At 33.8% G+C, this 72089-nt stretch overlaps 6 protein-coding genes and 1 pseudogene across 7 annotated transcripts; 6 read left to right on the top strand and 1 right to left on the bottom strand.

Moving 5' to 3' along the window:
* Positions 1-11995: 11995 nt before the first annotated feature.
* LOC112327592 (protein PHOSPHATE-INDUCED 1) lies at positions 11996-13145 on the top strand. Its single transcript, XM_024601646.2, has one exon. It carries the CDS (start codon positions 12065-12067, stop codon positions 13022-13024), a length of 960 nt encoding a protein of 319 aa, XP_024457414.1. The 5' UTR covers positions 11996-12064; the 3' UTR covers positions 13025-13145.
* A 5793-nt stretch (positions 13146-18938) lies between these two features.
* LOC18109307 (protein PHOSPHATE-INDUCED 1) lies at positions 18939-20083 on the top strand. Its single transcript, XM_024601645.2, has one exon. The coding sequence runs from the start codon at positions 19005-19007 to the stop codon at positions 19962-19964; it is 960 nt and encodes a 319-aa protein (XP_024457413.2). The 5' UTR covers positions 18939-19004; the 3' UTR covers positions 19965-20083.
* An 8114-nt stretch (positions 20084-28197) lies between these two features.
* Positions 28198-28308, bottom strand: LOC112327753 (small nucleolar RNA R71; annotated as a pseudogene).
* A 19728-nt stretch (positions 28309-48036) lies between these two features.
* Positions 48037-49184, top strand: LOC18099527 (protein PHOSPHATE-INDUCED 1). The gene has a single exon (XM_006383438.3). It carries the CDS (start codon positions 48106-48108, stop codon positions 49063-49065), a length of 960 nt encoding a protein of 319 aa, XP_006383500.2. The 5' UTR covers positions 48037-48105; the 3' UTR covers positions 49066-49184.
* A 2487-nt stretch (positions 49185-51671) lies between these two features.
* LOC112327458 (L10-interacting MYB domain-containing protein) lies at positions 51672-52693 on the top strand. The gene is made up of 2 exons (XM_052453220.1): positions 51672-51992; positions 52205-52693. Exons 1-2 carry the CDS (start codon positions 51672-51674, stop codon positions 52691-52693), a joined length of 810 nt encoding a protein of 269 aa, XP_052309180.1.
* Positions 52694-60214: 7521 nt separating this feature from the next.
* Positions 60215-61514, top strand: LOC7486583 (protein EXORDIUM-like 2). The gene has a single exon (XM_002307330.3). The coding sequence runs from the start codon at positions 60434-60436 to the stop codon at positions 61346-61348; it is 915 nt and encodes a 304-aa protein (XP_002307366.1). The 5' UTR covers positions 60215-60433; the 3' UTR covers positions 61349-61514.
* A 1545-nt stretch (positions 61515-63059) lies between these two features.
* Positions 63060-66950, top strand: LOC7486582 (uncharacterized). Of its 2 annotated transcripts, none has more exons than XM_024602264.2 (2): positions 63060-64361; positions 65547-65680. In XM_024602264.2, the coding sequence occupies exons 1-2, from the start codon at positions 63187-63189 to the stop codon at positions 65566-65568; spliced, it is 1197 nt and encodes a 398-aa protein (XP_024458032.2). In that variant the 5' UTR covers positions 63060-63186; the 3' UTR covers positions 65569-65680. The 2 variants fall into 2 exon arrangements, with proteins under 2 accessions (XP_024458032.2, XP_024458033.2); XM_024602265.2 differs by lacking the exon at positions 65547-65680 and adding an exon at positions 66607-66950 and having other exon boundaries at positions 63065-64361.
* The last annotated feature ends 5139 nt before the right edge of the window (positions 66951-72089 follow it).

Here is a 72089-nt window from a genome sequence, read left to right as displayed (position 1 = left end):
CTTCGAGCTCCTCTTCCTTTGTTCCAAACTGAGATAAGTGGTTTGGCCCGGAGTGGTCGGTGCTTTACGCTCGAGGAGTTGAGGAAGGCAAAGGGCAAAAAAGTGGTAGGTCTTGACAAAGTACTAGAAGTTAATAAGCCGGTAACGGAAGAGGAGTCGAATGAATTTTTAAAGTTGATCAAGCATATCGAATATTGCATAGTAGATCAACTAAAAAAGACTCCAGCTAGGATCTCTCTTATGTCCTTGATACTCAGCTCTGAGCCGCACAGAAACGCCTTGCAAAAGGTATTGAATGAGGCGTATGTACCCCAAGACATTGAACATAAAACCATGGAGCATCTCATGGAGAGGATCCACGCAACTAATTACCTGTACTTCACGGCTGACGAGCTTGATGCTGAAGGTACCGGACATAATAAGCCCTTATACATTACGGTTAGGTGCAAGGATTGCATAATAGGAAAAGTGCTCGTCGATAATGGCTCGGCTCTTAACGTGTTGCCAAAGCACATTCTAAAAGAAATGCCGATCGATGAATCTCATATGAAGCCGAGTACTATGATGGCTAGAGCATATGATGGCTCACCTAGGCCAATAATTGGGACTTTAGAAGTGGAGCTATATATGGGACCACAAATGTTCCTAGTGACACTTCAAGTTATGGATATTCACCCTTCCTATAGTATGTTGTTAGGAAGACCTTGGATTCATGCAGCGGGGGCCGTAGCTTCATCATTGCACCAATGCCTGAAGTATATCATGAATGGGATATTGGTAACTGTCAAAGCTGAGGAGACAGTATCCATGATAAAGAATGTGGTTGTACCTTTTATCGAGGCAGATGATTGCAAGGATAACAATATCCATGCTTTTGAGATTGTGAACACTGACTGGGTGCAGGAGAACACAGTGCTGAGAAGGCCAAGGATCTCAGAAGCAGCAAGGATGGCAACTCAATGCTTCTTGGAACGCGAGATCCCATTTCAGTATAACCCTATCGTCGGGGTACCAGAAGGGGTTAATCCGGCAAAGATGACATGTGCCGATCAAAGATTTGGGCTAGGGTATAAACCTAACAAGGAGGATCATCGGTAGGCTGCTGGTCGGAGAAGGGAAAGAAGAATAGCTAGAATTGAAGGAAGGGAGCCTGAAGAAGAAAAGCTAGAAATCCCTCCCCTTAGCGTGTCATTCCCAAAAGCTGCATACATAATGCAACATGATAAAGGAGCCGAAAGCCTTGGTCAAGAACTGGCAAATATGAGCATAAACACCTTGGAGGAAAATGAGGTGGAAGGAGATGACATGAAGACAGTAGCGGGAAAGGGAGATGAAGCACTGCCACAACTAACAATCCACACACTAGAAGAAGCCTCCGCCAAGACCTTCATGTGCAAGTTGGCTCAGGGCGAGAAGTTTCAGAACTGGGTGACCCAAGAAGCTCCAGTAGTTTTCAAAATGTAAACCAACTTTGTTTGCCTTAACATGCTTTTGTCATTGCTTTTGTTTGCTTTTATTTTCTCTAGTTGACAATCAAGGCGCATGATGTCAGCTAGATTTTGTGTTTGTCATTGAACCCATCTTTTCTTTAAATAAATGATGAGATCATGCACTTTTCAAAATTGTCTTTTTATGCATTTACACCAAACACTTCCCGCTTTCAGGAATCCTGAAAGCGGATCTCCTACAACATCACATACATTTAGCATCAAGAATAAATGGCCAAACTTGAACAAACATGTGATAGCTATGGAAGAAGAAGAATGGGATGAAAGCAATATCAGTGAATTCACCAGGCTAGTGGAACAGCGGGAACAGACTTGGAAGCCCGCCGCAGAGGAACTCGAAACCATCAATGTGGGCAGTGATCAACTCAAGAAAGAGTTGAAAATAGGTACCTTAATTACTTCTGAACAAAGGACAAAAATGATCGCCCTATTACAAGAATATTCAGATGTCTTTGCTTGGTCCTATGAAGATATACCCGGTTTGGATACAAATATTGTAGTACACAAGATACCATTGGAAGAAGGCTGTAAACCAGTCAAACAGAAGCTGAGGAGGGCCCAACCGGATATCTGGATCAAGGTTAAGGCAGAACTCGAGAAGCAATGGGATGCTGGCTTTCTAGAAGTAGTTAGATATCCACAATAGGTATCTAACATTGTTGTGGTGCCTAAGAAGGAGGGGAAGATTAGAGTTTGCGTGGATTTTCGGAATTTGAATAAAGCTAGCCCTAAGGATGATTTTCCTCTACCACACATAGATGTTTTAGTGGACAACGCTGCCCGAAGTTCCACATATTCCTTTATGGATGGTTTTTCAGGATACAACTAGATAAAAATGGCTCCAGAGGATAAGGCAAAAACAACTTTTGTCACACCTTGGGGGACATACTGCTACAAGGTCATGCCATTTGGATTGAAGAATGCAGGAGCAACCTATCAAAGAGCAATGATGACTCTGTTCCACGACATGATGCACAAGGAAATTGAGGTGCATGTAGATGACATGATTGCCAAGTCTAAAAAGGGAGAGGATCATATTGAAGTTTTGAGGAAGTTATTTGAGAGGTTGAGGAAGTATGAATTAAGGCTCAATCCTGCAAAATGTTCATTCGGAGTTAAATCAGGTAAGCTGTTAGGATTTATGGTAAGTGATAGAGGTATAGAGGTGGATCCAGATAAAATAAGGGCCATTCAAGCTATGTCAACCCCTAAGACGGAGAAAGAAGTAAGAGGATTCTTGGGAAGGTTAAATTACATTGCTCGGTTTATAGCTCAACTAACAACAACATGTGAACCTATATTCCGACTATTAAGGAAAAAGAATCCTGGAACCTGGAATGAGGAGTGTGAGGATGCATTCAATAAAATCAAACATTATTTACAAAATCCACCTTTACTGGTTCCTCCGGTATCAGGAAAACCTCTGGTATTATATTTAACAGTAACTGAAGCAACCATGGGATGTGTATTGGGTCAGCATGATGAGACCGGAAGGAAGGAAAGAGCTATTTATTACTTAAGTAAGAAACTCACCGAATGTGAGTTAGATACACCGAGATAGAAAGGCTCTGTTGTGCACTGGTTTGGGCGGCAAAGAGATTACGACATTATATGTTATACTATACCACTTGGTTGATTTCAAAAGTGGATCCTCTAAGGTATATTTGTAACAAGCGCTTTCTCTCAAGCTGAATTGCAAGGTGGCAGGTTTTATTAGCAGAATATGACATAGTGTATATGACAAGGAAAGCCGTAAAAGGGAGTGCAATTATGGACCTTCTAGCTGATAATGCTGTAGAAGATTACGAACCTTTGGATTTTGATTTCCCCGATGAAGATATATTGTCAATAGAAAAAGAAGAAGAGAAGACAGATTGGTGGACCATGTTTTTTAATGGGGCCGTGAATGTATATGGTAACGGGAATGGTGCAGTAATAATCTCTCCTAATAAGAAACAGTATCCAGTTTCGGTTAAACTGCATTTCGAGTGCACCAACAATACAGCTGAGTATGAAACTTGTATCCTTGGTTTAGAAGCGGCATTAGAGCTAAAGATAAAGAAGATAAATGTATATGGGGATTCAATGTTGATTATCTGTCAGGTTAAAGGGGAATGGCAGACCAAGGAAGAAAAGTTAAGGCCGTACCAGGAATACTTATCCACACTAGCAAAGGAATTTGAAGAGATTAAATTCACCCATCTAGGAAGGGAGGGAAACCATTTTGCGGATGCTTTGGCCACGCTAGCTGCTATAACTACCATTGATCTCAAATATAAGGTACAACCTGTACACATTGACATTAGAAACGACCCAGCTCACTGTTGCTTAGTTGAAGGAGAGATAGACGGAAAGCCTTGGTATTACGATATCAAGAATCTTGTGCAGAATCATGAATATTCGGTGGGAGCTTCTAAAACGGATAAGAAAACCTTGAGAAGGTTGGCCATAGACTTCTATTTAGATGGAGAGATTTTATACAAAAGATCATTTGACGGAACCCTGCTAAGGTGTTTGAATGAAACAGATGCTAGAAAGGCATTGCGAGAGGTCCGTGAAGGGATTTGCTCAACTCATGCTAGCAGTCATATGATAGCAAGGAAAATACAAAGGGCTGGTTATTTTTGGATGACGTTGGAGAAAGACTGCATTGATTATGTCAGGAAATGTCACAAGTGTCAAGTTTACAGTGATAAGGTCAATACACCGCCAGCGCTGCTATTTAATCTAATATCTCCTTGGCCATTTGCAATGTGGGGAATTGATGTGATCGGTCCTGTTAACCCAAAAGCTAGCAATGGGCATAGATTCATCCTCGTGGCTATTGACCACTTCACCAAATAGGTGGAAGCTAATTCGTATGCCCACGTAACACAGAAGGTAGTGAAGAGGTTTGTAGAAAAGGACTTGATTTGTCGATATGGTCCTCCGGAAAAGATAGTGACCGATAATGCACAGAATTTCAATGGCAAAATGATAGTGGAGTTGTGTACCAAGTGGAAGATCAAGCATTCAAATTCCTCGCCATACCGGCCAAAAATGAATGGCGCAGTAGAAGCCGCCAATAAGAACATCAAAAAGATTATTTAGAAAATGGTCGTCACGTATAGAGATTGGCATGAGATGTTGCCATTTGCTCTCCATGCATATCGCACTGCAGTCAGGACCTCGACAGGGACTACCCCATATTCTCTGGTGTACGGTATGGAGGCAGTGATGTCATTGGAAGTGGAAATCCCATCGTTAAGAGTATTGATGGATTCCGAACTAGAAGAGGCTGAGTGTGCCAAAGTGAGATATGAACAACTGAACCTGATCGGCGAAAAGAGGATAGCTGCAATATGTCATCATCAACTTTACCAGAAACGCATGGCCAAGGCATATGATAAAAAGGTTAGACCACGGTTGTTTCAAGAAGGGGATCTAGTGTTGAAGAAAATATTGTCGTTACCCGGAGAAGATCAAAGCAAATAGGCACCAAATTACGAGGGTCCTTACGTAGTAAGGAAGGCATACTCAGGAGGAGCGCTGAAGTTGGCTAGAATGGATGGAGGAGACCTAGCTAGGCCTGTGAACTCCGACTCTGTAAAAAGATATTATGTTTGATGTATGCTCCTAAATCAATGAAGCAAAGTTTGGCCATCGACTTCTTTCTTTTTGCATTGATCTCACAACACTCAATTTGTTTTCTAGAAAGAAGAATCTTAAAAAAGGGAAGAGAAGAGAAAAAAGATAAGAATAGAGAATCTTTTTTTTGCATTAATCCTAACAATGCGTTGAAATAAAAAAAAAATCACCTTTCGTTATCGCATCACTCACTAAAAAGTTTATCATTGGCTGAATGAATTTCTTCTCTATATAAAAGCCCAGACTAGGATCACACCCTACACTGGGGGCAATAAGTGAATCTTAAAAAGGGGAAGAGAAGAGAAAAAAAGATAAGAATAGAGAATCTTTTTTTTTGCATTAATCCTAACAATGCGTTGAAAAAAAAAATTCACCTTTCGTTATCGCATCACTCACTAAAAAGTTTATCATTGACTGAATGGATTTTTTCTCTATATAAAAGCCCAGACTAGGATCACACCCCTACACTGGGGGCAATAAGTGATGTTTCACGAAAAGTTTTACGTATTTGAAACGGGACAGAAGCCCATAGATTTGAAAATTAAGCTAAAGCATTTGACAAGAGCATGACAGAGAAGGCAATGACAAATCATACATTTTCAAAAAAAAGCTACTTGTAAAAAGTCGAAGAACTTCTTCTCAAAGATATGATAGGCGGCACTAAAAATGAATCCAGCATACGACTTCAAAAGCAAGCTCATGTCAAGAGAGAGTTTCATGAAATAGAAGAAGATGATGGGACCTATGTTTCAAAACCAGGTAAGAATACAGGCATGGCATCTAATCATAAATCATTGCATATATGTTTTTGAATCGTTACAGGAGGAATCTTTAATGTAATCCAACAAGATTGTGGATGAAGAAAGAATCATTGGGTTAATGATAACAAAGAATCACGGTTTTGATTTTGGAACAACAATAAAGTGAGAAGAACCTATTAGGAAATTTTCAAAAGAAAATGAAAGGTTCAAACCCTACCATCAGGAAGAACGACATCGATATCAGCGTTGGTTAAAGGGAATCGCCAGATGGGATTCCAGGTTGACCGAGCTGCAAAAATAGATTTTTTGGTTTTGGTTAAAGGAGATCGCCAGAAGGGATCTCAGGTTAACCCAACCGCAATACCGATATCAGCTTTGGTTAAAAGAGGTCGCCAGAAGGGATCTCATATTTCAGCTTTGGTTAGAGGGAATCGCCAGATGGGATTCCAGGTTGATCGAGCTACAAATATAGTTTTTTGGTTTTGCTTAAAGGAGGTCGCCAGAAGGGATCTCATATTTTGGATTTGGTTAAAGGAGGTCGCCAGAAGGGATCTCATATTTCAGCTTTGGTCAAAGGAGGTCGCCAGAAGGGATCTCATATTTTAGCTTTGGTTAGAGGGAATCGCCAGATGGGATTCCAGGTTGACCGAGCTACAAATATAGTTTTTTGGTTTTGCTTAAAGGAGGTCGCCAAAAGGGATCTCATATTTCGGTTTTGGTTAAAGGAGGTCGCCAGAAGGGATCTCATATTTCAGCTTTTGGTAAAAGGGAATCGCTAGATGGGATTCCAGGTTGATTGAGCTATAATTATAGGTTTTTGGTTTTGGTTAAAGGAGGTCGCCAGAAGGGATCTCAGGTTAACCCAATCACAACACAGATATTAGCTCTGGCTAAAAGAAATTGCCAGATGGGATTTCAGGTTGGCCAAGCTACAAATATAGATTTTTTGGTTAAAAGAGGTCGCTAGAAGGGATCTCAGATGGAATTCCAAGTTAGTCTAATCGAAGTTAGAAGTCAGAGGATCGCCAGATTGGGATCTCAAGATGACTAAGTTTTGGAAGTTCAGTTTTGTTTATCTTTATAAAACTTACCACGCAAAACCCCTGCTCCGTAAGTATTATAAAGAGGGGGTATCTGTTGTAACCCATTTTTGGGTCCCCACACAAAAATAAAAATAAAAATAAAAATATATAGCCGGAAGAAATTAGAAAAATAATAGGAGGTTGGAGCGCTCAGGAAAGGATCAGAAAAATTGATTAAGGAGGTTAAAAAATACAAGGATTGAAATTTTTTACAGTATATACTTGAATGATGAGACCCCTGTGGGAAAAGAAAATTTAATTTGAAGTGAAAAGTCCAAAATTGGATGTTTATGGACTTAATTGGATTTTATTGAAGGTTTAATTGAATTTATAAAGGGTTTGATTGCAAGAAAAGTTGATTTTTAAGTCAATTTGAGCTTTAATTGGAAGAAATTAAAGTTCTGGGGTCAAATTATAATTTTTAAGAGTTGATTTGGTCAAATCAGGGGCTTAATTGTATAAATATTGAAGTTTAATGGTCAATTAGGGACTTAATTGAGGAAATACGAAATCAAGGACCAAATTGGAAAAGGCGCGTAAATATAGGGGCTGTAATTAACAAAATCAGGGACTAAATTGAAGAAATTGAAAGTTTATTGATCAATTGAGGGTCCAATTACATAAATCAGAGACTAAGGACTGAAGTGAAAAGCGCGGCCAATTATAGGGGCGGAGACTGAAATTGGCAGGGATGCAATTGAATTAATTCTTAAAATCAAAATTACATTGTGAGGACTTAAAAGAACAAAGGATAAATTAAGGACTGATTTGGGAAACAAATGCTGGTGCCACCTTTAAATGAAACAGCGTCGTTTCATGTTTTTTTTATAAAAAAAACAGTGTCGTTCAAAACGACATTGTTCCCCTTTCTCTTTCCCCTAGACGTGCAGCAGGGGAAGGCAGTTTTTTCTTCTTTCTTCAATGAACCCTACACGCCACATGCCTGCCACTTCCCGAAACCCCACACACTCTCATGATGATACACCAAGGGAGTCGCGCCCTGCCAGCCACGCCCACAGCCCAGCCAACCCGGCGCTGTGGCAGGGCAGCCAGCCCTGCTCCCTATGCGCTGCCATAGGGTGGCAATAGGGACGCCCCCGCTCCCTTTTGCCCTATAAATACCTCCCAACGCCAGCACGCGAAAAGGGGGGAAAGGGGGAGGAAAAGAGAAAATAGAAAAGAAAAGGGAAGGAACCGAAGAGAGGAGAGGAGAGAACAGACCAAAAAAGAGGGGAAAGAAAACTGGGAAAACATACCGAGAGGGACAGTGAGAAGTAAAGGAAAGGGGACCGTGAGAGTTAAGGAAAAAACGACACTGACACCGGAAGCGTTCGGGTTTTGAAAAGCCATATCTAAACGGAACAAAAGGGAAAGGAAACGTAGCAGAAGAGGAGGAGGAAAAGGAGGAGAAGGGAAGAGCAGAAGCTTTTTTTTTTTCTTCCACCTGAAACAGTAGCACCGTCGCTTGGGAGTCGCCGTCCGTGAGCCATGACATCGCCACCGGCCTCCCCCCGCAGCACCGCCAGCGAAGCAGTCAGTCGCCGTCTGTCAGCCGCGACACCGCCACCGCCTCCACCGCTCCAGGTACACTCTTCTGCCCCCCTTTTATCTCTTTTATTTGCCCGCTTTTCCTCCTGCATGCAGAACATTCGTGCTGCATGTAGGAGGATGGGAGGGGGAAAATAATTCCCCCCCGTTGGTTTTCCAGTGCTGGGCCAGGCTGGTTCTGGCCCAGCACTGATGGTTTTCTTTAACTGGGTCAGGCCGCTTCTGGCCCAGTTCTAATGTGTTTGTGGGCCAGACTGATTCTGGCTCAGCCCTACTGTCTGGGCCGGGTTTGGCCCAGACAAAGATAGGAGATTTTGTTGGGCCGAGATCGGCCCAACCCTTTTGGGGCTGAGGCCGGCCCAGTTAGTTGGGCCGGCCCAGCCTAGCTCATCTAATATTATGTATTATTTATTATAATGTTTTTATATTATTTATATATATAGATATATATCCAAAAAAAATTTAAAAAATTCTGAAAAATCCTAAAAAATATTGTTGATTTTCCTGCATATTTTTATCACAATTGCTTAATATTGGTTTGTATTTTTATACCGTAAAGATATAAATCCAGTATTAAAATACCCGATTTTCATCAAGACATCCAAAAAAAATATAAAAATATAAAATAAAAAAAAGTGTTTTTGTTTTAATGCATACGGCCTAGTCTCTCCAAAATAAAGAAAAAATTATCACATCATATTTTCATACAACAAAAGAAATTTAAAAAATATATGTATTAGCATGCACTTTGGCTTTAACAACAAGTTTGTTAGAACCACGAGAACTAGGCCAATATTTCAAAAATTCTAAAAGAATCTTTTTGTTTTTTTTAGTATCTGGGATTACGAATTTTTATGTAAAACGTATTCCTGATGTTAAAATTATAGTTTTTTTGTATAGACGTTAGAACGGTTAGAATTTTACCCGATAAGATAAGGACCTCCTTATTGAGGAGGACTTTTCTTGAACTCTAGACAGACCAATAGTTAAATAACACCTTAGCTTTTTATCAAACAATCAAACAATGCATCTTACCTTAGGTAAGATATATTTGGGGTGCTAATACCTTCCCTTTACGGAACCAATCCCCGTACCCGATCTCTGAGACCAGTTAGGGTTCCTAGTGACCAAAATACTAGGTGGCGACTCCCATTCCATTTTTCACTGATAAAAGACAAGAATTTCTTGTCTCTCAATATTTGCCAGATAGATATTATACATTTCCTGATAAAGTGGAATACCCGCCGTGACGCCGCACACGTGCGACACACCAAATAGGCTAAACTAGCTATTTGACTTGCGCTTCGTCATGGATTGAATAATGTTTTTTGACAAAAAAAAAATATATGCAACCTTTTCAACATTTCTTTTAACTAAAAAAAATCCTAATCATAAATAAATAAAAAAAGCATATACAAGCATTTAATTAAATAAATCGAATCATTTATGTCAATAAATATGAAACAAAAAAAAATCTAATGCAAAAGAATGAATAAGTAGGTGTTGTTAACGTGTTTTTTGACATCGAGTAAAAAATATAACTATAAATTGAAAATCCAATGCTTATATTTAATAAAATAAAACAAGGATCATGTGCATTAATAAAAACATGTATGATCTCAAGTTAATTTTTAATATAGTAGAAAAATGGAACATTATTGTGAGTGTGTTTCACTATATCATGATTGATACAATCCAGACTACACCAAAGAATCTATTAGAAGTTCCAATCGGGCCAATGATAAGATCAAGGGTAAAGAAGCTTAAAGATGCATTTAATGAGCTTATTTAGAGTAATTGATCCAAAGTAAATTTCAAGAAAGTTACAACTTCAACAAGTGATGATTAGATCTTAGTCAATCTAATATATGTGCATGAGGAGTTCGATCCATTTACAACATGGGCCTCATTATTTCACAATGATGGGCTAATTAATTTTGGCATTAGAGGCGGTTTGGGGTTTGTTTTTACTAATACACAGTTTTACTCTAACAATTATAATTTTTAAACCATAATTGGTAACAATGCATTAGGCTGAAATTTTACCTGGAGTTTTCAGAGGTCTTTTTCTATTTTTACTTAAAATACTAAAGCAATCGGAGACCAGAAAGGCTTTGCGATAAGGTCTAGAAGCTACTACGCAAAAATTATATTAATTTCCTAGTTGATTCAGGATTTTTTTTCTTATTTTATTTAGAACTCTTTTATTATTTTTTCAGCATTGTTAATAAAGTTTTTACATATTATAAATAGGGTTATTTAGCTTATATTTAGGGTTTTTTTGGGGGACAGACTTTAATTTCAGTAATTATTATTGTGTGTGTGAGAGGTTTTGCTCATACCTTTTAGTTCTTCATTGAACTGCTATGACTTATCAAAGAATTAATCAAGCTTTATACTGTCTTCTATACTCTCGTTCGCGTCTCTTTATAGGCGATGAGTGAGAGTTCGATTACTTATAGTTTTGGTGTCTCAGCACAAGTTATCGTTGTGTCAAGCTCAATTCCAAACATGATCATAACTTTCTTTAGAATAGTCAATTTAAATGTTGGTTTTCATAGCTTTATATTCGTGGGATTCACATCAATAATTATGTTAACCGATAAATATAAAGATGTTATTTATACAAAAAAAATAAATCTTAAAATTTACAGCCAATAAATTGAGACATAGCTGTTAATGGCAATGGAATTCTAAAATAAAAAGACAATCATTCCCTTAAAAGTAAAAGATAAATAAATATGACTTACACCTTTTTTTTTTTCCTTTCTAATGGATGACTAGCTTAAGCATCAATTTCTTCACCGATGACATAATATCTTCTCCATGAAAACTTTTCAAGGCCTAGATGTATAAATACACCCAAATACCACAACACCACGCAAGGAAACTACAACACACAACTAGGTCTAGAAGCTAATGAGTAATTTCTAGCAAGACAATCCCAGCTAAAGCAGGTCGAAGATCATTAAAGCCATGCAAAACGAAAGCCACGCAAAACCAGGCTAGTCCATTTAAGTTAGATGCCCACTCCCTAACTTTTTTTAATTTTATATTTGTTTTTCTCAACATACATATTACTGATTTAAATATCAGATAATTTTATGTATATCAAGAGAGTTATTTTTTAGGCGATTAGAACAACCACTAGTCAAACCTATTAACCAAGCAATGGAAATCCTAATTTTCTTGCGAGGTTTTTTCGCGGCTTCATGAGCGGAGCTGTCTACAAAAAGCTATCTCATTCACTTTCGGTCCCTGGTCCTCTCTTAGCTGGCCAAGCACTGTAATGTTTGTTAACAATAGATGCAGTTGAAAACGAGAGTAGCCGCGCGCTCATTAAGTTACCAAGGAAGCAACGCGCTATTTACCTGTCATGTCACCACTTGCCCACTTTCAATTCTCAACCCACTCTCCGCGTAGCTTCCCTCCCTAAGATTTCAACCCTTCCCTGAGACTATATATACCCAATCTCCTCCTCCGTTTCTCTCCACTCACAAAATCCTCTCTTCCATCACTACCGATCATCAGATCAATCATGGCCTCCTTTCTTTCTTCACATTCTCTTCTTCAACTTGTTCTGTTAATCTCTATTATACAATTCAGCTCAGCAGCAAGGACATTCTCCGTGTCAGATCAAAGCCAAGATCCCTTGTTATTTCAATACCACAATGGCCCTCTTCTTACCGGTGAAATTTCTATCAACTTGATCTGGTATGGCAAGTTCAAGCCATCTCAGCGTGCCATTGTCTCAGATTTTATTGCCTCTGTCTCTTCTAGAAGACCCACAACAGCCCAACCCTCTGTTGCCACGTGGTGGAAAGCTACTGAGAAATATTACAACCTTGTCAAGACGAAGAAAACCTCTCCTCTTCTCCTCTCTGTAGGAACACAGATTTTAGACGAGAGCTGTTCATTGGGGAAATCGCTCTCCAGCAAGCAAATCGTGCAGCTAGCATCGAAGGGTGGTCAAAAGGGTGCCATCAACGTTGTTTTGACATCATCCGATGTTGCTGTTGAAGGGTTTTGCTCTAGTAAATGTGGCACTCATGGGTCCTCTTTGAGTGCTAAAACAATCAACGGTAAGAGATCGAAATTTGCTTACATTTGGGTTGGTAACTCTGAGACTCAATGCCCCGGTCAATGTGCGTGGCCATTCCACCAGCCAATCTATGGACCACAGAACCCTCCATTGGTTGCACCCAACAATGATGTGGGTCTCGATGGTATGGTAATCAATCTGGCTAGTCTTTTGGCTGGGACTGCAACAAACCCATTTGAAAATGGCTATTTCCAGGGTCCAAAGGAGGCTCCTCTTGAGGCCGCATCTGCTTGTCCTGGGGTCTATGGTAAGGGTGCGTATCCTGGTTATGCTGGGGATTTGTTAGTGGACTCTACAACTGGTGCTAGCTATAATGCTCATGGTGTTAATGGAAGGAAATACGTGCTTCCAGCTTTATTTGACCCTTCAACTTCAACTTGTTCCACTTTAATTTGAGAAGGGATAGCATTAGTGTATGTATGAGAGTAACGTGGAGCTGTAGGAGAGATTATTCTTTGATTTAATTATTCTTTCATTCAATTATAATGAAATCAAATTTTAAGCATATTTGAATTAAGTTGCCTCTTGAATATGATGACATAATTACCCCTTACAAAGCCATACATGACTGCATTACTTCAAAAATTAAAGGTGTTAAACTTATTTTTCTTGTCTTAGAAAAATAAAAAACTAGGAATCTAAATCTAATCAAAGCATGTTCTATGCATAAATATCAGATCCATGAAAAACAATTTCATTTACATCATTTGAAAAAAAGAAGTTTTTTACAAAGAATTGAGCAACAATTACATAATTTTGTTTTACAAAAAAGAATTTCAGATTTCCGAAACAAGATCGAACATGAAATTTGTTTTGATCTGCCAAATGTTTTTTGGAAAAGAAAACAACATGTTGTTGATGTTTCCTATGAAGATAACTTTTCTGAAAATCAAATACCTACAAAAGCAAGACCTTTCCAAATGAATGCTGAATTAGAACAACATTGTAGACTCGAAATTCAAGATTTAAAGTCTAAAGGTCTGATCTAAAAGTCCAGATCATCTTGATCGTGTGCTGCATTTTATGTCAACAAAAATTCTAAAATAGAAAACGGCACACCTAGACTTGTGATCAATTACAAACCACTAAATAGAGTTTTAAAGTGGATTAGATATCCAATTCCAAATAAGAAAGATTTATTACAAAAATTGCATTTTGCTTTTATATTTTTTAAGTTTGATATGAAATCAGGGTTTTGGCAAATTCAAATTCATCCTAAAGCCTGTTACAAAATTGCATTCACAATTCCTTTTGGTCAGTATAAATGGAATGTTATGCCATTTGGTTTAAAAAATGCACCATCTAAATTTCAAATGATAATGAATGACATATTTAATGCATATTCCAAATTTTGTACAGTTTATATTGATGATGTTCATATTTTTTCAAACTCATTAGAGTAACATTTTAAACACCCACAAACATTCTTTCATGTTACAAAACAAAATGATTTAGTTGTCTCCAAATCAAAGATTTCTCTGTTTCAAACTCGTTTTTGTTTTTTTGATCATTATATCTCCCAAGATATCATCACACCCATTAAAAGACCCTTTACCTTTGCCAACAAATTTCCTGATAAAATCCTTGATAAACCTCAGTTACAAAGGTTCCTGGGAAGTTTAAATTATGTTTTAGACTTTTATCCTAATATCAGTAGACTTGCAAAACCCCTTCTTAATAGATGATAAAAAAAAAACACAGTACCATAGTCCGATGCACATATTGCTCTCATTCATCCGATTAAAAAATAAGTGCAAGAAATCCCTTATCTTCATCTAGCCAATCCCTTAGCTTCTAAGATTGTAGAAATAGATAAATCAGAATTAGAGTATAGGGGAATTCTCAAACAAGTTCAAAATTCCAAACAATAAATTCTTCAATTTACATCTGCCCATTGGAATGACTGCCAAAAGAATTACTCTACCATCAAGAAAGAAATTCTTTCAATTTTTCTATGTATTATAAAATTTCAAAGCAACTTATTAAACTAAAAATTCCTATTACGTATTGATTACAAATCTTCTAAAGAAGTTTTACAAAAAAAATGTTCAAAATATTGCTTCAAAACAGGTTTTTGCTAGATGGCAAGTTATATTAAGTATTTTTTTTATTTTGATATTGAGTATATAAAAGGCGATACAAATTTCATTCCTGATTTTCTAACTCACAAATTTCTCCAAAACAGGTCTTGATGCCTTCCTAGTCCAAATATAAGGGCAAAACCCCTCGGTCAGCACCTACAAAACCACAAAAAACCCAAAGCAATACAAAACTTGTGGCTTCTACTATATCTTATGCAAAACCAATAACTTCTTGGTACGATGCAGTTATTGTTAAAGAGAAAGTAACAAATCCTTCAGCAATCCAAAGTGACAAAGTATAAAATTTGGTAGAAACTCTATCCAAATCTCTAGAATACTTTTAGCCTTATAAAATTTCAGCTAGAAGTACTCTCAAGAGGATGAATCCTCTTAATGAGGTAAAACTTCTACACTAATTTCAAAAACCCCAAGTAGTCTTCTTCTAAAAATCCTCTCATTCAATCTACAAATCTTTCATTATCTCAAACCAATTTCATGAAAACATCTTCAAAACTAAAATTTGAATATTTCATCAAAAAACAATTTTCAAAATGTTTTACCTATTGAATATGAATTTTACCATCTTGATCCTTTTGTCATGGCTACAAAAATTTTTCCTCTAGAGTGGTACTTCAAACATTAGTACACTACAAAAACTCATGCTTACTACATGGTTATCCTTGAAATTACAGGTTCAGTAAAATTTAAACATTTTAACCTCAAACAATATCATATTGAACCAGCCTATCTACCGGTATCATCAAAGATGTCCTCCATCCAACTGATTGGAAACAACCTCTTCATCATGGGATCCGTTTTCCTATCAGCTTCCGAACCAAATTAAATAACCATTGCCAAACTTATTCCTATTGGGACCACCAATAGGCATGGTTTAATGCTTTTTTTCTCCAAAACTCCAAAGAAAGCCATTCCTGGTTATTTTATTTTGATAACTCTATTAATACTACAAAAATACCAAATTGGTTTCGTCAATGGTAGGATTACCTTGGTTGTATTACTGAACTCATTTACCCATACCTTGTGGTTGAAAAGGGCTACAAACTTTTGAAATAGAATTTCAAAGGCACCAAGAAAGAAAAGAAATTTTCCCAATGCTTATGTTTTATTCCAAATTCTTTGTGTCTTAGGTATGCTCATGGTACTTTGACTATAACGACCAAAATACTCATGTAATTTTGATAAGAAAATACAAAGTCAAATGGTGGGACTCTTTTGCGGCAAAAAATAATGCTTTGAATTTGCTGTAATGTTATGGTTTTCTTCAAACAATAGACATGGCACTAAAGAACCACCACTCTAAAAGACCAGTCTCAATCCCTTTTCCTCACCCAAAAAGCCCATGCCTCAGCACTTTTGGCAACTGCCAAGTCCAAAGAAAAATGTTTTGAGGTCATGAAAAAACTCCTAAATAGTGGAAAAGGAGAATTTATGTTTTCCTCTTCTTCAGCCTCCTCATCCTCAGGATCATATACTCCTCTCAGTAATGAAAATGAAAATGATTGATATGGCATCCTACCATCTTTACAAAATCCATAAAAAAGTATTTTCAAGATCTTTTAAGCTCACTTGTTTTGAGCCCTTGTTCTAGGTTCAGTCTTTTCATTTTCAAACTCTTTTTTCAGGCCAATTATTTTAGGTATTTTTCTACAAAATCTCATGATGCTACTAAACAACAAATCAACTATCGGTGAGTAAGAAGACAATAAAGAAAACCCTCATAAAATTTAAAGGCAATTTCCATGATTGTCGTCTCTTGACCATAGGGAACAAGAACATATAGCTAACTAAAAAGCGCAAAAAAGAATCTTCAGCCTTTTAAAAAGTCTTTTGGCCTCTTTCATGACAGCTCCACTATAAAAGAAGACCTCATAAGCTTCAAAAGGCAGAGCAAAATACACTGAAGAAAATTCTTTGTAAACATACTCCTGTAACCGATATCTTCTATATTGATTTCTATACAAATTTAAGTAAGATTCTTTACTTTAGATCTCATTATCCTACTATATAATTACATTTCTGCAAAATTAATATGATCTGTATTTGTTAGACTTTAGAGCACTCTCTCTCTCTCTCTCTCTCTCTCTCTCTATATATATATATATATATATATATATATATATATATATTAGGTATTTTTATTAAAAAAAACTATAAAACATGGGCGTAGGGGATAAAACAGAACTTTTAGATTCTAGTCATCGAAAAAGAAGATGGTTTAAACAACGCGTCATTTACTTCAATCTTTTTACAAATGGGCCTAAAACGCTTGGCCTAAGTGTGCATGCTAGGCTCGCTTGACTTTTTTTTTTCTTTACATTTTGTTTTGGTTTTTTTTTTTTTGATAGACAATCTTTATATTTAAGTTCTTAAATTGTTGTTTTTTCTTATAAAAAACATAAATATAATCATAAGGAATTTTTAAGTCTTTAAATTACAAAAATCATTGAAATTATGTTAAAATGGTATTCTATAATTATTAATATAATGTTGATGATAAAGACTAACCTTACTAAATTTTCAAACCAAATAAAATACTAAATTTACCATTTCTTCTTTTTCCCAATAAGCATATTTGTTAGTAACTTTGTGTCACAAGCTTCCACACTAAACTAGTAATAAACATGAGAATATTCACAAGTTAGATTTTAAAGAATATCTACATAATTGGTAACAATGCATTAGGTTGAAATTTTACCAGGAGTTTTCAAAGGTCTTTTTCTATTTTTACTTAAAATTCTAAAGCAATCAGAGACTAGAAAGGCTTTGCGATAAGGTCTATAAGCTACTATGCAAAAAATGTATTAGTTTCATAGTTGATTCATGATTTTTTTTTCTATTTTATTTAGAACTCTTTTATTATTTTTCCAGCATTGTTTATAAAGTTTTTATCTATTATAAATAGGGTTATTTAGCTTATATTTAGGGTTTTTTTGGGGGGACATACTTTAATTTCAGTAATTATTATTGTGTGTGTGAGAGGTTTTGCTCATACCTTTTGGTTCTTCATTGAACTACTATGACTTATCAAAGAATTAATCAAGCTTCATGATGTCTTCTATTTTTCTTGTTCGCGTCTCTTTATAGGCGATGAGTGAGGGTTCGATTACTTATGATTTTGGTGTCTCAGCACAGGTTATCGTTGTGTCAAGCTCAATTTCAAACCTGATCTTAACTTTCATGAGAATGGTCAATTTAAATGTTGGTTTCAATAGCTTTATATTCATGGGATTCACATCAATAATTCTCTTAACCGAGAAATGTAAAGATGTTATTTATGCAAAACAAAATAAATCTTAAAATGTACGGCCAATAAATCGAGAAAGAGTTGTTAATGACAATGCAATTTTAAAATAAAAATATAATCATTTTCTTAAAAGTAAAAGATAGATAAATATAACGTTTAACCTCAATTTTTTCCTTTGATTAACACAATTTTTTTTAATCTTAATGGTCATTGTTTTTAACCAAGAATAAATAATTTTTATTTTTAAGAATAAGTTTTACTTATATAAAATATATAATAAAATTTATAGATAAATTATAATAATATTTTAGAAACATTAAACACATACAAATTAATTATAAAATTATTCGTTATTTAAAAAAAAACTAAATAAATAATCTAAAAAAAACAATGACACAACCAGGTCTAGAAGCTAAAGAGCAATATCTAGCCAGACAATCCCAGCTAAAGCCGGTCAAAGATCATAAAAGAACCACGTAAAACCAGGCTAGTCTATTTAAGTTAGATAAATAATTAAACTTTTTTTTTAATTTTATATTCATGTATATTTGTTTTTCTCAACATACATATTACCGATTTAAATATCAGATAATTTTATGTGTATCAAGAGAGTTATTTTTTAGGCGATTAGATCAACCACTAGTCAAACCTATTAACCAAGCAATGGAAATCCTAATTTTCTTGCGAGGTTTTTTCGCGGCTTCATGAGCGGAGCTGTCTACAAAAAGCTATCTCATTCACTTTCGGTCCCTGGTCCTCTCTTAGCTGGCCAAGCACTGTAATGTTTGTTAACAATAGATGCAGTTGAAAACGAGAGTAGCCGCGCGCTCATTAAGTTACCAATGAAACAACGCGCTATTTACCTGTCATGTCACCACTTGCCCACTTTCAATTCTCAACCCACTCTCCGCGTAGCTTCCCTCCCTAAGATTTCAACACTTCCCTGAGACTATATATACCCAATCTCCTCCTCCGTTTCTCTCCACTCACAAAATCCTCTCTTCCATCACTACCGATCATCAGATCAATCATGGCCTCCTTTCTTTCTTCACACTCTCTTCTTCAACTTGTTCTGTTAATCTCTATTATACAATTCAGCTCAGCAGCAAGGACATTCTCCGTGTCAGATCAAAGCCAAGATCCCTTGTTATTTCAATACCACAATGGCCCTCTTCTTACCGGTGAAATTTCTATCAACTTGATCTGGTATGGCAAGTTCAAGCCATCTCAGCGTGCCATTGTCTCAGATTTTATTGCCTCTGTCTCTTCTAGAAGACCCACAACAGCCCAACCCTCTGTTGCCACGTGGTGGAAAGCTACTGAGAAATATTACAACCTTGTCAAGACGAAGAAAACCTCTCCTCTTCTCCTCTCTGTAGGAGCACAGATTTTAGACGAGAGGTATTCATTGGGGAAATCGCTCTCCAGCAAGCAAATCGTGCAGCTAGCATCAAAGGGTGGTCAAAAGGGTGCAATCAACGTTGTTTTGACATCATCTGATGTTGCTGTTGAAGGGTTTTGCTCTAGTAAATGTGGCACTCATGGGTCCTCTTTGAGTGCTAAAAAAATCAATGGTAAGAGATCGAAATTTGCTTACATTTGGGTTGGTAACTCTGAGACTCAATGCCCCGGTCAATGTGCGTGGCCATTCCACCAGCCAATCTATGGACCACAGAACCCTCCATTGGTTGCACCCAACAATGATGTGGGTCTCGATGGTATGGTAATCAATCTGGCTAGTCTTTTGGCTGGGACTGCAACAAACCCATTTGAAAATGGCTATTTCCAGGGTCCAAAGGAGGCTCCTCTTGAGGCCGCATCTGCTTGTCCTGCGGTCTATGGTAAGGGTGCGTATCCTGGTTATGCTGGGGATTTGTTAGTGGACTCTACAACTGGTGCTAGCTATAATGCTCATGGTGTTAATGGAAGGAAATACGTGCTTCCAGCTTTATTTGACCCTTCAACTTCAACTTGTTCCACTTTAATTTGAGAAGAGATCGCATTAGTGTGTATGAGAGTACCGTGGAGCTGTAGGAGAGATTATTCTTTGATTTAATCATTCTTTCATTCAATTATAATGAAATCAAATTTTAAGCATATTTGAATTAATGTTGCCTCTTGAATATGATGATTCAATACTAAACTGCCTTGTCTCTTCTTCTAATTGAATTTGATTAATTAACCAGAAAAAGCAAAAGGATAGTTTTTTTTTTCAATTCAGATTCGTAATCACGAAATTAATATTCATTTCTTATTGTTTATTGTGCTGTATCATCAATGATTAACAAACAAAAATTGCATTTTTCATTCATAATCACTGTTGCACATTGTTTATCAAACCTCAAAATGACATCGTTGGACATAAAGGTTGTTTTTTTCCATTTCATTGTAAATGATTAATTAAAAAAACTAAAACTAAAATAGAAAGTTATTTCACGGTAAATAATGAGATTAACGCACTATTTATAAAACTTTCCAATATTGTTTATTAAACTATCTAACTATACCATTGAAGTGTGAAATGATGCCATTTCAACCAAAATTATAAGTGTTTTTTCTTTTTTTTTTAAATGTATTTTTAGTTTAGTCTCTAGAAATCGAGGTTTGTTTGGAATGGGTCCATTAACTTCATTTATATTGCAACTCGGCTTCTAGATATATATTACTCTATTCGCACATGTCTTATTATAGGTCAGATTAATTTTTTAAATGTTAAAAGCGAGAATTGTTTTGTTGTTTTATTAAACCTGATCTAATGGCACAATCTTGAAATCTCGCAACTGTTTGTCTATCTCTAGTTTCCAATTAAATTACACGGGTGCTAGTCTAAACTAAATTGATTGATTTTATGGGTTCAAATGTAATCTTGATTACCGATAAAAACATAACTTAGCTTTTAACAAAACTCTAAAGTGATAATTAAAAAAAAAAACTTATTGAGATAATAACATATTGGTTTTGTAAAATTTAATAGCATGAATTTTTTCTAAAACTATTTTTTTTTACAATATGAGAAAAAAATAAATGACAAAAAAGTCAAGTTCAATTAAAAATAAAAGTGAAAAAAGACACCCTAACAAGCCAATTTTGGATTTGTAATTTCTTTCTTAAACAAAAACAAAATTGAAAAAAATTAAGAGACAAATATAGATAAAGATATTTAGTATCGCAATATGGGTTATTTACTTGGTTTTGTTTAATGATTTTTTTTTATTAAAATCAATTTGAAATAGAAATCGACACACCAATAAGATTTATTGAACAATATAAAAAGAAAAAAAAAACATTTTATGCAAGACTGTATTTATTAAAAATATTATAAGAAATAAATGTTTTTTATCTCTAAAAATAAATTTAATAAATTTAAAATATATAAAATTATAAAAGAATCATAATAATCTCTTCAAAAATTAAACATATCCAATATAATTAAAACAAATAATCACTATTTATAAAAGGATAAATAATAATAAAAATTCACAGAGAAGTGAAATACAAACTTAAAAATTATATTTAAAAATATAAAAAAGTTCTAATCTAAAAATAATGAAAACAAAAAAAAATGAGGTCAGGCCAACCCGAGCCAGCAAAGTAGACATATAATCTGGATATTAAAGGGTGAGCTAGTCTGAATTAACCTGACAAACTCGTGTTCTAGGTCATGATGTCAGGAAAAGTTGATAGAAAAAATACTGAAAAAACTACAAAGCCATTTTCTTTTTTAAAAAAAAACAATATTGAATGGTGATATAAAAAAAAAAGACAAAAAAAGATATCAACCCTTGAGCTAGATCATCAGACTTGAAGCACCACTATACATGACATAATCATAAAGCCCAATCCCTAGGAAATGAAATGTTGAAGTATGAAATAAAAACAATTACAAACAAGAAATCCAAAATTAAAATTAGCAATTAAAAGAATGAAGGTTAAAACCAAAATAAAAAATAAATTAAAAGAATGAAAGATGACATAATGCGTTTTTTTAACAGACAATGCGTCATGTGCTGCAGTAGTCGACGCGTCGTCTACGATCCCATAATCCAGCCATTGTGGTGACTGGAAAAACAGAGTCCATGATTTTTTTCATTCGAAAACCTATTCTCAACTCCTTTTTGACCTAAAACACAGAAAAAACAGTAGGAAATTTGTTAAACTAAATCATGGCCTTCAAAAACGCAAAAAAAAAATTAACTACAAATCCGAAATCAAAAGTCTTCCCGAGCTTAAATATGCTTTTTTAGATCTTTTCAAGGTAAAAAAAAAACACTTAATCTTAATCCCCCTCGTTATGTAGAACCTTTTGACACAAAAACTGTATGTTTTGGTGACCTAAACCTTCACTAATGACAATTTTCTCTCTCTAAGCCATAATCTAGCGACCACTTCTCTCTCCTCCACCCAAAAAAGGACTGAAAGGGGAGGAAAATGAAGTTTGGTTTCAAAATATATTTTTTAAAAATTATAGGGACCGAAGACCTAATTGCTTAAAAAAATGAGGGGTGAAAATGAAGGTTTCAAACAAATTGCATATTTGCCACCAATTTTACTCGCTTTTGTCATTTTAGTTATCTTTTCTTTTAATTCAACCATCACAAAAAAAAAAAATGCAATTGGGCTCTAATCCACTTTAGAGCTCTATTTAGTGGTTTGTAATTGATCACAAGCCTAGGTGTGCCTCTTTCTATTTCAGAATTTTTGGTGACATAAAATGCAGCACACGACCAAGGTGATTTGAACTTCTAGATCAGACTTTTAGACTCTAAATCTTGAATTTCGAGTCTATAATGTTGTTCTAATTCAACATTCATTTGGATTGGTCTTGCTTTTGTAGGTATTTGATTTTTAGAAAAGTTATCTTTATAAGGAACATCAACATGTTTTCTTTTCCAAAAAGCATGTGGCAGATTAGAACAAATTTCGTGTTCAATCTTGTTTCGGAAATCTGAAATTCTTTTTTGTAAAACAAAATTTTGTAATTGATGTTTAATTCTTTATAAAGAAATATCATTTTTCAAATAATGTAAATGAAAAGTTTTTTCATGGATCAATGCATTGATCTGATATTTATGCATAGAACATGCTTTCATTAGATTCAGATTCCTAGTTTTTTATTTTTCTAGGAAAGAGAAAACAAGTTTCACATCATTAATTTTTGAAGTAATGCAGTCATGTCTTGCTTTGTAAGGGGTAATTATGCCAATGAATGGAGTTCTAAGAATGATGGTATGATTTATGTCTAAATCCCTACAAAAACATCAAGATCAAAACTCCAAATATATTCATGTCGGCTTTATACAGGTTGGGATCAAACCTCTGACCAAAGAAGGTCTTAATACCTTCATTCTAGTAGTGCTCAAAGACGCTAGATTTCAAAATTTCCAAGATTCCTTATTTAGTTCTATTGAGTCTAGCCTATGCACTGGTCCAATTTTCTTTTATTGTTATCCAAACCTTACTATACCCCTTAAAGACCGAAATATCTTACAAAGCATGATCTTACAAATAAAAACCTACAATTATAATATGCTTGAAGGATCAATTCCAGTTGCCTTGATCTTCAAGATCCGCTATAAAGTCATGTTTTCAACCTTTGCTAGCAAACACAAATTCCAATCACAAAAAGGTGAAACCCTACTCCTCCAAACTAACCTTTCTAGATCAAACACAGTTGTTCCTAGAGTCATCCAGTAGAAAGATGTAACCCTTTCTGAGAACTGGATCTTTGAAGGTGCACCACAACGTCAACCCAATATTCAGATCAAAGAAATAACCCAATATACTAATGGAAAAGTCAAATTGTCTTTCCATCGACACTCAACTAGTTCTAGGTTTTCAGATAAATCTTCCTCATCTGGTACTATAGATCTAGGAAGAATCTCTAAAATCTCTTATGTCATAAATATACCATACCATATAAATCCACCTAGAAAATCAACCTCTAATATTCCAAATACCTGCTTCCAAAAAGTAGATTACACTACAAATATACCTAAACCTTTATATACAAACCCCGAATAGCAATCCCCTCCAACCTTTTATGCAGTCACAAAAAACATCAAAAACTAGCTGAATGTTTTAACTTCAGGAAAAGAATTTGTTATTGACAAGATTTATTTCAAAAATGATTTTTATGGTGCCCATAACTCTGATAAGAAATTTTGTTTTTTCAAAACTTTTTTACAACAAAGACGTGATACAAAAATGTTTGTATGAGTTCATCACATTACATAAAGTTCAAATCTTATTTTTTGATTTGTTTGAAATGTATTATGCATCCGAACATCATAGTACATATCCTTTCACATCTACAAAGCATGCATATCCCATAACATCTAGAAATAAAACTCTTGTTTAGGAACTTGCTAGTGGTCCTTCAGTTGAGTATGAACATCCATGCTTAAGAAACCTCAAAATCAACACAAAGACCAGACAGTTGAAGCCGCTCCTTATAAAATTCCCGGTGAAGACATTATTACCAATACCAACCTTAACACTTTAAGAAAACAATTAACCCTGATTGTTCTTGACACCCCTCAAGTCAGTAACAATCATTTAACCTTTACAAGCCAAATTAACACCATTCAAAATAACCAAAGAGCTCATAGTCAAACTTCTGATGAAGACGCCTTCAGAGAATAAACTCCTGGGATTGATAAACGCGTTTGTAAAAACCACAAATCACCCGTTTCCCCAGACATATCCATTCAAAATGAACCTAACATTATCAATCAACACAAATTTCATACCTCCTCCCTCTATGAATGGAACATAGATGGAATGTCAGAATACCACATCCTAAACACACTACAGCAAATTGTCATGGCAGCCAACGCCTACAAAACCTATACTGATACCTAAGATAAAGCCATAGCCGAACTTCATATAGTTGGTTTCTCTGGCCAGTTAAAAGGATGGTGGGATTATCATCTCACTGAAGCTGAACATCTTCAAATCCTAAATTCCATCCACATGACTGAAGAACAAACACCTATTCTTGACTCTTCTGGAAAATATAATCCAAGATATTGTATCAACCTTCATCTTAACCATCTCTTTATATTTTGTTGGAGATCCTTCCCATCTGAAAGATAAAAATATTAAACTCATTTCAAACCTCAGATGTATAGCTTAGTGATTTTCAGTGGTATAAAAACATCTTCCTCACCCATTTCATGCTCCGAGAAGACTCAAACCAACCCTTTTGGAAAGAAAAATTCCTTGTTGGTTTGCCTATCCTTTTAGGAGAAAAGGTCCGAAATAAAATCAAAGAAACCTTTCCATCCAAAATCATTCCTTATAACCAACTAACATATAGAGAGTTAGTCAGCTTTACCCAAAAGGAAGGTCTTAAAATCTGCGAAGACCTCAGGCTCCAAAAACACCTAAAGTGGGTAATGAAACGAACCAGACAGAAACTAGGAAGTTTTTGCCAACAGTTCGACTTCTCTGTATAAAAATCCACTTGCAATGGAAACTGTCCCAAGTCTAAGCCTTATTCAATGTCTAATAAACCACCTTACAAGAGATCAACTCATATAAAACATTTCTACTCCAAAACAGAATAACTTTACTATAAAAAACCCACAAAGGCCTACAAACCTTCGCAACTCAAGCCTAAACTCAAGCTTGACTTAAAAAACATTACTTGTTATAAATGTGGTAAAAAAGGTCATACTTCCCAATTCTGTAAAGCCAATACAAAACTATATGAGCTCCAAATAGAGGAAGAAGTTATTAACCAAATTCAAAACCTTTTCATTGAATCTTCTGACACTGAATCAAACCTTTCAGACACTTCTGAAAAAGCTTTCCAAATAGAAGAATTTGCAACTTCTAGTTCTAATTCTGAAGTGATTAGTACTTAAAAGTGTATTTTTATCAAGGTTTTATATCATCATTTTGCACTTGAAGTATCAATAACTCCTTAACTAGAGCATGTTTTATAATAACAAGTCTGATAATATAAGATAGCTTTAATTTATGGTAAATGCTCATTTAAATGCAGGCATATCTCACAATTCAAAGGATTGATTGATGTGATTAACTATTGAAAGTGAAAGGACAAAGAAAAGGCTAAGCTTAGAAAGGAGATACCGATTCAATTTAAATTGAAACACTATTCAGTTATTGGATCATATCTGGAGCTGTAGATCCTGGATTTCAGTTTGATTTATATGGATAGAAAGCTAAGAAATAGGCCTACAATTTTCATGCGTAGTGGAAGACCCAAATCTGCCATTTTTGAAATTCAAAGTTTGGCCACAAAAGAGAAATCAGAATCTGTTCTGCAATCCAACCCAAACATTGCTCAGAATTTTACCTATATCTGGAGTTCTAGAAGGCAAAATGACGTGACATTTGGAGAGTGGAAGGAAAAGACAATTGCCAACAATTTGCATGAAGAAGACCTGCTCAAATTCTAATGGTAACAATGACATTTCATCCAGACAAGAGCTTGAGGGCTATCCACCACGTCCACCAGCAGCACTACTCAGTATTTTAGCCATATCTCGAGCTCTAGTGATCCAAATGCTCTGAAATGTTATGAGTGGAAAGATAAGATGATTGCCAACAACTGTCATGAAGAACACTTTGCCAAGTTCTGATTGCATCAATGTCATTTCATCCAGCCAAAATGCTTGAGTGCTGCTGTCCACCAAGTCCACTAAATCAATAGTTGGCCACTATATCAATAATCAATTACCAAATGAATAGTTCTAAATTTTAGCCTATAAAAGGAGGCATTTGCCATTCATTTAGGAATCTTGGTTCTTCATATCAAGATCATGTTCTTGCTTTCTCTTTATATTTTTATAATGCTTAAGTTTTGCTTTCATTAATCTCTTGTTCATGCTTTTCATTTTCTTTACTATACTTAGTTAACTTATATCATGTTTATGTTCTTATATTATTTGTTTATGTTTTTCTTCTTCATAATGTCTAGCTAAGTTAATTGTGTCAAGGTGAAAAGGTTTCACTAATGGTGTTAGAATATGTATAATATAAACTCAACATGGACTTTAATGTTTATATTCAAGAAAGTTTGCTATTAACATGTCTTATCATTTTTATCTTATTAACTCTTAATACATTGCTTGTTAAATGGTTAATCTAGATTTGTGTTGTATAACACTTGGTACATCAAATACTTGATCCTTCATAGTCTTCGGCCGGCATCGTTGTTATGACAGGAACTTGATTTGTTGTCAACATAAGTTAGCATCATGAATACCTGATAAAATTTATAAGTATGGTGTTACATAAATAAGATGATTAATATGATCATGTTGATAATTTATAAAGAGTTTATACCTTACTTATCTCTAATACTATTAGTGGATCCTCTAACCTTGACATTTGCTTTTATCATTGTTTAATCTTCACATTTATCTTACATCTTAAAGTCCTCTTTAACTCATCATCACCATCACCATCACCATCATCATCATTGTTGTTGTTGTTGTTGTTGTTGTTATTGTTTTTATAATTTATATAGTTCACCTCCCTGTGGTTCGACCCCGGTCTTGCCGGGTTATTTATTACTTTGACACTCCTGCTGACATCAACTTTTTGATCGTGTCAAGTTTTTGGCGTCGTTGCCGAGGAGGTAAATTCTTGTATAAATTATAATATTTATTTTATTTTCACTTTTCACTTTTCACTTTTCTTTTATCTAACTTTTGTTTCTTTTTTTTTGTTTCTTTTTCTTTTGTTTTCTTCTTCCTTTTATTCTCTTCCTACACTTGCATGAGAGTTTGGTCACGTACATTATGTGGTAGACTTTGTAGGGTATCCTCATCATTTTCAAAAAATATGGCCGAAGAAGATAATCAATCACTTCATAATGAGAATAATAAGAATAATCGAGTTAGAACACTAAGAGACCACATGAATCCAACAAGAACAAGTGCACCCTCATGTATAGTTTTCCCTCCTGATGCATCTCACTTTAATTTTAAGCCAGGCATTATTCAACTTTTACCTTTTTTTCATGGCTTAGATCTAGAAAATCCATGCTTGCATTTGAGAGAATTTGAAGAAGTCTGTAACACCTATAATGACTTAAATTGTAGCATGAACACCATCAGATTAAAACTTTTTCCTTTTTCATTAAAAGACAAAGCTAAAACATGGCTACAAAATCTTAGGTCGCGATCCATTCGTGCTTGGGATGAAATGCAACAACAATTTTTAAAGAACTTTTTTCCATCTCACAGAACAAACTCTTTCAAAAGACAAATCACCACTTTCACTCAAAAATCAGGAGAAACATTTTACAAGTGTTGGGATAGATATAAAGACTTGCTTAATACCTGTCCTCATCATGGTTTTGAAATATGGGGATTGGTTTCACAATTTTATGAAGGGTTAACACCTAAAGATAAGCAAATGGTGGAATTGATGTGCAATGAAACTTTTGAAAATAAAGAACCTGATGAAGCAATGGAGTACCTAGACTTGCTAGCTGAAAATGCTCAAAATTGGGACACTACAGGCATTTATGAGGCACCAGGTAAAACTCAACCTCATACATCTAGTGGAGGTATGTACAACCTTAGGGAAGATCATGACCTCCAAGCCAAATTTACATCTGTAGCTAGAAAAGTCGAGGCACTTGAATTTAAAAAGAGTGGTCAATTAAAATCTGTTCAAGACATTATTTGTCAAATATGTGAAACGAATGAACATGCAACCAATGACTGTCCAACTTTGCCTTCTTTCAAGGAATGCCTCCATGAACAAGCCCATGCTTTAAACAGTTTCCAAAGGCCCAATCATAACCCGTACTCATAAACATACAACCCTGGTTGGAGAAATCACCCAAATTTCAGTTGGAAGAGTGGTAACAATAATGCACAAACTTCACAACCACCGTTTTAAGTTCACCATAATTTCCAAAATTCGCATGGATATGCACCTCCTTATGCTCCACCTCCTAGAAGAAATCTTGAGAAACATTGCATGCATTCATTGAAAAGCAGGAGATAATCAACACTCAAAATGCTCAAACCATGGCAGATCTAAAAGATGCTCTTGCAAAATTCACATCTGCTCTCAGTTTTCAAGAAAAAGGTAAGTTTCCATCTCAACCACAGCAAAATCCCAAGAGGCAATACAATGCAAATGCAAGTAGTTTTGGAAGTCAACACATGGATCAAGTCAAATCAGTCATCACTCTTCGCAGTGGTAAGGTTATTGAAAAACCCACTCTTGAACCTTGTGAGAAAGATGATGAGTTAATCTTCGAGGGTAAGGAAGGGGTTGAATCTGAACATTGCAAAGAAAATATTGATTCCTCGTCAACACTTCCATTTCTTCATGCCATGACCAAACAAAGAAAAGTCAATCACAACTCTGAAATCTTTAAAACTTTCAAACAGGTAAGGATCAATATACCTTTGTTGGATGCTATAAATAGGTACCTTCTTATGCTAAATTTTTAAAAGATTTGTGCACTGCGAAGAGAAAAATGAATGTGAAAAGAAAGCCTTTTTAGCCGAACAAGTGCCATTCTTCAGAACAATAATGCTTTGAAATATAAAGACCTTGGTTGTCCTACAATTTCTTGCTTTATTGGAGAACATAAAATTGAAAGAGCTTTACTTGATCTTGAAGCTAGTGTGAATTTACTTCCATATTCAGTCTTTCAGAGTCTCAATCTAGATGAGTTAAAACCAACTTCTGTAACTCTTTTACTTGCTGATAAATCTGTAAAAGTGCCTAGAGGAATAGTTGAAGATGTGTTAGTACAAGTTGATAAATTCATTTATCCTGTGGATTTTATTGTCTTGGATACACAACCTGTTAAAGCATGTAATTCAATTCCTGTTATTTTAGGACGTTCGTTTCTTGCAACTTCTAATGCATTGATTAATTGTAGGAATGGACTGATGAAGTTATCATTTGGAAACATGACATTGGAGATGAATATTTTCAACATTTGCAAGCAACCTAGAGATAATAATAATTTACAGGAAGTGGACTTTATTGAAAAATTAGTTCATGATCAAGTTTTTAAAACTATTTCCAGTGAAATTAAGTTTAATGAATCTGAGAATTTGCAAATGGTTTATTTTCAGGAAGAATCAAAGGCAAGTAATTGGAGACTATAAATTGAAGAATTGTCACCACGATCAATTGAGTCTATACCTTCAAGTGTTCAACCACCAAAACCTGATTTGAAGCTGTTACCATTCAATCTCAAATACTCATTTTTGGGAGAAAATGAAACTTTTCCGGTAATAATCTCTTCCAAACTTAATGCACATCAAGAAGGTAAGTTATTACAAACTCTAAAATGCACAAAAATACATTAGGATGGACCATAGCTGACATAAAAGGAATTAGTCCTTTGATTTGCACACACAAGATTTATTTGGAGGAAAATGTTAAACCCTCTAGAGAAATGCAACGAAGGCTTAATCCTAATATGAAAGAAGTAGTGAGGAATGAAGTCATCAAGCTTCTAGATAATGGAATCATTTATCCTATTTCTGATAGTAAATGGGTAAGTCCTACCCAAGTTGTACCCAAGAAGTTTGGAGTCACTGTGATAACAAATGAGAAAAATAAGTTAATTCCAACTAAGACTATTACTGGTTGGCGCATCTGCATTGACTATAGAAAACTTAATTCAATGACTAGAAAAGATCATTTCCCTTTACCTTTCATGGATCAAATCCTAGAAAGAGTTGCAGGTCATGAATTTTATTGTTTCCTAGATGGCTATTTAGGTTACAACCAAATTGAAATTGCATTGGAAGATCAAGAGAAGACTACTTTCACATGTCCATTTAGAACTTTTGCATATAGAAGCATGCCTTTTGGATTATGTAATGCACCAGTCACGTTTCAAATATGCATGCTTAGCATATTTAGTGATATGGTTGAATGTTTTCTTGAAATTTTTATGGATGATTTTTCTGTTTTTGGCGATTCATTTTATGATTGTTTGACTAACTTAGAAAAGGTTTTGAGCAGGTGTGAAGAGAAGAATCTTGTGCTGAATTGGGAAAAATGTCATTTTATGGTAACAAACGGCATTGTACTTGATCACATTGTTTTATCGAAAGGAATTGAGGTTGACAAATCTAAAATTGAGTTCATTGCCAACTTGCCAACACCAAAATCTGTTAAAGATGTTAGATCATTCTTAGGACATGCTGGTTTTTATAGAAGGTTCATCAAAGATTTTAGTGTCATATATAAGCCATTGTGTAACCTTCTAACAAAGGAAAATGTTTTTGAATGGACTGAACAATGTGAAGAAGCCTTTGTTAAACTTAAAAACTTGCTTACTTATGCTCCTGTCATTCAACCTCCAGATTGGTCATTACCTTTTGAAATAATGCGTGATGCTAGTGATTATGCCATAGGTGCTGTCTTAGGACAAAGAAAAGATAAGAAACCCTATGTGATTTATTATGCAAGTAAAACTTTAAATAGTGCTCAGATGAATTACACTACCACTGAAAAGAAATTACTTGCGGTAATATTTGCATGTGACAAGTTCAAATCTTATCTTGTTGGCTCACCTGTTGTTGTTTTTAGTGATCATGCAGCTTTGAAATATCTTCTTTCAAAAAAGGATTCTAAGGCTAGATTGGTACGATGGATTTTGTTACTTCAAGAATTTGATATCACAATCAAAGACAAGAAAGGCACCGAAAATGTTGTCGCGGATCATTTGTCAAGATTGACAATAGATTCCACATCCAACATTATGCAAATCAATGATTACTTTCCTGATTAATATTTATTTTCTGTTGCTACAATGCCTTGGTTTGTTAATATTGTTAATTTTCTTGTTTCAGGACATTTGCCAGCTATTGGAGCACCCAATACAAAAGAAAGTTCTTGAACGAAGTGAAGAACTTTTATTGGGATGACCTTTATTTATTCAAATATTGTCCTGATCAAATATTTCGAAGATGCATTCCTGACAATGAGGTAAGTAGTGTCATTAAATTTTGTCATTCTGAGGCATGTGGGGGTCATTTCTCATCAAGAAAGACAACTGCAAAAATCTTACAAAGTGGATTTTTCTGGCCTACCATGTTCAAGGACACGCATGCATTCTGCAAGATTTGTGAAAATTGTCAAAAGTTGGGATCTATTTCAAAATGTCACATGATGCCTTTAAATCTTATTCTTGTCATTGAGATCTTTAACTGTTGGGGTATAGATTTCATGGGTCCATTTCCTCCATCATTTGGTTTCTTGTACATATTAGTCGCAGTAGATTATGTTTCAAAATGGATAGAGGCAATTCCAAGTCGAAACAATGATCACAAAATAGTGATAAAGTTTTTGAAAGAAAATATCTTGAGTCGATTTGGAATTCCTCGAGCCATGATAAGTGATGGTGGAACACATTTCTGCAACAAGTCATTTGAGTCTTTAATGAAGAAATATGGAATCACACACAAAGTTGCCACCCCTTATCACCCTCAGACAAATGGACAAGTAGAACTTGCTAATAGAGAGATCAAACAGATCTTGGAGAAAACAGTGAACCCTAATAGGAAAGACTGGTCTTTAAGACTTAATGATGCACTTTGGGCTTATCGAATTGCTTATAAAACATCATTAGGTATGTCACCTTATAGACTAGTCCATGGAAAACCTTGTCACTTGCCTGTGGAACTTGAACATAAAGCTTATTGGGCTATTAAAGCTTTCAATTCAAACCTTGATGATGCTAGTCAGCTGCGAAAATTACAAATAAATGAGCTTGAGGAAATAAGAAATGATGCATATGAAAATTTAAGAATTCATAAAGCAAGAATCAAAGAGTTTCATGAAAAGAAAATACTAAGAAAAACATTCAATGTTGGTCAAAAAGTCTTGCTTTATAATTCTCGACTCCATTTATTTCCTGGAAAACTAAGATCAAGATGGAGCGGTCCTTTTATTGTGAAACATGTGTATCCATATGGGGCCTGTGATATCGAGAATCCAAAGAATGGTAATGTTTTCAAGGTAAATGGACATCGTTTGAAAGTTTACTTTGACAATTTTTCAGTTGAAAATGACTCTATTGAATTGGGTGATCCTGTATATAAAGATTGATTCTTTTTCTCACATTGTTTTTGTGTTTCTTTTTTGTGTGACCTTTGTTTTGCTAGTTTCTCTCACCTCGGTCAAATGGTGGATAACGGTACTCCGTGACTCTTAAGTCAATTCTTTCATTTCCCATGATAACTGATATCTGTGTATATATTTGTGCAATTCTTTGCTCTTTCTCCCTTCTTTGCATCTCTTTTCCACTTCTTATCTACAAAAAATGGACACCGCTCTTGAAAAATTGAAAAAGTATTTTCCCGCTCTGCCTCAGAATGCAATTACAAAAACTTACCGTGCTAGGTGTGAAAGATTGAGATTGTTAATGAACCATGGAATTCCTGAAGATATTCGCTGGCTAATTGAAGCAAAGGTCCGATTATCAGGTGAGTCCTCCAATTCTTTCATTTCATACATGCCTGGAACAGGTAAAAGCACTTTTGCAAAGAAATGTCGTGCGAAACGACTGAAAGTCTGTCACAGATGTGCTAGATGGACTTGTAATGCAAAATGTCATTCTTTAGGAATGGTATCTGTAAACCATGAAGATAAAATACAATTCATTAAGGATGGCCTGAGTAAGGGGTCTTTAGATAATCTTCTATTGACTCTTGAGACGCACACTAGTGGAGATGTGCATCGTGCAATTCATGATTTATGGCCACAATTTCATAAAGAACATGCTCGACATAGTCTTGGGAATCTGACTAAAAAAGACCATGTTTGCCAGTTTTTAAGAAAACTGGATGGGAAGCCTATCCCCGACCCATAGAGGGCATTTAAGCCATTTTTGGACGTAAAACCAAGGGAAAATATGAGCCACAATCACAATTGCTTGTACATACACATATTTTTTAAGAGAGAGAGAGACTCCAGCTGGCCTACATATAGATGGTATGATTGTATTTTTAATTTCTCATCTATAACATCTTCTCTTCCTTCACTTCATTTCTACTCAACCCATATATTCAACAGATATCAAAGTGTGTAGAAATGGTAGGTTCCTCAAGTCCTCAAATAAGAAATATTTGTGTTTTCGGTGGATCCAGTTCTGGAAAAGAAAAAGAGTTTTTAGAATCAGCAAATCATCTTGGTCAGGTATTAGCTAAGAGAAAGATTCATTTAGTGTATGGCGGAGGCAGCCTTGGGTTAATGGGGGGTGTGTCAATAGCTGCATTTTTAAGAGGCAGTCAAGTTTTGGGGGTCGTCCCCAAAGCTTTAGCAAAAGAGGACCTCCTTGGAAAAACAATTGGAGAGGAACTACAGGTCTCCACAATGTCTGATCCACTGAATACAATGTTTAAACACGTTGATGCCTTCATTGCCTTACCAGGTGGTCTGGGCACATTAGAAGAGATCTTTCATATTTTATCTTGGGCCCAACTGCACATTCACCATAAACCTATAGGTTTGTTAAATGTTAATGGTTTTTATGATAAATTGTTGTCTTTTCTTGATCAAGCTGTGGAACAGAAATTTCTAACATCTTCGGCACGAAAAATCATAATCTCTACTGCTACTGCTGAACAATTGATTGACCAACTACAATATTTCATCCCTGTAATTGATCCCTTCATGAGTCGCATAAATTGGTCAACTAAAGAAAGCCGTAAAAAGCTTAGATTGGATTTGAGCCTTCGTTTGTGAAACCTTGTGTCTTTTTGTTTTATTATTTTGTTTTGTTATTTCTTATACTTGTTTAAGTGTGTTTCAGGTTTATCAGTGTTCATTGTTTCAGGTGATGTCTTCTATACTCTATCTTTCTACCTTAAGACATTGAAGACAATGTCTCGTTTTGGTTAGGGGGAAAGGGTAGTCAATACCTAAAAAAAATTAACTAACTGTGTTTTCTATTTGCAAAATCGTTGTTACTAAGATGGCAGAGTCAAGGAGTTCTTTTGTTAAAGTGACTCTTGAGACGCATCTTAGTAAACATTCTTAATAAGGTCTATCATAATACTTCTTGAAATATTCAGGTTTACAAACTCTCGCATTATTATCAATTGATTCTGCTTATATACTAATTTAACAAGTATTTTTAAACCTTTATTTTCACACACACACACACTTTAACATATGATTGTGGGTCGCACATTGGATTATTACATTATTTATGTTCTTTTGTTAAAAGTAACAACTAAGGGAAAGGGATAGCATATAATTTGCAAAAAAAAAAATAGATAAGTTTGGTTTCGTAGCCTCCCTAATCTAAGCAATTAAGCCCGAAGGGGTGTTTTAACACCTAATACCCTAAAGTCAGCTGACTTGGGAGCTATTGGCCCAGCGCTTGTTACATGGGTTAAGGAGAAAAGCTTAAGGGAATCAAACATTGCATCATCTACGTATCAGTATCTGCAACTCGAGTTACTAAGCTCAAAGGGGTGTCTCAACACCTAATGCCCTAAGACCAACTGGTCTAGGAGTCATTAGCCGAAAGCTCATTACATGGGTTAAAGATGCATTGTGTTTTAAGTTATATGTATATAAAAAAAAGAAAAAAAATAGAAAAAGATAATAATCTCAACCCAAAGAAGTTAGCCTTAAATATTAGAACATAATTTTTTTTCTAATAAAAGCCCCATCATCTATGTTTTCATACATTTAGCGCATAAAAAAGAAGGTTTATTAATATCTTATTTTAACAGTATGAAGCAGATATATATAAATGAGAGTTTGTTTACTTGGATAGATTAATAGAAGTTGAATGATGAATGCCTTGCTTTGTGGAACTTGCAAATTATTTTTCTATTTTAACGCTTTGATTACTAGGGACTAGCAATAAGCTGGTTGAGGGGTGTGATTAGTACTTAAAAGTGCATTTTTATCAAGGTTTTATATCATCATTTTGCACTTGAAGTATCAATAACTTCTTAACTAGAGCATGTTTTATAATAAGTTTGATAATATAAGATAGCTTTAATTTATGGTAAATGCTCAATTAAATGTAGGCATATCTCACAATTCAAAGGATTGATTGATGTGATTAACTATTGAAAGTGAAAGGACAAAGAAAAGGCTAAGCTTAGAAAGGAGATACCGATTCAATTCAAATTGAAACACTGTTCAGTTATTGGGTCATATCTGGAGCTGTAGATCTTGGATTTTAGTTTGATTTATATGGATAGCAAGCTAAGAAATAGGCCTACAATTTTCATGAGTAGTGGAAGACCCAAATCTGTCATTTTCAAATTCAAAGTTTGGCCACAGAAGAGAAGTCAGAATCTGTTCTGTAATCCAACCCAAACACTGCTCAGAATTTTACCTATATCTGGAGTTCTAGAAGGCAAAATGATGTGAAATTTGGTGGGTGGAAGGAAAAGACAATTGCCAACAACTTGCATGAAGAAGACCTACTTAAATTCTGATGGTAACAATGACATTTCATCCAAACCAGAGCTTGAGGGCTATCCACCACGTTCACCAGCAGCACTACTCAGTATTTTAGCCATATCTCGAGATCTAGTGATCCAAATGCTCTGAAATGTTATGGGTGGAAAGATAAGATGATTGCCAACAACTGTCATGAAGAACACTTTGCCAAGTTCTGATTGCATCAATGTCATTTCATCCAGCCAAAATGCTTGAGTGCTGTTGTCCACCAAGTCCACTAAATCAATAGTTGGCCACTACATCAATAATCAATTACCAAATGAATAGTTCTGAATTTTAGCCTATAAAAGGAGGCATTTTCCATTCATTTAGGAATCTTGGTTCTTCAGATCAAGATCATGTTCTTGCTCTCTCTTTATATTTTTATAATGCTTAAGTTTTGCTTTCATTAATCTCTTGTTCATGCTTTTCATTTCCTTTACTATACTTAGTTAACTTATATCATATTTATGTTCTTATATTGTTTGTTTATGTTTTTCTTCTTCATAATGTCTAGCTAAGTTAATTGTGTCAAGGTGAAAAGGTTTCACTAATGGTGTTAGAATATGTATAATATAAACTCAACATGGACTTTAATGTTTATATCCAAGAAAGTTTGCTATTAACATGTCTTATCATTTTTATCTTATTAACTCTTAATACCTTGCTTGTTAAATGGTTAATCTAGATTTATGTTGTATAACACTTGGTACATCAAATACTTGATCCTTCATAGTCTTCGGCCGACATCGTTATTATGAGAGGAACTTGATTTGTTGTCAACATAAGTTAGCATCATGAATACCTGATAAAATTTATAAGTATGGTGTTACATAAATAAGATGATTAATATGATCATGTTGATAATTTATAAAGAGTTTATACTTTACTTATCTCTAATACTATTAGTGGATCCTCTAACCTTGACATTTGCTTTTATCATTGTTTAATCTTCACATTTATCTTACATCTCAAAGTCCTCTTTAACTTATCATCACCATCACCATCACCATCATCATCATTGTTGTTGTTGTTGTTGTTGTTGTTATTGTTGTTTATAATTTATATAGGTCACCTCCTTGTGGTTCGACCCCAGTCTTGCCGGGTTATTTATTACTTTGACACTCCTGCACTCGGGATAAGACATCAACTATTTGATCGTGTCAAACCTCATCCCACAAACAACTCAATGTCTTAACCAGAGACTAGAATTTATTCTTAAAGCCATCAAAAGATTGGATGACCCCCAATTACAAATTTCATTCCTGATTTTTTAACATGAATTTTTCCAAAACAGGTCCTAATGCCTTCTAAGTCCAAATATAAAGGCAAAGCCCCTTAGTCGGCACCTACAAAACCACAAAAAACTCAAAGCACTCTAGAACTTATAGCTTCCGCCATATCTTCTGCAAAACCAATAACTCTTTGGTACGATGCAGTTATTGTTGAAGAGAAAGCAACAAATCATCTAACAATCCAGAGTGATAAAGTATAAAATTTGGTAGACACCCTATCCAAATCTCTAGAATTTCTTCTGGCCTTACAAACTTTCAGCTAGAAGTTCTCTCAAGAGGATGAATCCTCTCAATCAGGTAAAATTTATAAATTGATTTCAAAAACCCAAGCAGAGTCTTCTTCTCAAAAACCTCTGTTTCAATCTACAAATCTTTCATTATTTCTTTACATTTTGTGTTGGTTTTTTTTTTTATGATAGACAATCTTTATATATAAGTTCTTAAATTGTTGTTTTTTCTTATAAAAAACATAAAAATAATCAAAAGGAATTTTTAAGTCTTTAAATTATAAAAATCATTGCAATTATGTTAAAATTATATTCTATAATTATTAATATAATGTTGATGATAAAGACTAACCTTACTAAATTTTCAAACCAAATAAAATACTAAATTTACATGTGAAATAAGGTTTTTTAGAAAATAATAAATGTATAGTTATTAGTGATTTATACGGTATGATATGTTTCATAAAATATATTTATTCTCATTAAATATTAATAAAATTACAAAATTAAATAAATTAAGATGTTCACCAATATGCATACCCTTACTCTAGATAAAAAAAAAAGTGAGATTTAAAATGTGTAATTTCAAATTTTTCTTTGTACCCATTAAAGGTATATAATAAAGTAGAGAGAGAAAGTAGAATTATTGTTTTTTGTATGAAAGAATTTTATAAAAACATCTAATGTGATAGAATTTTGAGCTTTCAGTTACTCGTTAGATTTATCAAACAAATGACTTCATATTAATATATTTGTTGGTTATTGTATTTTTTTTATTTTTTAAATTATAGATTATTTTGATGATGGGACGAAGGAGGACATTAAAACTTCATTCTCAATTATTCATGTTTTGTTTACATGTTCCTCACACTTGTTTTTCTTTAAACAAGAAAAAAAAAGTACTATAGTAGTATTGTACCATTATGTGTGTATTTTGCTTTTATCAAGTTAATTGTAACATTTCTTCTTTTTTCCGATAAGCATGTTTGTTAGTAATTTTGTGTCACAAGCTTCCACACTAAACTAGTAATAAACAGGAATGATAATGAATATCTACAGGTAATATATATATTAACTATTTTATTTTTTATCAAATAATAAATAATAGTTAGATGATGAATATCCAAAACTTGATAAATAATTTATAAATATCTAATTTTTTTATTCAATAAATAGTTTATATATATATATATATATATATATATATATATAAAATGATAAAATTATAAATATTATACATGTGTGTGTGTTTTATATCAATATTGTGATATGTATATATCATGTTGTATTAAAAAGATTTAAATATTGTATAAATGTATCTATATAAAATAAATATATATTTCAACTTGGGCTCAGGCAAGTTTCAGATTGGATTTGATAATATCCATATTCTATCCATTACATATTAGGATAAGGTAACTATCTAAATAATACCCACTAATTTAGGTCAAGTGAAGTCGGGTTGATATTTATCGAGTTTGGATTAAATTGTTGTCTATACTAGTAAATATCATCTTTAGGCCAGTTAAGTTAAGAGGGATTCATAATAGAATCATGGCATATGCACCGACCAGTTTCACCGAATAAGCTAAATTAGTTATTTGACTCGCGTTTAACTATGGTTTGGATAAATGTTTTTTAGAAGAAAAAAAAAAGAAGCATATTTTTTCAACTTTTCTTTCAACTAAAAAAAATCATAATCATGAATAAATAAAAAAAGCCTTTACATGCATTTAATTAAATAAATCAAGAATCATCTATGCCAATAAATACAAAAAAAAGGTGTTAAAGCATCTATAAAATTACATATCATCTTTAGGCCCATTAAGTTACAAGGGATTTAGAATAGAATCATCGCATATACACCAACCAATTTCATCAAACAGGCTAAACTAGCTATTTGACCCGCACTTCGTCATAAGTTAGATAATTTGTTTTGGCAAAAAAAAAAAACAAATATGCAGCCTTTTCAACATTTCTTTTGACTAAAAAAATCCTAATCATAATTAAATAAAAAAGCATATACAAACATTCAATTAAATAAATCGAGAATCATCTATGTCAATAAATATGAAACAAAACGTGTTAACTCATCTATTCAATTCACCTCATTGTGGGTCAGATAAAAACAATTATAATGCAAAAGAATGAATGAGAATGTGTTGTTAACGTGTTTTTTGACATCAAGTAAAAAATATAACTATAAATTGAAAATCCAATGCTTATATTTAATAAAATAAAACAAGAATCATGTACATTAATAAAAACATGTATGATCTCAAGTTAATTTTTAACATAGTAGAAAAATAGAACATTATTGTGAGTGTGTTTCACTATATCATGATTGATACAATCCAAACTATACCAAAGAATTCATTAGAAGTTCCAATCGGATCAATTACAAGATCAAAGGTAAAGAAACTTAAAGATGCATTCAATGAGTTTCTTTAGAGTAATTGATCCAAAGTGAATTTCAAGAAAGTTACAACTTCAACAAGTGATGATCAGATCTTAGTCAATCTAATATATGTGCAAGAGGAGTTCGATTCATTTACAACATAGGCCTAATTATTTCACAATGATGGGCTAATTAATTGTGGCATTAGAGGCGGTTTGGGGTTTGTTTTTCCTAATACACAGTTTTACTCTAACAATTATTATTTTTAAATCATAATTGTTAACAACACATTAGGCTGAAATTTTGCCTGAAGTTTTCGGAGGTCTTGTTCGATTTTAACTTAAAATTCTAAAGCAATCAAAGACCAAAAAGGCTTTGCGATAAGGTCTAAAAGCTACTATGCGAAAATTGTTTAGTTTCCTAATTGATTCAGGATTTGTTTTTCTATTTTATTTATAACTCTTTTATTATTTTTCCAGCATTGTTTTTAAAGTTTTTACCTATTATAAATAGGGTTATTTAGCTTATATTTAGGGTATTTTTGGGGGACATACTTTAATTTCAAGTCTATAAAAGCATGTTACTATACAGAAAAGAAACACAATAAATACATATATTCTTTTCTTGGTCTTATCTTCTCATTCTTTTAGAGGTTTAGAGGGCTTAGATGTATCCTGGATGTGTTGTCTCTGTGTGGGACAAATAAACACCTTAAAGATAGTGTTTTCATACCTCTAAGCCAACTCCATATCCTCTAAGCCAACTCCATATTTGTTTACATCCTAAATATTCCTAATAATTTTAAGGTGTTTATTTTGATGAAGATAAATATGAATTCTAGCGTCAAAATTGCTAAGGATATCAAAATTCAACTAGATCGGTTCGATGGTATGAATTACACAAGATAGATGGACAAGATGATATTCTTGCTTACTTCATTAAAGATTTACTACATTCTTGACCCAAATCTATCTGCACTACCTAAACCACAAGAATATGAATCTGCTACTGTTAAGACTACAAGAGTAAAACATGAAGAAGATGAAGTGCTTCATCGAGGGCATCTACTGAATACTCTGACCATTCGACTTTATAAGATCTTCTCTAAATTAAAGTCGCCAAAAAAAAAATTGGGCTTCCTTAGAGACACACTACAAGTAGGAAAAATCAGGTTCTGATCGTTTTCTTACTTTAAAATTTTTTGAGTATGAGATTACTGACAATAAGTCAATTATGGATGAAGTCCATGAAATTCAAATGTTGATATCAAAACTTAGTGATTTGGATATCAAAGTTCCTGATTCACTTCAAGTGGAGGTTATTTGATCAAAACTTCCTCCATCTTGGAAAGAATATAGAAAGAAGATGTTGTATTCTACAAACAATTATACCTTTGAACAGTTTCAAACACACTTGCAAATTGAGGTTCAATCTCATATGCGTGAATTGCAAGGAACAAATTCTAAAGTGAATTTGATTACCGAAATTGGTTTGACAATGACTCAAAACAATCTGTAAGTACAAAAGAAAGGAAACAAATTCAAGAAGAAACAAAATGCTAATAAGAAGCATAGAGTTTGTTTCCATTGTGGAAATAAAAGGCACTACATAAAAGAGTGCAGTTTCAAGAATTTCAACAAGAAAGGTGGTTCTTTCAAAGTAAATATGGTTGAAAAAGATGATGTCAGGGAGTTAGTTGTCATGGTTTCAAACATTCAAATTTGAATGATTACCTTATTAAATATTGTAACTAATGTTGTAAAGACTTCGGATTGGTGGTTGAATTCTGGTGCAACAATTCATGTTTGCAACAACAAAGCATGGTTTAAGACTTATAAGGAATTGAAAAAATCTAAAGAGGTCTTGATAGGCAACCATAATTCTGCTAATGTTTTGGGAAAATGAACTATTGAGTTGTACTTTACTTATGGACAAATATTATGTTTACTCAATGTGTTTCATGTTCCTAAAATTAGAAAAAACCTTGTATTTGTTAGTCTCTTGAGCAAGAAAGGGTTCAAGATTCTTTTGGATTCTGATAAGGTTATTGTAACTATGAGTGGGATGTTTGTGGGAAAGGGTTATTCCTATGATGGCATGTTTAAGTTCAGTATTAATGAAATCAAATGTTATTTTTGCTTATATCATTGAATCTACTTCTCTTCGTTAGCATGCTAGATTAGGATATCTAAATTATAGATATTTAAAATATATATATGTAAGCATGGTTATATTTCATATTAACATAATAATAATAATAATAATAACAAAAGTGAAGTATGTATTCAAGCAAAGGTAACAAAGAAGCCTTTTTCCTAAAGTAGAAATGAATTTTCAATTACTTGAGCTGGTCTATTCTGATATATGTGAAATAAATGGTATGTTAACAAGGGGTGGGAAAAGATATTTCATAACTTTCATTAATAATTATTCTCATTTTACCTATGTTTACTTGTTAAGAACTAAAGATGAAGCCTTTGGAAAATTCAAGGAGTTCAAGAAAATGGTAGAAAATCAAATGGAAAGAAAAATTAAAGTTCTTAGAAGTGATAGAGGTGGATAATAATTTTCTAAAGAGTTTTCTACATTTTATGAGGAAAATGAAATAATCCATTAAATGAAAGCACTCTATACACCACAAAATAATGGACTTGTTGAAAGGAAAAATAGGACCTTAGTGGATATGGTCAATGCTATGCTTTTGAATGCTAAATTACCAAATAATTTATGGGGTGAAGCCTTACTTGCTGCATGTCACATTCATAATAGAGTACTATCTAAAAAATTAAATGTTTCTTCCTATGAAGCATGGAACGGTAGTGATTAGTACTTAAAAGTGTATTTTTATTACGGCTTTTTATCATCATATTGCACTAAAGTATCGTTAAATTCTCTAACTAAAGCATGTTTTATAATAACAAGTATGATAATATAATATATCTTTAATTTATGGTAAATGCTTGTTTTGAATGCAAGTATATCTCACAATTCAAATGCTTGATTAATGTGATTAACTATTGAAAGTGAAGAGACAAAAGGAGGACTAGGCTAAGAGAAGAGATGTTGGTTCAATTCCAAACTGGAACACCATTCGGTTATTTGATCATAACTAGAGTTGTAGAACTCGGATTTAGGTCCACTTTATATGGATGGAAAGATAAGACATAGACCTAAAACTTTCATAGGAGTCCAAGACTCAATTCTGCCGTTTTCAAGTTCAAATCTTAGCAAAAACGGAGAAGTCGGAACCTGTCTTGCAGCTCAAACACTGTTCGGTTTTCAGCTCATATCTTGAGTTCTAGAAGTCCAAATGAGCTCTGGTTTTTTTTGTTGGAAAGTTGAGACAATTGCCCACAGCTTTCATGGAACAAAGGGCTCAAATTATAATGTTAGCAATGATGTTTTGACCAGCCAACAATATCAAAAATCTGCCAATAACATCAAGAACCAACAGCCAACAATGTCAAAAACCAGCCACCAAATCAATGGTTGCCTACCAATCAATAGTTCTGAATCTTAGCCTATAAAAGGAGGCATTTGCCATGTATTTAGTCATATATTATTTTTCAGATCAAAATCATCTTCTTGCTTTCTCTCTTTATATCTTTGTAATGTTCAAGTTTTCTTTCATGCTATATTAATCTCTTGTTTATGCTTTTTCATTTCCTTTCCTATACTTAGTTAACTTATATCATGTTTATGTTCTTATGTTGTTTATTTATGTTTTTCTTCTTCATTATGTTTAGCTAAGTTAATTATGTCAAGGTGAAAAGGTTTTATTAATGGTGTTAGAATAGGTATAATATAAACTCAACATGGACTTTAACGTTTATATCCAAGAAAGTTTGTTATTAACATGTTTTATCTTTTTATCTTACTAATTCTTAATACCTTGCTTGTTAAATGGTTAATCTAGATTTGTGTTGTATAACACTTGGTACATCAAATGCTTAATCCTTCATAGTTTTCGGCCGACATCGTTATTATGATAGGAACTTGATTTGTTGTTAACATAAACTAGCAACATGAATGCCTGATGATATTTATAAGTATGGTGTTACTTGAATAGGATAATTAATATGATCATGTTAATACTTTATAATGAGCCATTAACGATAAATCATCCGATTGGAACCTCCTTTGTGTGTGGTTTCCAATTGAGTAATAAAAAGAGTTTATATTATATTTATTTGAAATACCATTAGTGGATCCTCTAACCTTGACATCTGTTTTATTATTGTTTAATCCTTACATCAATATCACTTCCCAAAACTCTCTTCAACTCTTTTTCTGTTATTATTCTCTTCAAATCTTTCTTTTTATTTGTAATTTATACAATTCACCTCTCTGCGGTTCGACCCCGGTCTTGCCGGGTTATTTATTACTTTGACACTCCTGCACTTGGGATAAGACATCAACTCTTTGATCGTGTCAGGTAGAAAACCAAATCTAAATTATTTTAAAGTGCAGGGGTGTGTAGCTTTTTATAAAATTTCTGATCCTAAAAGAACGAAATTAATACGCAGAGGTCTTAAGAGTGTTTTTTGTTGGTTATGCACAAAATTCAAAGGCTTATAGACTTTTGGATTTAGAAACTAATGTGATTGTTTAATTTATACATGTTGAATTTATCGAAAATAAATTCATAAGTGATTCAAATGTGCAAAAACCAAATCTAAAAGTAATGACTCCTAGCTCAACATTAAGTGAAAAACATAAAAACCTAGAAGTAATAGGTTCAAGTGAACTTAGAAGAAGTCAAAGAGTTAGAAAGGAAAAACACATAGATACAAATTTTATTTCTACTGATTCAATTGTATTTTTAGTGGAAGGTGATAGAAATACAATATTGAAAAAGACACCTATGATCCTAAATATGGAAGATGATCCAAAGACATTCAATATTGTCTAACAATACTTGGATCCTAGTAGATTTACCTCCAGGTTCTAAGCCAATAGGATATAAGTGGATGTTTAGAAGAAAATACAATACCAATGGTTCTATAAAAACCTTCAAGGCAAGATTATTTGCCAAAGATTTTACTCAAAAGGAGGGCGTTGATTATTTTGACACTTATTCTTCGGTGGCAAGAATTACATCAATTAGAGTTTTATTTATATTAACATCAATTTATAAATTGTATGTTCATCAAATGGATGTAAAGATGACTTTCCTAAATGGAGACTTAAAGGAGGAGGTGTATGGAGCAACCTGAGGGTTTTATACTTCCTAGAAATGAAGAAAAAGTCTGTAAATTGGTAAAGTCTTTATATGGTTTAAAACAAGCTCCGAAACAATGGCATGAAAAGTTTGACAAAGCAATTTTATTGAATGGTTTTCATCACAATGGTGCTGATAAGTGTATGTATTCCAAATTTACAAAAAAAAAAATTAGTGTGATTATTTGTCTCTATGTAGATGACATGTTAATATATAGCATCAATATGATTGGAATAGTTGAAACCAAAAAGCATCTCACTTCTATCATTAAAATGAAAGATCTCGGTAAAGTAGATACAATTTTAGATATCAAAGTTAAGAAACAAAGTAATGGCTATGCACTTAATCAGTCACATTATATTGAGAAAATGCTTGATAAGTTTAAGCATCTCAATATAGAGGAGGTTAATACCCTATTTGACTCTAGCATGAAGTTAAATGATTATTGTGATAAAGCGGTAGCACAACTAGAATATGCTAATGTCATTGGAAGTTTTATGTATGTTATGCATTATACAAGACCAGATATAGCTTTTGCTATATGCAAGTTATCAAGATATACAAGCAAGCCGAATACAAATCATTGGAAGGGTATTGCAAGAGTTTTTGGTTACCTAAAAAGAACAATCGATTTGGGCTTGTTTTATTCTGATTTTCCAACTATAATGGACGGATGATGCAAGTTGGATGACTAGTTCAAGTGATAATAAGTCCACATCAGGATGGATTTTCTCACTTGGAGGTGCAATATCTTGGGCATCTAAGAAACAAACATGCATCTCTCATTCTACCATGGAATCAGAATTTATTGTTATGGCTATTGTAGGTAAAGAAGCAGAATGACTAAGAAATATGTTGTTTGATATTAAGTTGTGGCCACAACCTATGTCAACTATTTTTTTATACTGCGATAATGAAGCAACTATGTCTCGAGCTTATAGTAACATTTACAATGCTAAGTCAAGACATATAAGCATTCGACATGGATATATTCGAGAGTTGATTACAAATGGTGTAATCATCATTATCTATGTGAAGTTTGTGAATAATTTAGCAGATTCGCTCATGAAAGGACTATCTAGAGACATGGTATGGAAAACAACTAATAGAATGGGGTTAAAACCCGTTATTAAAGATACCAGTAATAGGAACCCAACTTCGGATCAGTAAGAAGCTTATCTCTAAGTTTAATGGATAATAACAAGTTACTGTTTTGTATCTGTTGGACATTGATAATTAATTTGAGTCTCTATTCTGATAGTATTCAGTGTGTTCTATTACGTAAAAAAGGATGAGCGTAGGCTCTTAATGGAATTTAAAGTTCATGTTTAATATAATAGAGACATGTATGATTTCACCTATATGAATATAAAAGTGGTGTCACTTTTTACAAGAGTTAGGGTTTTCTCTTGTAAATATTCATGAAAAAATAAGATTTTAGCACATGGCCATAATAGTGCTAAATAGTTGTAGACCTCCTTAAGAGTTTGGATAGTATTATGTGTGTAGTATTTTTTTATTCTACAACAAAAGTTTTGGTTCAATCTGCGGACACCAATAACTTTAGTAGGATTCAAGTTATAACACTAATTGAAGGTTGAAATTGCAAAATACCTTATTGTAAGCATAATTCTATCAAGTGAAAAAACCTTCATTACAAAATAGTGGGGAATTATTGGTGTAGTTTGTAAATGAATAAAGAAAGAAAAGATGTTTATTCCATATTTGAAAGAAACACTCCCTTCTAATGTTTCTAAGTGTGGGTTTCTATTGTGTAATAAATTAAGTCATGGTGGACAGACTCTTCTATTTGGCTTCCTAATACTATTATATGGATATTTATAATATCAAAAGATAGCATTTGGAACTTGAAACTTAATATGAACAATTATATTGTTTCATGAATAGTCATGCTATTTCATGAATAGTCATATTGTTTGATAAACAGTCATATTATTTCATCAACAATAATATTGTTTGATGAACAGTCATAGTGTTTCATCAATAGTCATATTATTTCATCGTTAAAGATAGTGTTTTCATGGCTCTAAGCCAAATCCATTTTTATTTTCATCCTAAATATTTTTAACATATATTACTAATTTAAATATAAAAGAATTTCATGTATATCAAGAGAGTTATTTTTAGACGATTAGAACAGCCACTAGTCAAACCTATTAACCAAGCAATGGAAATCCTAATTTTCTTGTGAGGTTTTTTCACGGCTTCATGAGTGGAGCTGTCTACAAAAAGCTATCTCCTTCACTTTCGGTCCCTGGTCCTCTCTTAGCTGGCCAAGCACTGTAATGTTTGTTAACAATGGATGCAGTTGAAAACGAGAGTAGCCGCGCGCGCATTAGGTTACCAATGAAACAACGCGCTATTTACCTGTCATGTCACCACTTGCCCACTTTCAATTCTCAACCCACTCTCCGCGTAGCTTCCCTCCCTAAGATTTCAACCCTTCCCTGAGAATATATATACCCAATCTCCTCCTCCGTTTCTCTCCACTCACAAAATCCTCTCTTCCATCACTACCGATCATCAGATCAATCATGGCCTCCTTTCTTTCTTCACATTCTCTTCTTCAACTTGTTCTGTTAATCTCTATTATACAATTCAGCTCAGCAGCAAGGACATTCTCCGTGTCAGATCAAAGCCAAGATCCCTTGTTATTTCAATACCACAATGGCCCTCTTCTTACCGGTGAAATTTCGATCAACTTGATCTGGTATTGCAAGTTCAAGCCATCTCAGCGTGCCATTGTCTCAGATTTTATTGCCTCTGTCTCTTCTAGAAGACCCACAACAGCCCAACCCTCTGTTGCCACGTGGTGGAAAGCTACTGAGAAATATTACAACCTTGTCAAGACGAAGAAAACCTCTCCTCTTCTCCTCTCTGTAGGAACACAGATTTTAGACGAGAGCTGTTCATTGGGGAAATCGCTCTCCAGCAAGCAAATCGTGCAGCTAGCATCGAAGGGTGGTCAAAAGGGTGCCATCAACGTTGTTTTGACATCATCCGATGTTGCTGTTGAAGGGTTTTGCTCTAGTAAATGTGGTACTCATGGGTCCTCTTTGAGTGCTAAAACAATCAACGCTAAGAGATCGAAATTTGCTTACATTTGGGTTGGTAACTCTGAGACTCAATGCCCCGGTCAATGTGCGTGGCCATTCCACCAGCCAATCTATGGACCACAGAACCCTCCATTGGTTGCACCCAACAATGATGTGGGTCTCGATGGTATGGTAATCAATCTGGCTAGTCTTTTGGCTGGGACTGCAACAAACCCATTTGAAAATGGCTATTTCCAGGGTCCAAAGGAGGCTCCTCTTGAGGCCGCATCTGCTTGTCCTGGGGTCTATGGTAAGGGTGCGTATCCTGGTTATGCTGGGGATTTGTTAGTGGACTCTACAACTGGTGCTAGCTATAATGCTCATGGTGTTAATGGAAGGAAATACGTGCTTCCAGCTTTATTTGACCCTTCAACTTCAACTTGTTCCACTTTAATTTGAGAAGGGATCGCATTAGTGTGTATGAGAGTACCGTGGAGCTGTAGGAGAGATTATTCTTTGATTTAATCATTCTTTCATTCAATTATAATGAAATCAAATTTTAAGCATATTTGAATTAATGTTGCCTCTTGAATATGATGATTCAATACTAAACTGCCTTGTCTCTTCTTCTAATTGAATTTGATTAATTGACCAGAGAAAGCAAAAGGACAGTTTTTTTTCTATTTAGATTCGTAATCACGAAATTAATATTCATTTCTTATTGTTTATTGTGCTGTATCATCAACTATTAAGAAACAAAAATTGCATTTTTCATTCATAATCACTGTTGCACATTGTTTATCAAATCTTAAAATGACGTCGTTGGACATAAAGGTTGTTTTTGATTAATTAAAACAACTAAAATTAAAATGTAAAGGTCTTTCACTGTAAATGATGACATTAATGCACTACTTATAAACAACTTTCAATATTGTTTATTAAGATGGTGTTTGGATATGTTGGTGCGGCTGCGGTTGAAAGAAAAGCAGTGTAACACATGTTTGGTTAAATACTAACCACAGTTTTTATTTACGTGGGTCCCAATTCAAACTGCGGTTGAATTGCAAAAATTGAAAAGCAATTACGCATTGCTTTTCATGCGTTTCTCCTCTTTCTCATCACCGACAATTTGCAATTGCTTTCCTAACTGTCTTCTGTCCCTCTTTAACCCAATTTCCCAACGGTCACAAAAACCCAACAAATTGTTCACAAAAGGTTGTAGATCAATGTTACCATTGATCTAAACTCCCATTTTCAACCTTCCCCATAGTGTTCCTTCATGCGTTTTACCTCTCTCTCACCACCAACACTTTCCCAGTAACCACGGTCAATTACGGTCCTCTACCTCACAAATTTTTCTGTTACGGTTGCAGATCAAGCATTGATGAACTAAACCCCAATTTCCTTCCCCAAATTGTTCTCCTCTCTCGTCTCTTGCTACAACCCCGTTTCTATTTTGCCCTAAAACCACCAACGCACAGGACGACGCCAGAGCAAGCTTCTTCCTCTCTGTCCCTTCTTTCCAAATGAAGATCGAAAACACAAACCTTCACCGATCTGTCCCTCCAGTGTTATAATTGCAGAAAAACCCAAGATATTCATGCTGGGAAAGGTCCACGAGCGAGATACCCGTAAGTAATGTGCGTTTCCCTTGTCAATTTTGTTTAACATGTTGCTCAAAATCTAATTTCTGTAATGGGTCTCTATTGTTTTTGTTTTTGCATAACAAAGCTGCGGCACCGTGGTGGTTTGCAGAACAAAGAGAGAGACTGAGGTAAGTTCCTGCCTTATCTCCATCTTCATTTTTGTTTTTTAGATGAAAAATTACATGTCTGTGCTGCTGCATGCTCGATTACTGTTAAAACTGTAATTGTTGAATTGATCTACAAATTTCATTGTTGTTGCTACTTGTGTTCTATTTACTATGCCTTCGTCAATTTTTTTGAATTTATAGCAAATTTCATTGCTTCTTCTGCTTTGCATATGTTTTTTAATTTTTTTTACTTCAAAACCTGCATTTTTGTGATGCTTCTGTGTACTGTGTTACCCATGTCAATTTTGTAGTAATTGTAGCTCAAAATCTAATTTATGTTCTGGATCTCCATTGTATCTGTTTGCAGGACAAAGCTGTAGAACCGTGCTAGTTTGGACACCTAAAGAGATAGACTGAGGTAAGTTCCTGCCTGATCTCCATCTTCATTTTCTTTTTTTAAAAATGAAAAATTGCATGTCTATGTACATGCATGATCAATTACTGTGTGTTCTGCAATTGACAAATTTCATGGCTGTTGCTGATTGTCTTCTATGTACTGTGCCTTCGTCAATTGTTTTGAATTTAGCAAAATTTAATTGCTTCTATGTACTGCTTGTCTGCTGTTGTTCTTTGTTTAAATCTGGTTTTGTTTTTTATGTCTACTTCCAGCTGACAGTGCTGCTGCTGGATTATTTGTTTACTGGAAACAACGTGATGCTTTGAAATTTCATTTATGTGTTGTTCTTCATGGTCTGATATGTTTACTATGCACATTGATGTTGTTTCTGTTTGAGCAACCGTAGATTTCTTTATTGTGCGTGTGTTTATTGTAATCGTAATGAGTGCCCTGTTAGCATGTCGTGTAGGATTACTTTTATTTCTACTTGTGCATTCAAAATCAGAATTTTGAGTTTCCTTTTGTGTGTTTGCATGTTGCGAAAGAAAGCTGGGTTACTTTGAATGTAGAAATAGATTATGTTATGTTTGTTTTTTTCCCTCTTTTTTTAGCTTCCAAACAGCATGATGACAATGAAGTGTTGCTTGATAATTCAAATATTATATCATGGCTGAAACTGAGTTTTCTGAACATTTGAAAATTAATGGGTTTCAATTAGTTTTCATTACAAATTAACGGGAACATTCTCATTCAAATACATGCATGGTTAATGTTTGTTGCTAACCACACAGCTTTTATAAATGCTGAACATTGAGTGTTTTATTATTGTTTTAGTCCACGGTTTATGTATGTGCCACAATGTAATTGATATCATTGATTGATTTCAAACTTTTGTTAAATGTTTTAAAAGATATCATGGAAGGTCTTGAATCTTTTGATAAGGCTGTTTGGACAAAGGAAATGTTGCATATATTTTGTGATATATGCATTAAGGCAATTGATATGGGAATGAGACCTAATACTCATTTCGATAAAACGGGGTGGAAATTTCTTATAACATCATTCAAAGAACAAACTGGCCATGCATTCACCAAAACACAATTGAAAAACAAATGGGATGGATACAAAAAGGATTGGAGGTTATGGAATAAGCTGGTTTCTGAAACTGGTGTTGGCTGGAATAGTGAATTAGGCACAATTTCAGCTAGCGATGAGTGGTGGAAACAAAAAATTCAGGTACATTCCTTGTCATCCTAACAATTTCTTTTATTGTTGTCAAATTCCAACACCAAAATTTTACTAGTCTTGATCCTTCATTACTTGATTTAATTTATATGCAGGAAATTAGAGGAGCCAAAAAATTCAGACATGTCGGTATTGAGCCGTCTTTGAAGAATAAATTTGACCGAATGTATTCCAACAATGTCGCAACTGGAGCGTTTGCATAGGCTCCTTCATCAGGTGTACCTGCTGACAGTGATGTTGATCCTGGTACAAGCAATGCCGACATTGCTCATGATGGTTTGGAAGAGGGCAACGGTGATTCGAAGGAAGATGTGATTCCAGATTTCCAGATTGACATGGCTCGAATGGTTGGAGGGATAAATATGTCTAGCAGCAGCAACATAAAAAGCGGTGGCAAAAGAAAAGAACGAGATCATTATGATGTGCGAGGTAGAAAGAAGAAAACATCTGGAATTCAGCTGCTGTCAAGGTGCAATCAACTACTTGAAAGTATATTGATTATGAGTGATTCCATGTTTGTTAATTTGGATCGCGAAGGTTGTAGTATTCGCGAGGTGATGGCTGAGCTGCACTCAATTTCTGGAGTTTCAATTGAAGATGAGTTCCACGACTTTGCTACAGAGTATTTGAGTTTAAGAAGGAAAAGAGAAATGTGGGCTAGTATGGGTGATAAGGAGCAGAAGTTGAGATAGCTGCAATGAATGTATGCACGCACTAAATGTGCTTAGCTGACATGGTATTATTACATTTTCTTAACCATTAATCAATTAAGTATTCACTTGCTTAATGTATTTATACAAGTTTATTTTATTGTTGCAGAATAATGGGATGCCGGTTTTAAAAATGAGTTTTTTTCCAATTACCGAAGTTTATCCGAGTCATTGTATTCTTCCACATTTCGTGTTGAGATATATGGGCATTTTCATTTGCGGTAATTTGTTTACTGTTGTATTTATATTAAACTGCTTTTCGGGAGCTAATATACTTGTATGAGGATATTGTTGGTTTTTAATGTTGTATTTTATCAATAAATTAAAACTGTCACTTCTGTTGTTATTAATGTTAAATGGTTGACCATTGGATTTAATTTGTTGGTAATTTTCCTTCAATGTGTTATTCCATAAAGGTCTTGAATATTGAGTGTTGCTGTTAAAATATATGTTCTATTATAATATACCATGTGCAGTCTTGTTTGTTTTCTTTTATGCCATGAGTTGATGGGAGTTGTTGCCTTGTGTGTCCAACTGTAATTGTAATAAACCATGTGCAGCTACTGTGTGAAATGTTGGTGTGTTTTCTTTTCTGCCGTGAGGTGATGGGAGATGCAGCCTTGTGGGTGAAGCTGTATTCATTGATATACCATGTGCAGCTATTGTGTGAACATTTGTTTGTTTTCTTTTTCTGCTGTGAGTTGATGGGTGCTGCATGGTGATAAGAAAGCTGCAAGTAATTGAGATACTATGTGCAGCTACTGTGTGCTTGTGCAGTGTGATAAGGAGCATTTGTGTTCTGTTCTGCAGTGAGAATTGATGGAAGTTGATGCCTTGTTTGTTAATGCTATTCATTGCTGTTAACATGATTGTTTCAGCTATTGTGTACAAGTGAGTTTTGAATATTGTCTCAGCTACTTTGTGCATGGGAGCCAGTGCATGAAATATATGTGTATGTGCTACTGTAAATGCTATTTGAGCTGCTGGATTTGTCACTGATTATTAGAATACATGCTGCTCTCTTTGGTGCGTTGCTGTTGGAGTTCATATATATAAATTATGTTTATTTTGTGAGGTGTCAATTGAATCTCCAATTACAGTTCTTGGAATACAATATTTGTTTCTTTTTAGATGATTTTTGTACATGTTGGTGTGCACTGTCATGGTAATAAGAAAAGAAAAAAAATGGGTCAAGGAATCTTGAATAATAGAATGAGAACAAAAGGTGAAAAAATACATGTCAGAATATATTAGCTATAAAATTAACATTATATGTTACTTTTACAGTCTATACATGTGATAATGTACTTGTATTGTAAGCTGAATAAAATTACTTGTAAAAGAGACGTAAAAAGCATTGAGTTTTTTCTATATAAAGAGGATTGTTTGTAAGCCAACTTTTAAAAAACTTTTTCGCTTCATAACAAACCTCTCAAACCTCAACTGCATTTCATACAAGCAAGTTGAACACTGTTTTTGTTGGCTTTACAGGTATGAAAAAACTTATGTTGCACCAACTATTTGATAGTTCTTTTTTATTGAATGATATTTAATTATTTAAGTATTTTTATTAACAACATATATTTTTTTTTGTTTTCATGTAATTGAACTTATGGATGATTCACGGTTTAATGACATTTTTAATGGGGATTTCGATGGCAATTATGATAATGTAATGAACCGCATTGTAGACCAAATTAATTATTCTAGTTATGAAGGTAGTGGTGCCTCATTTTCTGGTGTTGGAGATGACAATGATGGAAACGACGCCAACGATAGTAACGATGAAAGTGATGATGACGGTGACGATGACAGTGATGATGACGATGAATTTATTTTAATGACACATTTTGATATGAAAAAATTAATTATATACACAGCTGGAGCTATAAACATGTGTTATATTAATTATATGTATAAAGAACCATGTATGGTTTCGTATAATACAGGGATGCGTTGGTTGACAGAGGTTTTAAGAGGTCATTGGAAACGAAGTGTTAACATGTTCAGGATGGACGTAACCACTTTGTTGAGTCTGTGCATTGAATTAGAAACGCACCATGGCTTAAAACCGTAAAAAAGAATGAGCGTTATTGAAAAGGTGGCAATGTTTCTATTTACAATAGTAGTTGGGGCGTCAAATAGACAAGTGCAGGAACGCTTTTAGCATTCAGGTGAAACTATTAGTAGATGTTTTAAAGAAGTGCTTAAATCATTACGTTTGTTTGCTGTGGAAGTCATAAAACCAGTAGATCCACAATTTACGAGCACACCAAGAGAAATTGCTATGAATCCAAGATTTATGCCACATTTCAAGGTAAGATGAATTTTTGTTTAATTAAGTTGTTCAAATGAATATGAAATATGTTATAAATGTTTACGAGTACTTAATGTTTTTTTGACTTGTAGAATTGTGTCGGTGCAATTGATGGAACACATGTTCGTGCCTGCATACCATCTGCAAATCAAATTCCATATATTGGAAAAAAAGGTGTACCAACACAAAATGTCATGGCCGCTTGTAGTTTCGACATGCAATTCATGTTCGTGTGGGCAGGATGGGAAGGCAGTGCACACGATACGCGTATTTTTCTTGAGGCTATTGACAATAGCAATATCAAATTTCCAAAACCTCCAGAAGGTTGTGATTTTGACTAAATTGAAGATTTGGTAATTGAAGGAATATAATATTTTTTTAAAAGTTCTGTTATTAATTACCATGTTATTATTTGCAGGAAAATAATACTTGGTTGATGCTGGATATCCAAACGAGTATAGGTATTTAGGTCCCTACAAAGGCGAGATATCACTTCCAAGAATTTAGGCGGCGTGGACAACCAAGTGGTCGGAAAGAAGTGTTTAATCGTACACACTCGTCACTACGTAACGTGATCAAACGTTCTTTTGGGGTATGGAAACAGAGGTGGAAAATTTTGCAAAATATGTCTGCTTATCCATACAAAACACAAGTTGAGATTGTAGTTGCATCAATGGCACTACATAACTATATTAGAAGGAGATCGCAAGATGATGCAGTTTTTTCTGAGTATGATCGCAACCCCAATTTAATTCCAGATGACTTTTTACCTGATATTGTTCAGGCTTCGGCTGTTCAAGGCTCACAAAGGCCTTCACGTATGGATTTTGTACGCGATGGAATTGCAAATAGTTTGATGGAACAATAAAGGAGTACATTAATGTATAAGGATATTTCATTTTGTTATGTAATCATAATTACAAAACACCTATGTTTTGGAATTATATATATGTGTCTATATATGTCCTTTAAATTAATTCAAATCAAATATAAAACACAAACCATATTAACCAAACAAAAGAAACTATTTTTTTTAACCACAATTTAAACCACGGTTTTACCAAACACAAAACTGCTTTTTTTCTACCACAATGTCAACCACAGTTTTTTAACCAAACACAAAAAACTACTTTTTTAAAAACCAAAACTTCAACCACAGTTTTAACCAAACACCAACTTTTTTCGAAATCAACCTCACAAAAAGTACTTTTTATTAAACTGCTTTTTTCAAACCACAACCACAAAAGCTACCACAATACCAAACACGCTCTAAACCTTATAACTATGTCATTGAAGTGTGAAATGATGTCATTTCAACGAAAATTATAAGTGTTTTCCTTTCCTTTTTTTTAAAAAAATATGTTTTTAGTTTAGTCTCTGGAATCCGAGATTTGCTTGGACACTACCAGAAAATTGATAAATACAAACGAAAATACCGAGGGAATATTTTCGTCAATAACTTTCCGAGGGATTTTACCGATGGAAATATTCCGTCGGTAAAATCATTGGTAAAACTGTTCATCATGTCAATTACAAAGGGAATCACCGACGGAATTTTCCGTCGGTATTTTCTAGAGAGCTCCATAACTATTCACTTTCCAATTGCACTGTTAAGTGTTGTTCTTTACGGACAAAATCACCGACGGATTTAAAAGTTGTCGGTGTTATTTGGTGGTTTTCTGAAAAAATTCAATTAATTTAAAATTTTCATTTAAATATTACAGACAGAATCACCAACGGATTGAAAAATCATCGGTACTTGTTGGCGGTTTCTGAAAACTTTTTACGAAATTGAAAATTTAAATTAAATATTACCGATGGAATTACCGACGGAATAATTAAGAAATATTAATATTCAATTATCCGTCGGTAAATCCATCGCTAACGCGCCCCAAAAAAAGGTCTGGATCCCCTTATTTCATAAGACATAAACTCATTTCTTATTATTCTTCTTCTTCTTCTTCTTTTTCTTCTTCTTCTTCACTATATGTAAAAAACATCAATATCTATTTCTTTCTCTTCTTTTCTCTCCACATCTCCTTCTCTCTCCCTCCATGCTCGGGGTATGTCTTCTTCTTCTTTCTTCTTTTATCTTCTTAGTTTTTTTAAATTAATATGCTTTACGATTTTTTTTTCTCTCCTTAACTTCCTTTGCAACTACATTAAGGTAATATTTTTCTTTTTTCATGATTTTTTTCACTATATTTGTTTTTTATTTTTTTTATTTTTTTTTCTTAATAATTGTATAAATGTTGTTGTGAGATTTTTTTTTTCATATGAGATCAATTTTTAGTTGATTTATTTATAGCGATTTTTAAATTTTTAGCAATTACAACTTCATTTTTTTCATATGAATTTTTTTAGTTGAAAATATTTTTTCGTTTTATTTATTTGTTGCAAATTTGTTTCAGTTGATTTTCTTATTCTTTTTTCCAAGCATTTTGAGCATATATTATAGAGTGTTGATTTATGTTAATTTAATTATTTTATAATTTTATAAAATAATTTTTTTAAAATGTTTTTATATAATTACCAACGGAATTACCGACGGAAATTTTGTGGGTAATTTCATTGGTATATCCCTCAGTAATTTCGTTGGTAATAAAAAATATTATTACCGAAGCGTCTGTTTCGTCAGTAAATCCGTCGGTAATAATATTACCAATGGATTTACTGACGGACAAAACATTACCGATAAACGATTCACCGACGAATCATTTCCGTCTGTGATTCTGTCGGTAATATAATTACCGATGGAATATGTGTCTTACACCGATGGAAAAATTTCGTCGGTAAAACTGTTAAATCTTGTAGTAGGAATGGGTTCATGAACTTCATTTATATTGCAACTTGGCTCCTAGATATATATTAGTCTATTAACCATGTCTCGTTACGGGTTGGATTAAATTTTTTAAATGTTAAAAGCACGAATAACTTTTTGATTGTGTTATTGAGCCTGGTTTAATTGGACAATCTTGAAACCTCGCAACCTCTTTGCCCACCTCTAGTTTCCAACTAAATTGCACGAGAGTTAGTCCAGACTAAATTGATGACAAAAATAATCAAGTTCAATCAAAAAAAGAGAAAAAAGACACCTCAGCAAACCAATTTTGGCTTTGCAATATCTTTCTTAAACAAAAAAATAATTGAAAAAACTAAGAGACAAATGTAAATCAAGATATTTAATATCACAATATGAGTCATTTACTTGATTGTGTTTAATAATTTTTTTTATTAAAATCAATTTGAAATAGAAATTGATACACACATAAGATTTATTGAATAAGATAAAAAAAAAAAAACATATTGTGCAAGACTACATATATTAAAAATATTATAAGAAATAAAAAAATTTTATTTCTAAAATTAAATTTAATATATATAAATTATAAAAATTATTTAGCATCCATTCAAAAATTCAATTACAAGGCAGAAAAATTTACTTACAAATAAACTTCAATTACTTAATAAATCTGTATATTAATTAATGTGACAACCTTAATTAATAAATTATTGTTCAAATAGATATTTAATAGCTGGTTAAAAAAAATATTTGTGACATGTTTGCATGAAGACTTTGTTTATAGTCTAATAGTATTGGCAATGCATACGATTATATTTTTGTTTGAATAGAAAAGTATTTTAGATTATTACACTCGAGTGCAGTTCGAATAAAGGTGAGTTAAAATTAAATTTTTATTATTATTTAAAATTATTTTTTGATATTTTTAAATCGTTTTGATGTGTTAGTATAAAAAATAAACTTTAAAAAATAAAAAATATATATTATTTTTAATATATTTATAAATGAATATCACTTTAAAAAACAACCATTAACACATTTCTAAATAGCTGAAAAAAGAAAATTATGGTATATTTTTTTTTTATTAACGTGAATGTTCGGACTAACTTATATATATATCGATTATTTTCACGAGTTCTGAAATTAATGTTCATGTAAATCTCCAGCGGATAAGCTTCCCTCAAGATTAATTATGGTGTATTCTTATTAGCTGGCTAGCTATTCCGCATCAAAATGCTAGGTAATTTTACTAATCCATAAGACAGTCAAAGAAGCATTTAGCCAATAATTTACTGAACACGAACTTACTGTTTCTAGACTATTTGACCTTAGGAAATGTTCATAACTTTTGTGAAATCGCTCAGTGGTCGTCATTGAGCTTAGGCAATAAAAGGGACTGCTGAGCCGTGTTGGCATCTTAAGTGAGCTAGCGACGCTCTTTTGACTATCCTTCCCCTTTTCACGCAATCCCTCCCACCTACTTAATTATATCCAGCTAGCATCCTCTAATTTAATCCCCCGTCGCTACTGGTTTTGTTTCACCTTTTTCCACTTAACTGGTTTCGGCTTTGCTTGAATTAAAAATAACAAGATTGCTGGCTACATTATTAACTATTTTTTAATTAAAACTATGTACTGGTTTTAGTTTGCATTCACCTGATGTGTCAATGCCTATCCCGTAAGGCTAGGCCCCCCCTCATGTATTGTAAAAAATACATTAAGAGAGAAATAAGTTTAGTTTATGCTTTTTTTTCTATATTATTATCACCACGTATTTAAAAAAGACAGATAAATAAATATTTTGAAAAAATTAGTTTTAATTTTTAATTCATATGAATTAGTTTCTTATTTATTTTTGCATCATTTTAGAAATTAAATTTCATTTTAAATACAATTCTTAACATTTAAAATGGTTTTAGATATTTGATTTTATTAAAATTTTTTAATTAAATTCAATATTATTAATAATCTTAAAATACCACAAATTACTCAATAATTAAAAAAAATACAAAAAAACTCTAGAAAGTAATTTTTCAAAGTAATAGAGAATAGAGAATTGACAGTGTGATAGAGAATAGAGATGACTTTTCAAAGTAATTTTTACTTAAAAATAATATTTTTATTATTATTTAAAAATATATAAAAATAACATTATTATTTTTTTACACTAACACATCAAAACTATTAAAACACATTAAAAATACTAATTTAAAATAAAAATAAATTTAAAAATCTCAAAAATACGATCCGACCAAAAAAACACACGCTCTAGAAAGTAGCCAGACATTGCTTACAGGAACTGCTCAGCATTAACTATTTGATCAGATCAAAACTCAAAAGTCAGCTCCTTCCCAGGTCCCTGCCTCCCCTTAATGACTACACTTATACCATTAGCCAAGTCCCCAGCGGTTCTGCTGCGTCTTTGACACCCAACAAGTCAATCCCACGCGTCACCATTAAATTAGATTTATGCTCCTTCCTCTTCCAGCTGTATCGCCCATCCCACTTTCCTCACCCAATATAAATGCCTTCTGCACCCCATCCCTCTCTTCACTCCAAGGCATTCCCTTACCAAAATTAAGCATACGATACAGAAAACTCCATGGCTTCCATTTCCCATCTCATCATTTTCACTTCACTGCTTGCGCTCTTCTCTTCACTTGTTCCTGCCGTAGCCACAGCAAGACTGCTTGCTTTAGTTCAAGAACAACCTCTTGTCCTCAAGTACCACAACGGCCCGCTTCTCAAAGGCAACATCACAGTAAACATCGTCTGGTATGGCAAGTTCTCACCAGCCCAGCGCTCCATAATTGTTGACTTTCTCCACTCTCTTAATTCCATGAAGCCCCCGGCACCTTCAGTCTCAACATGGTGGCGAACTACTGGGAGGTTCAGGGGAGGCCCACGCACTGTAGTCGTAGGTAAACAAGTCCTTGAAGAAAAATACTCTCTTGGAAAGTTGCTAAAGACCCCACAGACTGTTACTTTAGCGTCAAAAGCTGGCCACGGCAAGAATTCAATCAACCTTATACTTACCTCTGCTGACGTGGCGATCGATGGGTTTTGCATGAGCAAGTGTGGGACCCATGGGTCTGGTCAGGACAAGGTGGGTAAATTTGCCTATGCGTGGGTCGGTAACTCCGCGACTCAGTGTCCAGGTCAATGTGCGTGGCCTTTCCACCAGCCAATTTACGGGCCACAAGGTCCACCGCTGGTGGCTCCTAACGGTGACGTAGGAATTGACGGCATGATCGTTAATTTGGCCACGGTTTTAGCGGGAACAGTAACGAATCCGTTTAATAACGGGTATTTCCAAGGGCCAGCTAACGCACCTCTAGAGGCTGTGAGCGCGTGCACTGGTATTTTTGGTAAGGGGGCTTACCCGGGATATCCAGGGGAGGTTTTGGTGGACAAAACGACAGGAGCAAGCTATAATGCTTTTGGTATCAACGGGCGCAAGTACTTGCTCCCAGCAATGTGGGATCCAACAACGTCCACCTGTAAAACCCTCGTTTGAGCAGAATTTCGAGGAGCAATTTTAACAAGTTTGTATTTATATATATATATTGGAGTGGTTATTAAAAGAGAAAAGTAAATAGTTGCGTATAGGTTTGAAGGTTCTCTTTTGCTTTATAATTATGTTTGAAGATTATTTTATCTCTTAATATAAGTTTTTTTTGTGATTTTATGACCAAATCCAAATGCCCTTTTTTTTGGGCTTCTGGACTGTTTAAATTTGAAATTTATGGATTTTTATAGCCAATTTCATATTTTCATCAAGAAGCAGTAGAAATTCTAAACATCAATCTCCATCTTGGAGCCTTTATCAAGGACATTCCAACTAGTAAGGGCTCTGGTTTCTTTCATCTTCTAAAAACAAGCTACATAGCCTTTACTTCCATTTGGAGCTTGCCATAAACAATTTATGTCGAGGATTGGTGTTGTGTTAATTGAAAAAATGTTTGGCTTTATTCACCTAGCATACTTGATCATCCCCCATTAAATTGAGAAAAAATTAATTTCTTCAACCTTAACTAGATTTATTAATCTTTTAGCTGTTCAATTTCATTTTGATGATGGACATTTATTGATAGAGGTGATGATTTTCGATTCGGTTCAGTTTTTTTTTTTAAAAATAACCAAACTAAATTTTTTTTTTTAAAAAACCGAAACCAGTTTAATCCAACCCGTTTCAGTTCGGTTCGGTTTTTTTGAAAAAAAACCGGTTCAAACCGGTTTGGCTCGGTTTTGGCTTGATTTTTTTCGGTTTGGGTTCGGTTCAGTTCACTTTTTTCGGTTTCAGGCTTATAAAACCGAAACCGAACCGATCAGTTTTTTCAAAATTTTAATTGGTTTAATCGATTTTTTTCACGGTTCGATTATTTCGGTTATTGTTTTTCCGGTTTTCTCGGTTTAATTGATTTTTTGATTCCCCTATTTACTGATGTTAATGGAGTATTTGGTAGGGATTCTATAAGTATATTTCTTTGTGTTTTTGTTATATGATCAACCTTAATTGATATATATGTGTTTTAACTCTTATAAAATAATTTTTTTTAATTTTTTTTAATCTGTTGCAACAAAAAATAAAAAATGGCCCTTGACACGGGCCAGGTTGCGAAAATAAAAAGAGACTTTTCGAATGAAATGAAAAATAAAATAAAAATAAAGAATAGATTAAAAAAAAACTAACTCTTCTAACACCCTCTACTAAGTCTGTTAATTAATTTCTTTGTTGCTCCTCCTATTGCTTTTTTATACTAGCATTTGTTTCCAATAATTGAGATATTCTAGCTTGTAAGGCTTTGATACTAAATTTTAGTATTTCCTAAACTTCTAGAAACAAAAACTATTTTTATTGATTGACTAGAAATCTAGAAATAATTACAATGACTAAATTGAAAGTTGTGAGAATAGGGTTGAAAGGTTTTCTAGGCTGCTTCAAAGTAGCCTGTGCCTTTATGAACAAGATTTGAATTCATAATGTTTCAAGATGATAAACCTAGTTTACCTTATTCTTCTTAAATAACTGAAATGTGATGAGGAAAATAGCTAAAATTTTAAATTGGATTGAATTAAAATTTGAATAGGATCAATTTCTATTTGTCATTTATTTTGTCCTAAGAAATTAACCAAAGGCAACTTGAAAGCAATAATAGTGCTGGATTTCCCTTAAGTGGCAATATGTGAACCCACTAGACGTCAAGTTCAGGGTAGGCCCAATTATGTAGCCCAGCAACTCACATTTCCATTCTCCGCACAAGTCAAGAAGCCTCCAATTGAATTGCTTTCAGCAACCCCCGCACCGCAGTCCACACTCCCTCCTCAACTCCTCTTCACCAAAGAACCACCAAAATGGAAGAACCCCAAGAGCACAACCACAACCACAACCACAACCACAACCACCAGGACCCTCCAAAATCCTCCACAGCTCCACTATCACCTACCTGCGTTAAGTGCGGAGGCCCATGCTCCTTCCCTCCACCACCCACACAATCCCAATGGTCCGAAATCTCCCCTCCCCCAATCTACCGCCCTATCCGTTCTCCGGCAATAAATCTCCCACCAAATACAAATTCTCAAGCCATAATCCTCGCTCCAGTCCCGCAATCCCAAAAAGTCCCCACCATTTCCCTTCCTCACACCTTCCAATCGCCCTCCAAAAAAATCCAATCCCCTGATGACATTCGTAGATTCATCAACTCCGATTCCTCTAAAAACTTCCTCGGCTTTGTCGTCGCTCTCTCAGAATCCATACGCGCCCACAAAATCTCCGATTCCTGTCATGAATCCACTACTCTGAAAAATATTGTGTCCGTTATCGAAAGCCTAGTTCATTGGATCGAAGAAATCCCTCCGGTTCAACAATCTTATCGATACGGTAACATCTCTTACCGTACCTGGCATAACCGTTTGGTAGAAAATAGTGAGAATTTAATGCTTCAATTTTTACCTGATAATTTAAAGTCTTCAACGGTCGAGATTGTTCCTTATTTTACTGATAGTTTTGGTAATTCCAGCCGGATCGATTACGGTACAGGACATGAAACTAATTTCGCCGCATGGCTTTATTGTTTGGCAAGAATGGGGATTATAGAGGAAGTTGATTATCAAGCTGTAGTTTCTAGGGTTTTTGTTAAGTATATTGAATTAATGAGGAAACTGCAATCAGTTTATAATCTAGAGCCTGCAGGGTCGCACGGTGTTTGGGGGTTGGATGATTATCATTTCTTGCCGTTTATATTTGGATCATCACAGTTGATTGATCATAAGTATATGAAGCCTAAGTCTATTCACAATGAGGATATTTTGGAGAACTTTTCAAATGAGTATATGTATCTTTCGTGCATTCTGTTGATTAAGAAGGTTAAGAAAGGTTTGTTTGCTGAGCACTCGCCTTTGTTGGATGATATCAGTGGAGTGCCTAACTGGAAGAAGGTGAATAGCGGGTTGCTTAAGATGTATAGAGCAGAAGTCTTGGAGAAAGTGCCTATCATGCAGCATTTTCTGTTTGGGTCGCTTATACAGTGGTATGTTTTTTTTTTCTCGTCTATGACTAATTAATGCATTGGTTATTTCATTCTAATTTGGTTTTGCTTTGGTGTGAATTAGGAGTTTTCTTAATGTGGTGTTGCTAAATTTATTAATGGAAATGAAAATAGACATTGACATGAAAAATAGATAGAGCACAATGCAGATTTTAGCTTGGCACATGAGCTGAGTTTATAGTTGGCTATCTTTTATGCATGGTGGTTGTTTATCAGGTTGCAGCGGCAGGATTGATAGCTCTATCCTTAATATATAGTTTTTCTTTTCATAGATTACTAGTTGTTGTACTTGCAATTAGTTGTCTGTAGCCTTTTCATTACACTTCCAATTCTTATTCTCCATGATTTTACATGTTGTACAAAGTGTTACTTTTCTTAACAGAATATTTGTGTATTAGTATAGAGGAGGATGATTGCTTCAACTTGGGTTTTCTTTCATGTGATATTGGTTTGAATAAGATGCCTGCATGAAGTCTCACTGTCCATATCCAGTTAAACCATCCAGCTCACTTGTCTTAAAGAGCAAGCAGCACTTGCCTCTGCCGTAGTCCAATTTTCAAGCACACAGATCTCCAGTTGGAAGCATTTTGTCTTGCCTCATGTTTGCTTCTTCAAGAACTTTTGATATGTTTCTCAAGTACAGAAGAGCTTCTTTGTTATCGTCAGAGTTTTCCTTCCATCTTTCATTCAACTTTTCCAGGGCAAGCTATTAGGAAACAACTGCTTGCATACTGTGTCTAGGTTTAGGAGTTACATTGAAAATTCATGTTATATTTTGAATTCTGGCTTTTCATTGAAATTAGATGATGTGAAAATGTTGCCATTTCATGCAAGGAAAATAATGTTTATAAATATAAGATTTTGATGGGCGCTAAGGTACACCTTCGAATGAAGATGCATTTGAAGTCATCAATTTTAAACATGATTTGAGTCTAACAAGTTTTCATACAATTGTCTTTATGTCTGAACCAAGGATCTCTTAAATACTAAGTGCTGGCTTTAATTTGGCTTATCATTAAGTTTCTTGCATTTGATTGCCATTGGCTTGTTTTGGTGTTTTCCTCTTTGAATGTCTTTAGACTTTTTCCTAGTATATAGATTCCACTTCACTTCTTGATTGTGAGAACTTGCGTGGAGGATACTTAGGGTCCAGTGGTCTGATTTCAGCAGCCTCATTGCGGGGCATTAAAGACCCCAGTGTTTGGCTGATATCTCTGTGCTTGCCATGGAAGATTTTACAAACCTAACACTGATTATTGGCAAGGCATGGACATTAGTTGCTTCAAATTTAGCACCACACAGTAAGTGGTGCCTGAACTTTCATGGCTTGTTAACTCACTTGGGGCATGTCTAACATTCTCCTTTTCATTCAAGATGGTGTCCAATATACTTAACACCCCCCCCCCCCCCCCCCCCCAAATTGACGCCTTTGAAAGCACATATTTCATTTTTCTTCATTCAACGTAAGGTCGAGTTTATCAATATATCAAGCTGGCAATCACTTATCCTTGCACGATGCAGCTCAATGAATATCGCACCAAGTAAAACTGATTTGTAGTGTAATACAAGGCAGAGTATGTGTAATCCGTCTGAAATTTGCTGCCATCAGTTGACATTAGTAGGTTAGTACATTAAGAATCAAATACATCATTGATTGGGATTTTGATTTGTCTGGTGACCACTTTTATTCTTTGATAATTTAGTTGGTCTAAGCATGCTGAGTCTGGTAAGAGACTATGTACAACTTTTTTCCATTCATTGCCAGGTTCATCTTGGAGTCTCCATTTTTTTCTTACGGTTACCTTAAATTGATTTCATAGAGATATATTATTTTATTCTTGGAGATTGCTTGCATCATTTACATGCACCTAGAACAAACACATTGCATTCAATTGTATTAATTAGGTTGCTCATTATGGTACCAATGTTACTCAAAACTTGGAATCAGAATCGATTGGAGTTTTGTTATTTGGAACGACTGTTTCCTTTATGATTAAAAGAGTTATTGTTTTTGTTTTATTTTATTTTGGTCATTGCACTGCCAATTGTGACTTGGAAAGCATTCTCCAGTCTTTAATTGTCTCACTCAATTGGGAAATTTTGAATGCCTGTAGCTGGCTTATGATCTGCGTAATTGTAGCTTATTCTTTCAAAAGAAAGCTCAATATTGATTTATATATTTTCATTTTAAATCTAGTGATTGGTTCTTTTTTCCTTTTTCTTTCAGGGAGTAGTGCGTTTTATCAGCTCTATAAGAACATATGCTACGGAACCAAGAGGGTGATTTTTCCACCGGGTTTCACCATGAGTTTAACAGAGTGGGAATGTGCTCCTACTGTGAATTCATTGAGCTTTATCTGTTTTCTTTTTTCTCCCTAATATTTTCTTAAACCGACCGTGCACATGCAGTATCGGATAATTATCTATCCGTTTGTTTTACAACTTATTTGACGGTAGTTTAATAATTGCCTGTCAAGTGGCTGAGGGATGAAAGAAGCTCTTATGAATGTAGAACAAATGGCATGTAAGGCGCCGTGTTTGTTTCATGGAAAATATTTTTTTGAAAACTTATTTCTAAACTTTATTATGGTTGTATAATTTTAGTAAATTTGGTGATGGTTTGTAATCAAAGAAAAATTTTAAAGCATTTTCAAAGGATATTTTTTTTCCTTCTCTCAGAAAATAATTTGGAGACTAAATTATTTTTAAAATCAAAATTTGTTAAACTAGATTTAGGGTTTTATTTTGTATTTTTATGTTGGTTTTTTTTAGCACTAATTAAGTTGATTGAGGGATAATTTTAAAATAAAAAGTGGCTAGTGTTGGTGTGTCAATCATGTCATTGTGTTTAGGCGGAGTTTTATACCGCGTACAATGTTTGAAGTGGCCTTTCTTGATACGGTTAAAATTGACTTAGCGGCCCCTTCTCTTCCTAGATAGTGGCAATGGTGATTTATTTTTTCTCTTGTTGATTTTTACATTTGGCTCTATAATTTTTATTTATTTTTTAATTTATATGATTTAATTATTTATTATTATATATTTATTTGAAATAATTTATAATTTATTTTATTATTATTTTACATCATGTTAACTTTTTTATTTGGTAAATTTGGTTTTTAATTTTTTTGATAAACTTGAAAAATATTAATATGAGATTTTTCATTTTATTTTTGTAATGTAGTTAAATATTAAAAAGTGTTTTTTAACTTACTAGAAAAAATTTTACTTTTCATAAAATCAATTTTTAAAATCAAACTATTTTGTGGCAAAAAAAAAAATAAAGATTTTTGCGCCATTATTTGATGGGACTAATGTTTTTGTCATGATGGAGTGCTATACCAAATGTTAATTTTGAATTTCCGGAGCCTTCATGTAAAATGTTTAAAAGGGCAACGGTTGAGAAGTGGTCATAATTTATTCTAAATTATAAATAAAGTTAAAAAGTGTGGATAAACATTGTTATCCATAATTATTAGCATTCCGAATTAGTAATTCATAATTTTATTTTTTTTGCATTTTGACATTTTTTTTCTTTGGTTATTGATTTTTTTTTAATTTAGTTTTTATACAGTATGTTTATGAAGATTTTTTTTTCTTTGGTTATTTTTTTTTTAATTTAGTTCTTATATGATATGTTTATGAAGATTTAGAGTAGATAATTTATTTTAATTTGTCTTTATATGGTTATTGCAGTATAAAAAAGATATTATAACATTGAGTTGATATCAGAAAAATATCACAATATAGTCTATTTAAAAAAAACAATTAGTTAAATAAAAAATAATTTTGAATAAAACTAGGTTATTAAACTTTGTGGAGTCAATAATCTGATTTGCTAGTTTAGCGAGATAACCCTGGTTGCCCCAGTTTGTGGGTTTAGCAGAGTTCTTCTTCTTCTTCTTTTTTTTTTTTTTTTTTCTAATTGAACTTGATTATGTAATCATCTATTTTTTTTATCATATAGTTAAAAAAAAACAGTTTCGAAAAAAAACATGTTATTAAATTTTAGAAAGTCTATGGCCTTGTTAACGAGTATGGCGCGTCATAACCCATTTTTTTAATTTCAAAAATAAATATATTAATAAAAAATGAAAAGAAAAAAAATTGAAAATTGGATCAAGACAACACAAATTAAAGGTTCGGGGATCAATAAGGAGGAAATTATAAATTTGGAAGTCAATTTGGCCAAAAATTAAAAGAATTGATACGTTTAGGGACTTAATTAAACTTTGAATTAGTTTAATTAATAAAATCAGAGGCGTAATTAAAGAAATATCAAAGTTTAGGGTTAATTTGGGTCAAAATTGCAAGAAATTAAAGTCCAAAGACCGAAGTGAATAGACGGTGATACTATAGGGGGGTTAATTGATTTTTCTAGGGGTAATTTTGAAAAAAAATAAAATTAAGTAGTCAATTAAGAACACAATTGATTAAATTTGAAACCAATGACTATTTTGTAAACAACGCTGAAATCCAGGGGTTCAATTGCCCAATGGAGAAATGTTTTGTTTTAAAAGAAGATTTTCAGGAATAAAGGTCCAATTGCTAAATGTTAGAACTTTAGGGGGGAATTAAAGATAGCCATGTTAGTTGAGAAAATGATGTCGTTTCTAAATCCACTATCCATCCCCTTCTTCCTCATCCTACAGAAGATCAACTCAGTAAAAAACTGCACAAAATCTGATTCAAATCATGGATCAGATTCATCTTCTACCAAACCTACTAGTTGCCTCAGTACCTCAGCCTACCTTAGATAGGAAGTTTAAGGGGTGATCATATCTTTTCTTTTGCGTAACCAGTTCCATACCATAGAGTCTATGTTGACCAGTTAGGGTTCCTAGTGACTATAATACTAGGTGACAACTCCTTACACTAGACCTTTCCCTATCTAAGAACAAGATGTCAGATATCTGTTCATTTTCCATCTAAATTTTTAAAGGCCGCTGCGATGTGGGGTTCGAAAACGAGTTTAACTTTTTTTTTTGTTTTTATATAAATTTTTTTTTCAATTTCATCCTTTGATATTAGACTGGTTGAGAATTGAGTTTCACGATATATTTCTTTTTATTTTCCATGAGGTTAACATCGTCTTAAAAAAAGTCTCAGTATTGGTTTGATGCTCGATTTTACGATCGTTTATTTTTGTTATCATATAGTTAAATAAATAATAGTTTAGAAAAAAAAAACAAGTTATCAATCCTAATGGAGTCCATTACCCGGTTTTGTACAAGTACATAGTTAGTCACATGATCACATGTGATTCATTTTTTTGGATCTTGTATTTGACTTCGTTTCCATCTTGAAGAGCTATTTATATGAGAGTTCGCTGTCAAATTTAACAGTTTTATTGATAAAAATTTTTGTTTATATTTATACTAGCAGTTCATTGTCTTGCTATTTCTAATTCGAGTCCTTTTAGTCGTTTTGTTTCTAGCCCATTCGAGTTGGCCTTTGTAAGTGTTTTTCTAGAACATTTTAAATTTTACACAACTCAGTCTTTATGGTGTCAATTATGACCCATTTACTTGCTAGAAATTCTATGTCTCATTGATCAATTTGAGAGGATCATTCATTACTTCATTGTCTCACTGCTAAAAATATTTAGTGTCACTTGTTGAATCTTTCCAGAAAGGATGAAACTGGAAAAAAAAATTAATTCTCAACTAATCTAATGTTGAAGGATGAAATCAGAAAAAAATAATATTAATTTAACCTGGGTCATTTCAAAATCAGTAATGAAAATGAAAAAACATTAGCTGAAAAAAAAACCAAGTAAATCTAGACGATCCTTCTAAACTTGTGTAACTCAGACCCGAGCTTAATAAAGAAGCTTGATTCCCAATCAATTTAACATGGAAAACCCGCAACCCGACATACGAGATAAGAATAACCCAATAAAAGGATGAAATAAAAAAATTAATTGTAAAAAGGCCTAGGTCAACCTGGGCTAACCATTCAAACTCGTGGCCCGGGTCATGACCCATAATTACCCCATAAAAGGAAAACATAAAAAAAAAAATAAAACCTAATTCTCAATCAACAAAATCTAGAACAAAATACCTAGGGATGAAATTGAAAAGAAAAGTTTCAATAAAAAAAAAGATCCAAAACAAAACAAATAGCAATTAAAAAAATAATGAGCAAATTCAACATAAAAATTAAATGAAATAAAATGCTGAAGAACGCAATTGAAAAAAAAATTCAATTAAAAAAATAATAAAAAAACAAAAAAAAAACATAAAACAATGAGGCCAAAATCTGAGAGATAATAAAAGAATCAAAGGATGATGAAATTGAAAGAAAATTCCAATCCTATGAATTATTTAAAATAAATAAATAGTAATACAAAGAAAAGGGATCAAATCTGAAAGAACAATAAATTGAAAAGCTATTTTGAATCCTTGTAAGGATAGATGCGAAAATCAAGGAGAGAAAAAAAAAAAAAGGTTGTCTGTGCCAAATTAGAGGGAAGTCAATCACACACGACGCCAAGAGATGGAGGGGCCGTTGACGATTCAAATATTACCGTGAAAACCAGTATTTAGTCACTGAACGACACCAGATGTTGTCACTTCTACATGAACAACATGCTCTCCCCACTTTTCAATATTACATAACATGTTATATATATGCTACAATACAAAATTGCCCTTCACTGAACCTGGTAATTACAAAAAAATCATTATAGAAAGAGTAAAGAATCCCTATACACCAGCTTGAGATAATTTGAATTTTAGACATTTTATAGTGAAAAAAAGCAAAAAACACCTTATTACCCAGTTGCCAAGGTTTTTTTTTTTTAGTTTAGAACAGTAAAATCATAATTTCACTGTTAATCCACAGTGACAATAAATCGAGTGTTACATTAAAAGAAACGCCACAGTAAGTGTGCTCGGAGACTTGGGATTTTTGGTTAATTATGGGTTGGTATTTTTTGAAATATCATTAGTTGTCACAAAGGCTACCAACTGATTTGGGATATAAGAAAGTGGCCCTGGATGATGTTTATGAAGGCTGGTCTTATCATTGATGACTTGTCCAGGCTGCTTGCCACTTGGCAAGCACAGCTCAGACTCATCCTCCCAACTTCAATGCTGCCATTAATTTTCTTCAATCGTGTGATGCTCAGCTTCCCTTTCTTTTGTAACAATCACTCGATACTCGCCTCTGTGAAACGACCGCAGGCCTTTTGTTCTCCTCCTTGTAAGCTTAACCCTGGACTTAGTTTTTTTTTTTTTTTTTTGTAATGTTGGTAGGCTAAAAGCTTTCCAAACATGTTGAGCTGTTTATAGGATCAGATTCACCAGGCAGTCATGTTAATTAAAATTGAATTAAGCAGCCTTTTCAATTCAAAAAGAGTGTCGTGAAAAATGAAGTCATTAATACGTACGGAAGCATTGACAGCACTCCGACCAGAAGTCTTATTAAGGTTTTGTACAAGGGTCTTTGTCTTAATTAAGCAACAGCACATAGTTTCTTTGGATCTCTCGACTTGTGGGCATGATGCGGTTAGACCTTACAGCAGCGTAAAAGATGGTGAGAGAGTGTTGATTTCGTACATGTGCGTAATTCTACCAGGAAGGAATGTCTTTAATCTTCCAAGAGAGATGTTTGCTTCTTTCTTCTTCTTCTTCTTCTTCTTCTTTTTTAATTTTTCTTTTAATTTTTATGGTAGTAAACTAAACTAATCACGAGAATCTTAGTTTT

Source organism: Populus trichocarpa, chromosome 5 (assembly GCF_000002775.5).
Source record: "Populus trichocarpa isolate Nisqually-1 chromosome 5, P.trichocarpa_v4.1, whole genome shotgun sequence".
Classification (NCBI taxonomy): Eukaryota; Viridiplantae; Streptophyta; class Magnoliopsida; order Malpighiales; family Salicaceae; genus Populus; species Populus trichocarpa.
The sequence above is the reverse complement of the archived record's forward strand: the minus strand, read 5'-3'. Positions and strand labels throughout refer to the sequence as shown.

Bases quoted from the DNA above. Each gene is read 5' to 3' on its own strand.
- LOC112327592 (XM_024601646.2), top strand. From the start codon at position 12,065: ATGGCCTCCTTTCTTTCTTCACATTCTCTTCTTCAACTTGTTCTGTTA.
- LOC18109307 (XM_024601645.2), top strand. From the start codon at position 19,005: ATGGCCTCCTTTCTTTCTTCACACTCTCTTCTTCAACTTGTTCTGTTA.
- LOC18099527 (XM_006383438.3), top strand. From the start codon at position 48,106: ATGGCCTCCTTTCTTTCTTCACATTCTCTTCTTCAACTTGTTCTGTTA.
- LOC112327458 (XM_052453220.1), top strand. From the start codon at position 51,672: ATGGAAGGTCTTGAATCTTTTGATAAGGCTGTTTGGACAAAGGAAATG. The intron at 51,993-52,204 runs GTACATTCCTTG...GCGTTTGCATAG, and splicing joins GGTGGAAACAAAAAATTCAG to GCTCCTTCATCAGGTGTACC.
- LOC7486583 (XM_002307330.3), top strand. From the start codon at position 60,434: ATGGCTTCCATTTCCCATCTCATCATTTTCACTTCACTGCTTGCGCTC.
- LOC7486582 (XM_024602264.2), top strand. From the start codon at position 63,187: ATGGAAGAACCCCAAGAGCACAACCACAACCACAACCACAACCACAAC. The intron at 64,362-65,546 runs GTATGTTTTTTT...GTCTGATTTCAG, and splicing joins TTTGGGTCGCTTATACAGTG to CAGCCTCATTGCGGGGCATT.